The sequence below is a fragment of the Amaranthus tricolor genome, chromosome 1, assembly GCF_026212465.1.
Source record: "Amaranthus tricolor cultivar Red isolate AtriRed21 chromosome 1, ASM2621246v1, whole genome shotgun sequence".
NCBI classification, from domain to species: Eukaryota; Viridiplantae; Streptophyta; class Magnoliopsida; order Caryophyllales; family Amaranthaceae; genus Amaranthus; species Amaranthus tricolor.
In genome coordinates this window covers 8,782,395-8,854,483 of record NC_080047.1, presented here as the reverse complement: position 1 = coordinate 8,854,483, position 72,089 = coordinate 8,782,395, and the positions used below count along the sequence as shown (strand labels likewise).

The following is a 72,089-nucleotide window of genomic DNA, read 5'->3' as shown; positions in this document are numbered from 1 at the left end:
CTACTTTTTACCAACTTATGGTGTATACTTTTAGTTAGATTCCTAGTGTAAAGGAACTTCTTTTGTTTGAATTGTCTAGTGGGTTGTTAGGGTGATCAATTTCTTATGAGCATTTGAGTAGGAAGCAATACATTTGAATGGTTTTTGTGGTAATGAGGACAGTTTGAACTTTGAAGTGAATATGACATGTCATTGCACATGTTTGGATTCTGAGTCAGCTTGGAGTTGGATGGCTGGAAAATCTTGAATGTTTGTAACTAGTTGTAAATTGTGGAGAATAACACTTTGCTGTCTCTTTTATGGTATAAGACTAAAGATGTGGGGTGGATAGTGGAGGCAGGATGTTTGTTGTGGGCCGTTGTGGTAGAAGTGTTTTCCTTGGTTTGTTAGTTCTATTAATTTCTTGTTGAGGAGTGGTGCTTGGGATCTAGTGTCTCCTATCAACTTTGCTTGACGCCCCTAACAAAAGCTACGACTCACACAAAACTGGATCGTTTGTAAACGTCATTGCTAGCGTGCATACTTTAGGTGCTTAAAGCAGCCTAAGCTACATATTGTTTCTTGTGATTGCTATTTTAGCTTTATTTGTTTGTATTACCATTCTACTAGGTGGAGCCATGCTACTCAAATGGTCTGTTTGGTTAATGACTTTTAGTCGAAGTTGTTTCATGGTTTGCCCAACTGAATGTATTTATTGATTTGCTAGCTAATAAGCAATTTTTTCTATTGTGGAGGTGTTTGGTGGGTATTGTCTATGTTCTCAGAGAAAAAGCGAGTAAAAAGCCAAAAGCTAATGAAAAAAAGTTACTTCTAGTAGTTTTTGGTTTTGACTTATTAGCTATTCCCAATTGACTTGGGGTTCCTATGTTTTTGTCCGACACTTGGCTTTAGGATGTGTTTTCTAGGTGACTGCTTTGGGTATACATTTTCAGATGTAAAGCCAATTAGAATCTTTAATGTTGTATCCCTTTTTACATCTTATTAATCAGTCTTATGTTGCTTTTCGTTCCACTAGATAAATTTTTATGGAAGGAAGTAGTAATGTAGAGGAACTAAGAAGGCAAAGTCTACTAGTAGAATTTATCACATGAACATTTTTCATGATTTCTCTCCAAAAGATACGCTTTAAAGAAATTAAGTGGGGGTGTTTCAAGAACAAACCCTTTGATGCCTTAATAAAGCATGTGTAAGAGGAGGTAGACTGTAATTTTTGATAAAAGACGAGTATAACTTATTGAGAAAAAAATGTTACATCAATAAACGATGATGGGGTAGGTACACACCTGGTGTTCATCAAGGTGTAGGTAAACAACTGGCACATTCCTAGTGGCCCTGATGAAGGCTACTTGTGCAGTTTGCTGGGTGATTGTGATCAGGATGAACTGCTGAAGCTATAAATTGCCTTACCTTATATGACCTAAGCCGGTTCTGGAGAGCTCTGTCGTCAATTGTGAGACTGATTGGTGAGCAGATCGGTCCCATACCCTGTCCCTTAAGATAGCCAAATTAAAGTCATTGTTAAGAACGGAAGACTCAGCATTATAGGAGACAAAGTTACAAAATGACAGGGATGGTTAGATTCTTTGTCGTAAGTGAAAACGTATAGTTTTAAAAATATTGATGCTTGTTGCATTTACGGCTTTCTTGGCCTAGTTACCGCTGTCCTTCCAAGATGTCAGATTTGAACGTTCTTCCGCTATAAGTTTTGTTTTTATGATTGAGCTTTGGAAAGTAATTATGTGTCAATGCTTATTAATACTACAATATTCGATTGCCCGTCATTAATGCTAATGATAACAAAAAGATATCAGATGGCTGAAGAATCTTTCGAATAAAAAAGTTCAGAATTTCAGATGTCAATTATGGATCTTTTTTCTTATTGGACGAATACTTGCTACGTCTTTTCCTCTTCAGAATCTGTTTCAGTAACTTGTCCAGTTTTCGATGAATTGGAATGGCAGGTACACATGTGTAACAAGCTTGCTAGTCGACATATACGTGTTGGGCTTGCTGCTCCTACTGCTGTACCAAAGTGCGACATCTGTGAAAATGCTCCAGGTGGGTGGCTTTCTGCATCAAAATAAGGTTGATGTCTATTTGTTCCTTCTGTTCAGAATTGATTTATTAGACGTACATTTGCAGCCTTCTTTTATTGTGAGATTGACGGGAGTTCCCTTTGCCTGCAATGCGACATGGCTGTTCATGTTGGTGGTAAAAGAACTCACAGACGGTATCTTTTATTGAGGCAGAGAGCGGAGGTCTGTGACTTTATATGTATAGCGTGTGTTTGCTTGTTTCATACTACCTCCATCCCTATTAGGTCATATATCTACCCTAGTTTGTCCTTCAATAATTGACTACTTTTATATTTAGCAGATTTAAGTCATTTAACTTGATATTACCCTTATGTCCCGTTATAGTTCTTTGATTTCAGATTATAATGGACTATGCTATAATGGCTTGTTAAATCATGTGTACTTCTTATATATGTAAAGTTCCAGATGATATCACAAAATACAATGCAAGAACACAAAGATGTTAATGAGGTGTCTTAGATACCTCCCTTAAACTAAGTTGTATTTCATTAATGGATTCATGTAGTGATCTAAACCTCAAGATCCCATACTCCTTTGCACACCCAACTTATACGATGTGAATTGGGCTATGAGATGATCAAAATCATCTCCCAATTAGGAGGAGTTGGCACTTGCACCAAGAGAATTATTATGCCCCATTTGGTTATTGGTATTAAAGGATGGTAATGGAAATGAATTGTAGTGTTAGTTTGATGAATTTGCTTTGTCATTCCCATGGTAATGAAGAAACTCATCCGTAAATATGTTTTTTCTTCACATGTATCCATTACCACCTAATACCCCATTTGCGCCCATCTCAAATGGTATTAGTTGACTATGTAGATTGTATAGCAAAAAATTTGATTAGAGTAGGACAAGCATGGCAATAACTTTTGTCATGTAATTTTCCTAGCTAAATTATATCATATTTTTTATTATCATTCTACCATTTAGTACTCATAGCTTTAGGGAAAAAATGCAGTAACGGTCGCAATCGCGGTAACGGAACAATGATCGGTAACAAGAGTGATGCGATTATCATAACGCCTAAATATCGGTCAAAAGCGTTATATATCCCTTGATATGGTCCAAAACACAAATTTTTTACTCCTTTACTACGCGGTAAATATCAGTTCATTTTGCTGCCTTATTTTTGCACTATGCTAACAACCAAACCGATCGTTGATGAAACCCTTGACGATGAAATTCACTCAAGGGATATATTGGTATGACTATGGTAAAGAGGGAAAATTTTTAATCAGTGAAGGATTGTTGTGCTTTCCTTACTCTCTTTCTTGAAAATGACCAGAAAATCGCGATCCAGTGTTTGACCTATTAATTAGGGAGAGAATGTATTCTCTTTTCTGAATTTTGTCGATTCCCTGACTGATGGGTATCTTTGTGTAGTTTCCAGGGGATAAATATGGGAATGGTGAACACGTGGGCTTACAACAGGTTGATCGAATGGAAGTTAGGAGGGAACCAAATCAATCACCAAATGCAACCGTGATGGACAAAGAGCAAAATCATGTAGTATTTGTAGACGGGAATGTTGTCCCTGATGCTCAAATGGACAACAAAATGATTGATCTTAATGCCAGACCCCAAAGGAATGTCCTGCAGTCTTCCAACAATCAGGTGCACGTTTCTAGTATACTGATATCTCGCCTTTCGGAAAAATAGGCAAAACTATGGTGTCCTGTATGATGAAATATATGCTTGATAATTGGTATTGATCTGTCTGATAGTATTCACAGGGAATGGATGATGTTCCTGAAGCTAATGGTGATTCGGCCAGCTTTGTTCCCGTTAACTCTTTAAAAAGCGAGCCAGAGAAATGAGCCAGGTAATTTTGTTTAACTACAAATGTCATGGTGATGTCCCTTATTTCAACACGGTCAATGATTTTTACTTTGGTTTCAAATTATAATGTATTGTATTATGTGAAATTGCGGATCATATTTGTTATCTAGAGTTAGTCGGAAACAACTTCTTTGTTATCATTAACAAGGGTACGGTTGCATACATCTAGTCACCCAAACCCCGCGCCTAGATGCTAGCCAGTGAATGGCATTGGGGTAAATGCAATTTCGTTGTACAAATGTTTGAACATATTAGCCATGATAATCTTTTTTCTTTAAAAATATATATTAAGTTCCGAAAGGTTTTTTATAAACTTAAATTTTAATATATGTTCTAGAAAACTTGAGGTGCGTTAAATTTTTTCTTTAACAATTCACATTACGATGTCCGCCAAACGAGTTGTAACACCGTGAGGTGCGCGTTAACGCAATTGCGACAACATCCGCGATTTTCCGCTACGCTTTCATTGATGTGAATCAAATTAAATGGCTCATCACCCGTATAGCTCTTTCAAAACCTTTGGCTTCTTGTCAAAGTATGCTTTATTTAGCGGATTCGCAGTTTCTATAGGCAAATTCTTATGGAGTATCTTATTTTCTGCAGAATGCTTGGACACTGGAGGTCCCATAAACCCGGCGGGCTGTTTTCAGGTGAAATGTCCATACCCTTGGGACTTCAAAGTTGAAGCTTATTCTTGCATGTAAAAAACACCAAAATCATAGGCTTTAAAAAACAATCATTTGAAGTCTCTTAGATGCCAAGGCCATGCTCCTTGTGGACAAAGTCCAATTATTTAGCCTTTAAACTAGGGCGTTCTGTAAAAAGCCATCTTATTTCGGCCTGCCAACCATTTTTACCACCATTGAAGTAACTACGGAACTAGTTATGGAAACTGATGGTGTTATGGTGTTTCGAGTACATTATCACACAGGTTGAGACTCCACGTATGTGAATATATGCAAGTTATCGTAAATTAGCGTGGAAGAGATAAAATAACCACCTCACGGGTATACAAGGAACTACTGGCTTCGCCCCTACACGGGAAAAGTGGTTTTGGGATGAAACATTGTTTGAAATTGTAAGTAGTATACTCTTTATTCTCTTCATGGATGTAGCTTTTAATTCATTTCGTAACTTGCTATCGGATGCATAACCTAGTAGGCTTTTACGAGTAATGCTAACATCGAAATGAAAAATTTATATGCCGAGGTGAGCTACTTGTTTCAGACCCTTCGTTTTTAAGAGTTTTCATCGTACGCTTAAAAACTGTACATACATATTTGGGCGTACAGGAGAACTCTTGAGAACATAGTAGTTAGTAGTCCCCTTAGTAAACAAGTTTGCAACGTATAAGCACGAATTTGTCGTGTATCTTGGCTGCAAGTGAAAATTGTAGAATAAGATGTATTTTTCGAAAAAATAACGTATATGTGATCCAACATCAAAATATTAGAGAGAAGTTGACTAATATATAAGATTGATGGTTTATTTCTTTTATTAGGAATTGGTTTTAGAAAAGAACTGTGTGCAACCAGTTCTCCTATTATGTGGGTCATGTAAAATTTGACTAACATATAAGCTTGATGAACTTTTCTTATCACCAATTAATTTTAAGATGAAATTTCATTAGATGTGACCATTTTTTTTGTTTGCTAGTAATAATAACGAACATACTTAATCTCAGTTTTGACATGAAGACAGCTTATTTTGGAAATTAATCAAAATGTTAGGTTTCTTTTCTTTGGATGAGTCATAGGTAGAATATTGATCTCAGTTATGATCATTCTTGCAACTTTAACTTGACTTTTAAAGAATCTCTTACAACAATATATTAGAAGTAGAATACTAAAATATTTACCAAATGATAAATGATTAAACATCAAAATTATATATAATTGTGAATTACAAATTCATTTTTAATTCTAAAATAATCATGCTTTGCTAACAAGCACTATTCGAATTTTCATTTATTTTTATAAATTTGCTATTAATACTGATATTTTCTCTCATAATATATCATTATTAATAGCAAATTCACACGGAGAATAGTCTTGGACCTCGATAAGGTAGGTCACTTTTTCTTTTGACATTTTCCATACAAACGTCCACTACATTTCAAATCCTCACAACAAGGCCCAATAAGAAATGCACAATTCACCCCTTCTTTTATACATATGCTCCTATATTTGCTGAATCTAGCTTCCACGGGTTGGACTGCAAAAGATTTCACACACAAATATTATTACCAGTTCATCTTGTATAAATTTAGCGCACCCTTAATTTTTTAATATTCTTTTTATTAAATAAATTATTCTCTTTAAGAATTGAAAAATTCAAAGGAATTTTGTGAGATATATATAATTGATGATATATATCTATGCGAAATCTTATTAGATTCTTGTTGATATATACTTTTTTATTTTATAAGTTTTATAATGCATATTTATTTTGAAAACTATGAAAAATAAATAGGAGGAAAAAAAAATGTAGGGAATATTAGCCAAGTACTATTACTCTCATCATTTATCTATGAATAAAAAACATTATACTTGCTTGAAAATTTTGCTTCAAAGGAATATTTTTTTTATAGAATTAATCATAATTGAAATCTTATAATAACGAATGATTAAAGATAAAAATGGATCGAATTAAAAGAAGATAAAAGTGGGTAAAATATAATATTAAAGTAAAAATAAAGTGAAAATAATTAAAAGAAAAAAAGCAAATATTATTAACCTGCAAAATTGGTGAAGGCAAGTTGCACAATTAAAAGAACAATCAACATGTTCTTGATCTTGTTGGAACTAATTTTTCCCTCCATTTTAGATATTTTTTTGTTTTTATTTAATTATTGAGCAATACAAGAAAAACTTGAAAGTATTTATTTGTCACAATGGAAATAGCTTATATAAAGGGATGGTAATATTTATAATAAGTAAATGTCCATATTTTGAGGAGATAATATAGTATATTATTCACCTAATCACCTATAAAATAAAAATTAATCTAAATTAAGCATTACTTTTCTAAAATATTGCAACTATTTTCTAAGCATTTCATCGTTTTAGCAAAAGAAATTATATGCCTTTGAAATATTAGCTTTTAATTACTGAAATATTCTTAGTCTTTTTATCTTGTGATCTTGTCGATGATTAAATTTAATTTTTTAGTGAAGTCTATAATTAGTGAGTTTGTAGAGTTTATTGGTAAACTTTTTATTAATGATAGTTTGATCTCGTTCAATAAACAACAAATAATGTGTAGGCCAGTTGTAGAGTTGACATGGGTTCTTAGGCTTATACAACAACTACGGGTCTCAAATTTAGAGCTTATCACGTTACAGTGTTATAATCCATCAACAATTTAATTATATTGCTAAGAATATGTTCTTTATGTTATATTTTAGTTTGCTAAGACATATTAGTTTCTTAACCATTAGTTTGGCTTTATATATATTGATCACGTTTGTACTTTGTAATGTATATTGTATTCCTCAATATATATTGACCACCTTTGTACTTTGTAATGTGTATTGTATTCCTCAAGCAACCATCTCAATTCTCAACTAAAAGCTAAATTGATGGTTGAGGTTTCAGGGTATGTTATATACTCTAATACGCCCCTCACACGAGAGCCCTTTGGGCTAGAAGTGTGAATGCAACAAGGCCCTCCTCATAACTAGTACTGAATATTCCACTTTAAATGAGGAATGGTTGGGTTTCATACCTGTAAACTCTTGTCACACTGACTTTCGATACCATATCAAGAAACTATCTCAACCAAAAGCTTAAGCTGATATTGAAGTCTCAGGATATGTTATATACTCTAATAGTATCATTAAAATTAATAATTTTTTTGCTTCATTTCTTACTCTCTCAAACACCTCTGGAGTTTCTAACAAGGTAAGGCTATAAAATCTCCCACATACAAAAGAAGGGGAAATTAATTTTTTTTTAGGTAGTGAAAATTAATTCTTTATGTATGAAAAATTTAATCACTATGCCAACTTGTAATTTTTATGTATGAAAAATTTAATAAACCACAACTTGTGATTGGGTTTGGTTTAAGTACCGAACCACAACAAACCTCATCATGCTCACTCCTACATTTTCAGCTACTCTTGTGAGATAATGTTTTTCCAGTGAGATGACCTTATAAGAACTAAGGCACTCATATTCTCGCAATTTGTATCAGTTAAGTTATTTAACTCATTATAAGGCGTGTCTTACATTGAGACCTCTTCACACAAAAGAATTTACTAACTTTTGGACTAATCCGTTGCCCATTGCACTAATTAAGCCAATATGGCATATTAAGCCCTATTATATATTAGTGAATAGCACACAAAAAACTGTCTACTATGCTTTTAGCTGCATATAATAATGGAGTTGTATGAGTAAGCAAAGACGACTATTGACTACAATTATCAAAGACATACACTAATAAAAATTACAATAATCTTCAATCATAATTCATCCTTAATTGAGAGAATATACAAAATATTCCCGAATATATTAATCATGAGTAATCACAATTAGTATTACGTGACACAATGAAAGTTGCTTAAGTAGTATAACAACTAGTCCAAATCCGTTACATGAGCTAAAAAATACATAGACTTCACGACTTATTCAATCAGATTCAATTTTATAAGCTAAAATTAAGTGCCACCAATATTGCCTAGGTGGTTAATATTACCACTTTTTTGTTGTCCATTTATATTTCCATGATTTCCACCAATTTTGTCAATATTAACACCACCGGATTTCTCCTCTTGATTCCCAACAATGACGTCCCCATTCTCTTGTACACCGGAAACATTCACGTTGTTACCGGAATTAAAAACGCTGCCTGGAAAGGCGTTGTACGGTGTGGGATATCCCCAAGAATAGAAAGGAGGATAAGCACAATTAGAAGGAGCATAATGAGGATTAGGAGGGTAACATGGTGTTGGTGATGGTGTTGATGCATAGCCATAAGGAGGATATCCTTGAGTAGGATTAGAAGAATATTCCATGGACATGGTTAACAAATTTGTGAAGGGCTTTTGTTTCTTTTTCTTAGTTGACGATTGAATTGATTGTGTAGTAATAGTATGTATGAAATTATTATTGGTGTACTAATTTTAGTAGAACACTTCTCCTTTTATAGAGAAGTAGGGAAATAGAATAGGGCTCTTGATTTAAACAAATAATTCCTTTGCAACTTGCTTGTGAAGATAGGGATCCACTTGATTTATTCCTAAATTTTTTTATGGTTAGTATATATGTTCCAAACTTGTGATAAGATAGAATAGAATTTTATGCATGTATGATTCTAACTCATGATATAGCTAGTGATCGACTTTTTAAATTGTTCTTTGAATTATGGAATACGTGGATTCGATGCTATCTAATTAAATATTGGTTTTAAAAATTTGTAATACTTGATTAACTTATGTAAAAAATTTATTTGTCGAATGCTCTTAGTTTTCAGAATTGAATTAAGGCGAACATCTCAAAAAATATACATTGCCCTTTATTTTAAATGGTATGAGTAATTGTTGTATGGTGACTTGTATCAACACAAATATTTTTTTTAGACTTTAGTTCAAACAATTGATTTTGGTCATGAGAAGTTCCCATGCTTTGATGATGGAGAAGAACGTAGTAGATCTTCCTTAACACAACTTTTAAAGAGGAACAAAGATGTTTGACTTTATCTTAGAGCAATTGCAATCATACTCCCCTATACTTTACCAATATATCTATTGGCATTTGTATTAGTTGTAATTTTTCAAAGCAAGTATTAGTCTTGTGCTTCATGTATAACTCGTATTTTCCTATGCTCATATTTGAAAATCTCTCTCTATTTATGTCCTTGACAGCACATAATAGCTAACTCATCCTTTGCTGTATTTGCTTGAGCTTTTTGCTCACCTATCCTTCAAAATCAGCAATACAATACACTAGCCTATAAAAGAGGATGTCGTTATTTGGTGAACCTCATTACATCATGATGTCATTAGTAGTTACCTACTTGTGTTTTTTCATCTCACTCATTTCTTTCGTGGGTTTATTTTTGTCTTTATCTTGTGATTATTCGCAATCATACTCAATAAAGTACCATCTAAAATGTACTCCTTCCGTTGCTGTCATTTAGCATCGTTTTTCATTTTGCATTGATCATTTTTAATGACTCACCACTTTCTTATAATGTCATCCATACATTTTAACCATATTGTAATTTCATCTACACAATTCATTCTCGCTCTTAATTTATTACTAATTATCGACCTTTTCCTTATAAACATCAATTTTCTCTTTGTTAGTATCCTAAAATACAAAAAAGTATACTTTTAAACATGATCATATCCACCACAGAATGATTGATGTTTATGCTTAACTTTTGAATCATGATAACTTATATTTTACGCGGTTGACCTTGAATAGGTAATAGGTATATATGCTCTTCAAACACACTTGGTACCAAAATGTATAGGTATAGCCACCGTCCATGTTTCCTTCAATATGCATCTAATATGAAACAACAAACTTAAATTCTTTCTTGCCTTCAATATTGATGCCTCATTTACCAATGCAACGATACATTCAAAGATTAAAGTTGATAGTGACTCTTTCTTGAGGTGTCAACTTATCATTTGTTACCAATAATGAAAGAATATATTTTTTTACATCATTTTATTAACATTCACCACTACCCAAGTCAAATTTAAAATGACAATGGGTCAAAATATCTGATTATAGTTGTTCTTAAGACTAAAATTATTAAAACATTCTTTATAGCTATTATTATCATAGAGAAAAAATTCAAAAATTTAGGAAGGCCCATTCAACACCCTTTTAGCTTCGCCTATCCTATGTTCATTATTGCTCATTCCTCAATCTTTACTTCGTTTTAAATGTCGTATAAGGATATAATATAATATATATAAAATATTAACGTTTAAGTTTCTAGAGAAATTTACAAAGAGTAAAATAATTGTTAGTATAAAATATCGATTCATGAAACTCAAACTTTGTAATATAAATTTTATTTGATTGATTATGAAGTAATAATTAACTTTTAAAAGCAATAATAACAACTTGAGATTCTCTGAAACTTATTATAACTTGCTACGGGCTGATAACTACTTCTTTGTCCCTTTGTTTCGGAAAAGAGTTTGTACACAAACCAAGTTAGTGGAGGTACATGAAAGGAGTCACGTTTACGGAGAAATTAAAGTTTTAATTTAAGGAGAGCATAAGTTTTATAACAGTATTATACTCCATCCTATTCAGCTTATGTGTCTCATTTTCTTTCATGATCAAGTCATTTTAATTGTCCCATTTCTATTTTTGATATGGGTTTTTGACTTTTATGCCCTTAGTAACTTTATCCTATTTTCAATTATACCCTCCATTACCCATACTAATTTTCCTCCCTTATATTAAAAACCCATAATAACATTCTCTTTCCTGCCCTTAGGGTCCCACTTTTGACTCTCTTTAAAATCCGTAAAAAGTCAAATGGAACTCTTAAGGTGAATATGAGGGAGTAGTTTTTATTGGAGTATTGTTGGTGTAGTCATCTCCAAATGACAAAATATAGCAAATCATATGTGATGGAATAAAATAAATATTTATTCCCTTTCTATTATATATTTCGACAAAGAATTTAACTTATAATGATATTTTATGAATATTTACATGTTAAAATCCATTCATGCAAAATCTTATTAGATTCAATATGAGATAAATATATATATTTTTATAATTTTTAATAAAATATATTTGTAAATATTAAACCTCAAAGGCAAGATTTAGACCTAAAAAAAAGGAGCATACTATGGAGCAAAACCAAGAGTGCATGAAAAATATGTGAAGTATACTAAATTACAATTTCCTTTGCTCAAACGCTTGCCGTTGATAAACATCAAGAGGTCAGTGGGCGCTAAGAATCAAAATATTCTCTTTATATTACTTTTCCACAAAACGAAAGAATGAGTTTTGTCATTTAAATGAAATTACTTTTCATATTGAAGGTGGGAGTCATTTTACTATATTTCTAAATTTGTCATTTTACTAACGATTAATGAAGATCGAGAAAATATTTATTAAAAGAAGTCACTCTTTCACATGCTATGAATATATACATAGTTGAATTATTGATATGGAGAAGAACCAAATTATATTATGTACCTTTACACTACGTAATTTTGCACGTTGTCATGTATGTTCTTTAAGTGATAAAAAATAATTTAAAGTTCTTAAAACTCCCAAAAACTTCCGGTCTACTAAAGAGTATTAATTAAACCATATCTAAATAAATAATTTTTTTCACACTTTACATAGGTTTTTTTAAAAATTTATTGCTAATAACTTTTTATTAGGGCTCGTTTGAATTGAGTGTAAATATTTAAAGGGTAAATAAAAGTCAAAGTAGCAAAACAAAGTTAATTAGATAGAAAATTAAAGGAATTTGATTGTTAGAGAGATGAAAGAATTAGTTAGAAGGTAAAGAAAATGGATAAAACCACAATACTTTTCCTCATATTGGGGTATAAATTTACCATAGGGGAGGGTGGGGGAATACTTTCCTCCAAATGAGGAAAATTATCATCCTTTTATATTCATTTTTTAGTTTATTCTCATTCTACATCTTTTACAAGATTTCAATTACTTCATTTGCACCACAACGTGCTTTTATTTCACTAGTTTGACCTTTTTATCCCTTAAATATTTATACTCAATTCAGGCTACCTCTTAGTATAATAAATTATAATGAAGAACAATTGATAGTTCAAACATATAATAATTCTAGTTTTTTTTATGTAGGAGCGAAGTCAGAAAATAAAAGTTAAAGATCCAGTAAAATATGAAACACTTAGCAATATATAAGCTATTGTGCCAAGAATCAAATCACTTGGTGATGTAGGTGAGTTTGATCACCTTATTCCTCACACTATGGCATATGCACTATGGAGCATGATAAGAGTTGTGTAATGGGGCATGGTTATTTGATGTTTGGAAAATTTGTTGAAACAAGAAGAGAGGGAGTACCTTGGACAAGGTAAAGAGGTGCACAAGGTATTCCTTATACAAGGCAAGGAGTTGAACAAGGGGTGCCTTGAACGAGGCAAGACAACAACTGATCACAAAAGGCCAGTGAAGTGAGTGCTTGTTCGAGCACATGGAATGCTGGTTCGAGCACTTAAGTGCATGCTCAACTTCAAGTTTCAATCTTGGCTGCAAGCATTTGGCATATGTTTCATATTTGTCCTAGGGTCATTTCATTGATTTAGGGGCCTATATATGAACTTAAATCAACATTAGAATGAGAGTGAAGGCTAATACAAAGAAAGGTTATAGAGTTAGGGTAACCTATATAGCTCTTCTAATATTAGATATATGACTTCCATTACATCTAAGGAAGAAGCTTTAGGCTAGAGAGTGTGTTTTCTAGCACTAGTGTAGTTTATTGTTGAATCATATTGTGTGTTTTGCAGGAAATTTTCCGACAATATTTTGGTGCTACTTATATCTTTCTTTTGCAGAAATCTCATTTACTTGGGGATTTTTTCTATTGCGGGCATTTCTTCTGTCCTCTCTTTCAAGGGCAGTGACGGATCCAGGGTTTGGAGTCCCATGGGGCACCAACTAATGGATGAAATTTCGACAGCGTTTTGTTTGTAAAATTAACGACTAGTTTTTTTTTATTTCTGCAAAATGACAAGTAGAAGCAAGATAAATTTAACAAAATTATGATCTTATTCTTGAAAAAGTTTCTCGTAATTAAGTAGTGTTTTCGAATAAAAGAATGCTAGTAGTTAAGATCTATCTTAATCATATGCATTACCTGAATTAATAACAATTTGAACTTATTTATTAAATTCATTTCTCTTTATTCAAAAATAATGTAACCAGAGAAAAAATTTGAATATACTCTAAAAATAATGGGTATGTTGTAAATAAATAGTGGATTGATCTATTATTGTGCACATTCTTTATTGAGGTCGTCTCACCGTGAGACGGCCTCAATTGGGTCAGTCTAAACTATTTAAAAAAAACATCTTATTGTATAAGTGTGAATTTAGTTTTTATTATTTTTTTTATGTTTTTTATTAATGGGCTGCTTGTATGGGCCCGTTTCAATGTGAGACAATCTTATACAAACTTGCTAAATTTTAGATACGATATACCATAAAAGGAAATAGAACAAAATAAAATCAACTGACCTAATAAAAAAGTAGGACAAAATAAATAAATAAGACAAATTACTAAAATGAAGGAGTATTTATTATTAAAAGACTTCAACATTAATTTTACAGTTTTGCTCTGACCAATAGAAAAGTCTACTTTGAAACTTTTTATTAAAAACTGCCTTGGGACACGTGTCCCTGTAGGCCTCAACCTACGTCCGCCACTGTTCGAAATGATGCGTGTATGATCTATCCGCTACCTTTCTGTTTAGAGCCTAATTTTTTACATGACATTGGGCTGAGCCATGGACAGTGGTCCCTTTGATCTGCATAAGTTGAAGCAAATATGAGCAGAGAAAGAGACAAACTGTATCAAATTTATGAGGGATTTAAAAAGTGGGCATTGTTATATATCGCCACCCTTATCATTTTATCGTCACTCCTAATGAAATTACGAATTTACCCCTGGACTTAAAACTTGTTTAACAAATGTAAATCGCACTTAATAACACTATTATCACTTTAAAAATATTAAATTTAAAGTTTAAACGTAATCTCGAACATTTTTATCGCGACCCTATATATATTGAATTTTCAGACGCGCCCTTGTATGATATATGAATTCAAACACGGTACTATCTCTCTAAAAACTCTCTAAAAACGTTCTTCGATTTTAAACAAGCTGTTAGTTGGAATCGATTAACTATGGCTAATGAAAGCGACTATGAATCGGATTCGGTACGTACTTTAATCGATTTGAATCGGTGTATTTTTTTTTTAAAAAAAAAAGTTGTAAAAACTGGGCGAGTGAACCATTGTTGAGTCGCGCAAATCATAGGCTTTAAAAAACAATCATTTGAAGTCTCTTAGATGCCAAGGCCATGCTCCTTGTGGACAAAGTCCAATTATTTAGCCTTTAAAGTAGGGCGTTCTGTAAAAAGCCATCTTATTTCGGCCTGTCAGCCATTTTTACCACCATTGAAGTAACTACGGAACTAGTTATGGAAACTGATAGTGTTATGGTGTTTCGAGTACATTATCACGCAGGTTGAGACTCCACGTATGTGAATATATGCAAGTTATCGTAAATTAGCATGGAAGAGATATAATAGCCACCTCACGGGTATACAAGGAACTACTGGCTTCGCCCCTACACGGGAAAAGTGGTTTTGGGATGAAACATTGTTTGAAATTGTAAGTAGTATACTCTTTATTCTCTTCATGGATGTAGCTTTTTAATTCATTTCGTAACTTGCTATCGGATGCATAACCTAGTAGGCTTTTACGAGTAATGCTAACATCAAAATGAAAAATTTATATGCCGAGGTGAGCTACTTGTTTCAGACCCTTCGTTTTTAAAAGTTTTCCTCGTACGCTTACAAAACGGTACATGCATATTTGGGCGTACAGGAGAACTCTTGAGAACATAGTAGTTAGTAGTCCCCTTAGTAAACAAGTTTGCAACGTATAAGCATGAATTTGTCGTGTATCTTGGCTGCAAGTGAAAACTGTAGAATAAGATGTATTTTTCAGAATAATAACGTATATGTAATCCCACATTAAAAAATTAGAGAGAAGTTGACTAACATATAAGATTGATGGTTTACTTCTCTTATTAGTAAATGGTTTTAGAAAAGAACTGTGTGCAACCAATTCTCCTATTATGTGGGTTATGTAAAGTTTGACTAACATATAAGCTTGATAGACTTTTCTTATCACCAATTAATTTTGGGATGAAATTTCATTAGACGTGGGAAGGAATAAATAATTAAAATATATTCGTTCGCTGTTATTAACAGGGAACAAAGAATTTTGATTTTCTTTGATCATTTTTTTTGTTTGCTAGTAATAACAACGAACTTATTTAACTTCAGTTTTGACATGAAGACGCTTATTTTGAGAATTAATCAAAATGTTAGGTTTCTTTTCTTTGGGTGAGTCATTGGTAGAATATTGATCTCAGTTATGATCATTCTTGCAACTTTAACTTGACTTTAAAAGAATCTCTTTCAACAATATATTAGAAGTACAATACTAAAATATTTACCAAATGATAAATGATTAAACATCAAAATTATATATAATTGTGAATTACAAATTCATTTTTAATTCTAAAATAATCATGCTTTGCTAACAAGCACTATTCGAATTTTCATTTATTTTTATAAATTTGCTATTAATACTGATATTTTCTCTCATAATATATCATTATTAATAGCAAATTCACACGGAGAATAGTCTTGGACCTCGATAAGGTAGGTCAATTTTTCTTTTGACATTTTCCATACAAACGTCCACTACATTTCAAACCCTCACAACAACGCCCAACAAGAAATGTACAATTCACCCCTTCTTCCTTACATATTCTCCTATACCCTCTGAATCTAGCTTCCACGGGTTGGACTGCAAAAGATGTCACACACAAATATTATTACGAGTTCATCATGTATAAATTTAGCGCACCCTAAATTAGTATATACCACCCTTAAATTTAAAGTGTATGAGTTAAAAAGTATAATTAAATGAAGTATATAAATGAAAGATTAAAGAAGAGACACACTAAAATATTGTAGTCTAAATCTATTTTAGACTTCGATACATGAAATGTACTTCCTAAAGAATAAAAGATAAATAGGTAAAATGATTTTTTTATAAATTTTTATGAATTATGTTTTTTTTTATTTTCTTTATTTGGAAGTATGCTAGAAAATCTTAATAGGCTAAGGGCAAAAGAAATTTGTCATTCACTACAAGGATAATAGAAAAAGTCCTCAAATTAAAATGGATATGCAATAAAATAAATATAAACAATTGCCTTTGAATTCTAAGGGTACCACCATAATTACACAAAAAATTATGTAGCTTTCTAAGACTTCAACTATCATTTCAAAAATTTGGTTATAATTAGATTTTTGATATGATATTAGAAGTCAACATTAAAAAAATTACAAATTTTCACCATTTATTTGACATTTTAAATGAAATAATTAGCGTTATATAATCCCCACTTTTAGTTTTTTATTAACAACCAATATACATAGTGCTAAAAATATCATTAAATTCGCCTCAAAATCAAAGAGATGATAAATTAAAATATTCAAATTGAAATATTGTGTCCAGTTGAAGTAAAACTATAAATAGTTGCCTACCATGTAGATTTTATAAACTTTTGGCCTACCATGCATGTAGAATTTATGCTTTGTGTATACTCCCTTAATTCTTTAATATTTATTTTATTAAATAAATTATTCTCTTTAAGAATTGAAAAATTCAAAGGAATTTTTTGAGATATTGTTAAGGAAACTAAGAGTCTTTCACTAAGAGTCTTTCCATATACTTAGGTGTTGATTGATATTCTCATTGTGATCTAGAATCTTCTTTTATAACCTATATTTATCAATCAATGAATTAATGAGAAGGCAATACAATTGAACCAAAATCAATTCTATCATGGTATCAGTTGCTCAGGAAATTCATTTCTAAAAAAAAAAGAAGAAAGAAAGAAACAGAAAAGGGAAAACAGCCTACAATGGCTGCTGACCAGTCACCACCATCGTTTTCCTCACCAAAAATTGAGCCTTTTTCTCCGTATTATCTTCGTCCTCATGATCGACCCGGAGATTTCATAACTCCAACTCGACTTTGTGGAGATAATTATGATGAATGGGCTAATGATGTTCAAATGGCCTTACAAGCAAGACGAAAATTCGTTTTTTTGAATGGAACAATTACTGCTCCCCAATCTCCTTGTACACAGGACGATTGGGATACTCTTCAAGCAATGCTTATTTCGTGGCTCATGAATACTATTGATCCCGAAATCAAAGAAACACTTTCTAGATACAAAGATGCCAAAAGACTCTGGGATACTCTTAAATCCCGGTTTTCCATTGTTAATGGACCCCGAATTCAGCAACTTAAATCGTCTATTGCTCGTTGTGAACAAACGAAAACAATGTCAATTGCTACATACTTTGGGAAATTAACAGCTTTGTGGGAAGAATTAAATAATTATGAACCCTTAATTACATGCTCTTGTTGCAGTTCTTGTACGGCGGGAGAAGAGCACGTGAAGAGGCGAGACAATACGAGACTCCATCAATTCTTAATGGGATTGTATTATAACAATTATTCTCAGACTCGTGCTAACATTCTATCTCAAGATCCCTTCCCTTCTCTTGATCGTGTTTATCAATTACTTGTGCAAGACGAACGGGTTCGATTGACGAAGTCTATTCCGGATGATAAACCACCTGAGGCCGTTGGGTTTGCTGTCCGTGCGCCACCAGGACGAAGCAAGCCTGATCAGCGAACCTTCCCCGCAGGTTCCTCTTCTGATCAGCGAGATAAACAAGACAGATCGACCTTGTATTGCTCCCACTGCAAGAAGTCAGGCCACATTATTTCAGGCTGCTTTGAATTGATCGGTTACCCCGATTGGTGGCCGCCCACCTCTTCGAAACTGCAGTCCAGTCAGTCACATAGTGTCAGCCGTGGTAAATCGACTCAGACCACTGGCAAAGGTCGCGGTGGTCTGGCCAAAGCTCACGCAGTCAGTAGCATCAACGCGGCAGTACCCTGTACACCGACTGTTGGGCTGGGTTCTTCGCAGGTGTTCACTCCAGATCAATGGAAAATTCTTGCCCCGTTTATTGGTAATAATAAAGTTTCTGATGATCGATTAACTGGTGAGTTTGATTGCAATTCGTGGATAATTGATACGGGGGCTTCCCGACATGTCACTTGTAACGATTCATGGTTATTTGATGTTCATAACGTCTCTTGTTCGGTGGGTCTTCCTAATGGAAAATTTGTCATTGCAATAAAGGAGGGATCCACTTGTTTATCTGAAAATTTAATTCTTAAACGCGTGCTTTTTGTTTCGGAATTATGTTGCAATTTAATTTCGGTCTCGCAAATTCTTGATGATTTAAAATGTACTGTACAATTTACTCCTACTACTTGTGTTATACAGGACCAATTGAGGGGGCTGATTGGAACGAGCATTAGGAGGGATGGACTTTTCTACTTTGAGGGAGTCAATTATGCGCAATAAATCTCGGTGAATGCGGTTTCCTCTACTTTGGATTTATGGCACAAAAGGATGGGTCATCCCTTTGAAAAAGTAGTGAAGCTTCTTCCCCCTGTCTCTAGCTGTAGGGGTAGTTTGAATAAAGTTTGTGATGTTTGTTTCCGCGCAAAACATTCTAGAAATACATTTACTTTAAGTGACAATAAAGCTTCTAGAATATTCGAAAAAGTTCATTGTGATTTATGGGGTCCATATAGACATCCATCTTCATGTGATGCAAGATATTTTTTGACCATTGTTGATGACTTCTCGAGAGCTGTTTGGCTTTATTTGTTAATTGATAAAACGTAAGTGTTTAGTATGTTCATGTCTTTTGTGGCTATGATTGATAGACAATTTTCTCAGATGATTAAAGTGGTTCAAAGTGATAATGGAACGGAATTTAATTGTTTACTGGATTACTTTAATGATAATGGGATTTTGTTTCAAACTTCTTGTGTTGGGACACCACAACAAAATGGCCGGGTTGAACGAAAGCATAAACATATCTTAAATGTAGCACGAGCTCTTCGGTTTCAAGCAAACTTACCAATTTATTTTTGGGGGGAGAGTGTTTTAACTGCTGCTCATTTAATTAATCGAACCCCTACACCTCTACTCCAAAATAAATCAGCCTTTGAAATTCTTTTTAACACATCACCCTCATATGACACAATCCGTACCTTTGGGTGTCTTTGCTTTGCTCAAAACCACAAAGCGAAGGGGGATAAGTTTGCTAGTCGAAGCCGAAAGTGCATTTTTATGGGATATCCTTTTGGTCAAAAAGGGTGGAAACAATTTGATTTGGATTCTAAGCGATTTTTTGTCTCTCGGGATGTGAAATTCTTTGAGGATGTTTTTCCCTTTCTTGATCCGAACACTACAAATATTACTCCCGAAAACATTGTCCCACTCCATACTCATGTAGATTTTGACTTTGCTGATTGTTCTACTGATTGTGTGCCTAATTCTAGCCCATCTACCTCTCAGCCCAATTCTACAAATGAAACCCCACACATTCTACCTAATGCGTCTACCTTGACCAACCCACAAATCATACCTCAGCAACAAATAATCCCCCCATCAGATTCTATTCGCAGCCCATCTTACCAACAGCCTATTCACTCCAACTCTTCAACGCAGCCCATTCCCGACACTCACTCTTCTATGCCAGATCAGCCCACTGCTTCTGTAACAGATCACGAGGAAACGCTTTTGGGTCGTGGTTTAAGATCCAAGTTTCCTAATGTTCGACATAAGGATTACGTTACTCATACTATTTTACAGAAAAGTCCCTCTTCTTCAACTGACTCGTCTAATGGGCATCCCTCAGGTACTCCTTATCCTATAGCACATTATGTAAATTGTAACAGTTATTCTTTGCGTTATCGGAATTTTCTTGCAGCTATAATTTCAGGCAAAGAACCACGATCGTTTAAGGAGGCCATGCAAGATGCAGGATGGAGACGCTCAATGCAGGATGAAATACAGGCTTTGGAGAAGAATGACACGTGGACTATGGAGGCTCTTCCTCCGGGTAAGACAGCTCTTGGTAGTCAATGGGTGTATCGAATCAAATATAAATCCGATGGAAGTATTGAACGTCTTAAATCTCGACTTGTTATTTTCGGCAATCATCAAACCAAAGGGATTGACTACAATGAAACTTTTGCTCCAGTTGCTAAAATGGTAACAGTTCGAGTTTTTCTTGCTAAAAACTGGGAGTTGCATCAGATGGATGTTCATAATGCCTTCCTTCATGGTGATCTTGATGAGGAAGTATACATGAAGCTTCCACCCGGTTTTACATCATCATCTCCTAACAAGGTATGTCGTCTACGAAAGTCTTTATATGGTTTAAAGCAGGCTCCTCGGTGTTGGTTTGCAAAGTTGATATCTGCATTGAAAGACTACGGGTTTCTTCAGTCTTACTCAGATTATTCCCTATTTACTTACTCCCGTGGTTCCATTCAAATAAATGTTCTGGTTTATGTTGATGATCTGATTTTATCTGGGAATGGTTCCGTAGCCTTGCAAACTTTTAAAGCTTATTTGTCTGACTGTTTTCATATGAAGGATCTTGGTAGTCTGAAATATTTTTTGGGCATTGAAGTCGCTCGTAGTGCTTCGGGTATTTTTCTTTGTCAAAGAAAGTATACTCTTGATATTTTGTCCGAAACTGGTTTATTAGGCTCCAAGCCTATAGGGACTCTAATTGAACAAAACCATACACTTGGTTTAGCTACAGGTGATTTCCTGTCTGATCCTGAATCTTATAGAAGACTTGTTGGCAGATTGATCTATTTGGCAGTTACTAGACCAGATTTAGCTTATTCCGTACATATTTTATCTCAATTTTTACATCAACCTCGAGCTGAACATTGGGACGCGGCTTTACGAGTGGTCCGCTATTTAAAAGGCACTCCCGGCAAGGCATTTTATTACGATCGGCTAGTGATCTTACTTTGCAAGGATGGTGTGACTCTGATTGGGCAGCCTGTCCTCTTACACGACGCTCTTTAACAGGTTGGTTAGTTTTTCTTGGTCACTCACCTATTTCATGGAAGACTAAGAAGCAAAATACTGTCTCCCGTAGTTCTGCGGAAGCTGAATATCGATCCATGGCTGCTATAACTTGTGAATTGAAATGGTTGAAAGGTCGTCTTCACAAAGGCTCTTGGAAAGTCACAGTTTGACGATTTATTATCCAAGTTGGGCATCTTTTCTCCGGATGCTACAACTTGAGGGGGGTGTTAAGGAAACTAAGAGTCTTTCACTAAGAGTCTTTCCATATACTTACGTGTTGATTGATATTCTCATTGTGATCTAGAATCTTCTTTTGTAACCTATATTTATCAATCAATGAATCAATGAGAAGGCAATACAATTGAACCAAAATCAATTCTATCAGATATATATAATTGATGACATATATCTATGTGAAATCTTATTAGATTCTTGTTGATATATACTTTTTTATTTTATTAGTTTTATGATGCATATTTATTTTGAAAACTATGAAAAATAAATATGAGGAAAAAAAGAATGTAGGGAATATTAGCCAAGTACTATTACTCTCATCATTTATCTATGAATAAAAAACATTATACTTGCTTGAAAATTTTGCTTCAAAAGAATATTTTTTTATAGAATTAATCATAATTGAAATCTTATAATAACGTATGATTAAAGATAAAAATGAGTCGAATTAAAAGGAAGAAGATAAAAGTGGGTAAAATATAATATTAAAGTAAAAATAAAGTGAAAATAATTAAAAGAAATAAAGCAAATATTATTAACCTGCAAAATTGGTGAAGGCAAGTTGTACAATTAAAAAAACAATCAACATGTTCTTGATCTTGTTGGAACTAATTTTTCCCTCTATTTTAGATATTTTTTTGTTTTTATTTAATTATTGAGCAATACAAGTTGAAAGTATTTATTTGTCACAATGGAAATAGTTTATATAAAGGGATGGTAATATTTATAATAAGTAAATGTCCATATTTTGAGGAGATAATATAGTATATTATTCACCTAGTCACCTATAAAATAAAAATTAATCTAAATTGAGCATTACTTTTCTAAAATATTGCACCTATTTTCTAAGCATTTCATCGTTTTACCAAAAGAAATTATGCCTTTGAAATATTAGCTTTTAATTACTGAAATATTCTTAGTCTTTTTATCTTGTGATCTTGTCCATGATTAAATTTAATTTTTTAGTTAAGTCTATAATTAGTGAGTTTGTAGAGTTTATTGGTAAACTTTTTATTAATGGTAGTTTGATCTCGTTCAATAAACACCAAATAATGTCTTAGGCTTATATAACAACTACGAGTCTCAAATTTAGAGCTTGTCACGTTACAGTGTTATAATCCATCAACAATTTATTTATATTGCTAAGAATCTGCTCTTTATGTTGTATTTTAGTTTGTTAGGACATATTCTCTCCGAACTAATTTAGATGTTCCATTTGCTTGGGCACGGTTATTAAGAATGGTGTTGGGTCCATTAAAAAGAGTAAGTAGTGAAGGGTAAGTAGTGAAGGGTAGTTGGGTAAGTAAGGTATATGGGGGTATATTCGTAATTACTTGTGTGAACTAAGGATATTTAGGTAAAAAAGATTGACAAAAATAAAAATGGGACAATTAAAAAGACTTTGCCAAATAAGAAAATGGGACAATTAAACTGGTTCGGAGGGAGTATTAGTTTCTTAACGATTGGTTTGGCTTTATATATATTGACCACCTTTGTACTTTGTAATGTATATTGTATTCGTCAAGCAAGTATCTCAATTAAAATCTAAATTGATAGTTGAAGTCCCAGAATAAGTTATATACTCTAATACGCCCTCTCATACAAGAACCATGGACAGTGGTACCTTTGATCTGCATAAGTTGAAGCAAATATGAGCAGAGAAAGAGACAAAACTGTATCAAATTTATGAGGGATTAAAAATCTTTTATTACGAAATACCATCATTTGATTTATCAAGTACAACTATTCACCTTCATTAAAAAAACGCAGAAATTTTTTTATTCCCACGCCACTATCCTTACTAACCAATTAAAGAGGAGTAGAAATAATCACTGTCTTATCTCAATTTGAGTGAATATTACTTTATCAATTAAGATTTTATAATAATGAACTAATAATAATACTCCCTTGTGTCCCTCTTAAATTCATCTTTTTCATTAATTATTTTGCATTTTTTTACCAATAGTTTCACTCTTATTTTTTAATCTTATTCATAATTTTATTCTCTTTCTCTATTTTAAATAATTATTTTTTCCATGTGTTTTTTTCTCCATTTCAATCAATCGAAGCAAGGATTTTAGAGTTTCTATTTATTTTTGTGATGTCTTTTAAAATAGGGCCTTCATTATATTAAAAGATAAAAAAATTTCCACTTTAAGAAAAATAATTCAAAACAAAATATATTGTAAAATTATATTACTTCAAATATAAAAATAGTTCACAAACAAATCACTTAAAAAGTGTTGCTTGAAATCGGGCTTGAATAGTACCATTAATTATTTGAAACCCTTTATTTCGGGGCCCTAGGCCCCTAAGTGGTCTGCCACCTGGAATACCCCTAAAATCGGCCATGATTTCAATTTTTTTCACTAAACTCACCCAAAATGCAATTGAACCATTTAGAAAGTTTCTTCGTTTTTTGTTTGTCCAATTTAAAATTTTTTATTTTAAACAAGAGAAATTAAAATTAGGTTTTTGTAGTATATATCGAAAATAAAATATATTAATGTAAAATATCGTTAAATTTGTACTAATATATAGGTTTTTAACATATTTTTTTATAATTTTTAATGTTTAGTTATAGTATTAGAGATATTAATAAGGGAGGGAACACTAAAAAAAAAGGGAGTTACTAAATATCGCTACTCTTTTCATGTTATCGCCACCCCTCCAAATGAAATTACGAATTTGCGCCTAATTTTTAAAAAATTATAAAATTGCCACTCCCTACAAATTTCTTATTTATAATAATAATAATAATAATAATAGTAATAATAATTACAACAATAATAATAATAATTAACTTTTTTATATTCTTCAAAAAGAATATGAATAAAATTAATAATAATAACAGTAATAATAATAATAATAATAATAATAATAATAATAATAATAATAATAATAATAATAACAATAATAAAATTAAAATTAATAATTATTATTCAAAAAGAAAAAAAATATTGAAAAAAAAAATGAATCGCCCAAAATTAGGCGATTGGACCCCGGTTCAATCGCCACTTTTTTGGCGATTGAACTGGGGTCCAATCGCCCGGTTCTGGGCGATTCAATTTTTTTTTCTTTTTGAATAATAATTATTAATTTTAATTTTATTATTATTATTATTATTATTATTATTATTATTTATATTCTTTTTGAAGAATATAAAAAAGTTAAATTATTATTATTATTGTTATTGATATTATTATTATTATCATTATTATTATTATTATTATTATTATTATTATTATTATTATTATTATAAATAAGAAATTTGTAGAGAGTGGCAAAATTGTAATTTAAAAATTAGGGGCAAATTTATAATTTCATTTGAAAGGGGGGACGATAAAATGAAAAGGGTGGCGATATTTAAAAATTGGGAAAAAAAAAGTAGTAGAAAATAGAGATGCTCCAGCTTTTGAAAAGTAACTTTAAATCTCTAATTCTAAATTCTAATTTAAATAAGAGGGTATAATATGTAGAACAAATGAGCATCGATCTAACTAAACAAAGAAATCTAGAATTAAAGCATGAAAAATCTGTTCAAAAAGTTGACTAACAAAAGCAATCGAGGACTTGATGATAATAATCATCTTCACCAACACCAAACACCACCACCACAACCACCACCACAACCAAGCTTCATTCCGTCAGCATGTGCTCAGCACTCGCCGGCTTACTCCAGCACCGAGCCGCCCCTGGCCTACCCCTACCACCAACCTCTACAACAAGGTGATTTTTTTTCTCTTTCTACATACTCTAATTTTTAGTAATCTCATTTGAAACTGAGCGAATGAAGTTGCTAATGCACTAATTATTCAATTAAAAATTATATAAAATTGATATTATTAAAATTTATAGATATATATATATATATATTCAATAAGATTTCATTAATTTAATTAAATTTAAAATCTATAAATTAAATATAAAATAAAAACTAAGGATAATATTGTAATTTTCTATCTATTATAATAAGAGTTTGTAAGTATTATATATATATATATATATATATATATATATATATATATATATATATATATAATGAAAAATTATCTAGAATAATTTAATTTTTTTATGATTTTTCTATAATAATCTCACTTGTTGATTAACCATAAATAATCCCGATTTTATGAGTATTTGTTTAGAGTAACCTCAGGTAATTAAATAACTTGTTATAAAAGATAATATACTAAAAACATTAAATTGAAAATTAATGTAAAATTAATGAAAATTTTGACAATTTATATAAAAAAATTCTGAATAATAAAAATCATAAAAAGATTTACATTTTAAATATTTTTTCGATATTTTATTTTATTTATCTTTTCTTTTTAAAAAAACTAAGCTTGCTATAATAAGTCATTCAATTACTGAGTTTACTCTAAGCAAATACATACTTAAGTTTATATTATTTAAGATTAATCAATACGTGAGATTATAATAAATAAATAATTAAAAAAATTAAATTATTATATATATATATATATATATATATATATATATATATATATATATATATATATATATATTGATTAAAGAAGAACAATTTGTAACCTTTTCTAATCTTCTCATTGTTGGTCCGACATTGATATTCATGTCATTAGCAAATTCCAATACCTTCAATCTTGTGATCATGGATGATCCTCGGTTTCCAGCAAAAGATAAAATATCAAAATTCGCAGCAAGAACGTCTAATTGGAGTCGGTGTTTGCAAAATGTTCGATGAATCGTCTAATAGACCTTTTTATTACATGATAATCATCTCTCTTTTGGTAAAACTTCGGTAAAATTAATATAGAAATGATTTCATTACTACTTTGAAACCAAACAAATGATAAAATTAACTTTTATTAATATTTTTACCCTTTCTTAAATATTTTAATTACGGTTACATTTTAGACGATTCCAATATGCACGTATTATATTGCATTCCAATTGTAGAAAATCATAATGTGGAAATAAAGATTGATTTGAGTTTTGAATACTTGATTTGTATTGATTTATTAATGAGAAGAACACCTCTATTTATACATGAGATTATAACTAAAAATAAGGAAACAAAATAACCTTAATATTCTAATATTAAAAAAGATATTCTAAAATATTTTATTTTCCTACAAGATATTTTAGTACTATTTTTATTTTCCTATACTTCCCCTCAAGTTAAATCTCGGATCACCGAAACCGAACTTGCACAATAATTTTTTATTCTTCGAATCCAATCGCCTTTAACAGAAAGTCCGCTAGTTGATCTTTTGATTTTACAAAGGAAATTTTGATAATCTCTTTTGCAAATTTTTCATAATTATTTTTCAATTAGTTTTAGATAAAAAATCAAGAAATAAATTGAATTGATTTATTTTTATTATTACAGTCAAAGATTTGGATTTTGGGTTGTGAGCTTAATTGAGTTTGTGGGATTGATAGGGTCATCTCACGGGTTAAAGGTTTATCCAGTAAAATGGATGCGCGTATTAGCATTTTTAGGGTTGTACTTTTAGAATCTTCAAAAACCTTAACCCCTTTTTAGATCAAAACATCAGAAATCCTAACCCTTCCCTTCTCTTTCGGATTTTCTCTCTCCTCTAACTTTCTTCCTGTTGATTAGATTCCGATAATGACTCTTCTCCCTTGTCTCCTATATTTCTCCCCCTCGCGACCTCACGGAAGATGGGGTCATTCACGGGAGCTAACGAAATTGGCGCGAGATGGATGTGAATCCAAGTCCACAATTCATGGGCAGTAATAGTATAGTCCAGAACACAATCAATAATGATGGGTTCAAGACTTGTAAGGATCCAAGAGATCACCAATTTATCACTTTGGATCCAGTGTTGATCTCTGATGGTAGGAGAGGCGACAATGATATGATTGAGTCACCCCTGATCATCAATTTCAGTTTGAATTTCTTTACACCACTTGGTGTAATTTTTGAAATTTAATTTTTCAGAAATTTTTGGCGAAGTATGAATTTTTTTGTTGTATTTTTGGATAATTTGGAACAAACGTTGTTTCATTTGAGCCATAGAAATCATAGTTTTGGTTTTGGTTTTATTTTTAATTTGGTTTGGTTTGATTGGTTTTGTTTTTGATTTGGTATTTTTTTTGGATCGATTTTGGTTGATTATGATCGATGATAAAGTACCAATATTATTTTTTCATTCGAAAAATCTTACGACTCTAATAACATGTAGAGAGTTTATGAGAGTTTAGAGAAGTGTTTAATGTATATTATATTGCATCACAATACATCGTATAGTAAGATGATTTCAACAAGTACAATCCGTTTGTTTCAGGGTGCGTTATGAACTCCGGTAGTAACACAAATGGATCCGGTGCACAGAAACAAGAAGATGGCAAGGAGGATAATGAAAAGAAGAAATCAGGAGGTGTAAATATAGGCAAAATTGGTGGAAATCATGGCAATGCAAATGGAACTAATGTAACCGGTCACATTACCCTTGGCAACATTGGTTGAACTTAAAACTTTAGTCTATCATGCATGTTTTAATAATAAAAATACCTATCTATGTTTTTTTTTATCTTGTTAAGCATTTTGTGGATGATTGATCACTCATATCATAACTTATATTAATTAATGAGATGGTCATTTGTGTGTGTCAATGATCTTGAGTTCTTGACCATATTGTAGTCTATAGTTTTTTGGAAAATTTATGTGTCATTAATGATGTTAGTCCGCTTAAAATTAGATGCGCGTTAAGCTGATTCGAGCTAGATTGGGCTGGGTTGGGTTGGATCTTTATGAAGTAAACATTAGAGTTTACACTGCTATTTTTTTTACATACAATTTTAAAAAATAAAAACCTACTGCTCAAAGTAATGGTCTCTGGGGCAAATCACTATTTAGAGTAGGATTTTATTTTTACCCTAGGTGTAAAAAGCTACTTTAAGTAGCAATTTGCCCCAAAGATTGCTATTTTGAGTAGTGGTTTGCCTTAGAAATTGCTACTTTAAATAGCGGTTTGTCCTAAAGGCTAAAAATCGCTACTTTAAATTACGTTTCTTAAATGGCCGATATTTAGTAATTTATTTTGTCCATTGATGTAAGAAGATTGAAATTATTTTTATTTGTGGGCAATTATATTGGTTCATGTTTGCCTTTTTGTTGCAGTGAACCATGAAGCCTAAGATTTTGTCTTCTACTACTAGTCCTATGTACCATAACTTTTTCTATTAATTTAAGCAAAAGGAGTAAATGGGGTTAAATGGTGGGATTTATGGGGAAGTGTATGAATGAAATAATATCATAAGTTAAATGCATGGACGAGAACTAAATAAAGAGTGCTAGTCAAAGCCAAAAATAAAAATATAGAACTATTAAGATAGACTAAAAGGGAAAATATAGCAAAACTTGTGAGATGGACGGAATAGGCATGTCAAATGGGTCATGGCACAACATGAGAGTGGTAATGAAAATATAGTACAATTTAGCAAGAAAGTTCACTTAACAAGGTTTACGGTTATGCTTGTTATACACTAATTTGCTTTTATCTTTACAAAATTTTATTCTCATCCATTACCATTTGAAAATGTGTTTATATTAGGTGTTAATGATAAGTTACAACGAAGAAAAAAAATGTTTTACCATTGGCACATATTATAGCAACACAGTAACACTATAATTTATTCCTATTAGCACCATTTCTTACACTAATTAAACACTATTTAATCAAATTCATCATGGTTTCTTTGTAATCTTGAAATATTATTACTGAAAATTAAGTGAAATGTAATGGAGAATCGTCATTCATCTTGTTCAAAATTTTGTGTGAAAACAACTGAAATACATGTAAAGTTCTTATGCTTTCACGAAAAAGATTAATTAAATAGTAATTTCAAGACATTAAATATAATAATAATAATTTTAAAAAGACATTGCGTTTGCCGGGAGTCGAACCCGGGTCTATTGCTTGGAAGGCAATTATCCTAACCGTTGGACTACAAACGCGGATATGTTATTTTATAAATCTTTATATCTTAGTTAATAAATGGCAATCAAGTGTGGGAAAGGAACCAAGATATTTGACCATTGACGAACCACTAACAAGCTTTTGATATCAAGTTTCCTTCTCTTCTACCAAGGAATGTTTGGTATGTGGAATTATGGGATGAAAATGAAAATTTAATTCCTTAATTTCATAAAATCTCATGTTTGATAAGTGGGTTTTGAATTAGAGATGAAAATTTCGAATTGAATTATTTGCCATGAATTATTGAATTCCAAGTATTCAATATAAGGATAGGAATTGAGTTATTGATGGAAAAAACTTATATACAATTCTTAATAAAAATTCCACAATTTTTATTTTCATTTTTAATGGGGTAAAATTGTAAATTTATATTTTATTTTCAATATATATCCACAATTCTCAATTTACTTCTATTAACATACCAAACACGAAAATGAAAACATATTACTAATTCTTGTCCAATGAATTAATTGAGTTGGACTAATTAAACGAAAATAAAGTGAAAATAATAAGATCAATTATAAATTTGAAACTGGATGATAAATATATAACATGCAAAACAATAATTATTAATTTGTTACCTAAATTCAATAATTATTGTTGAAAAAAAATACAAAGCAATACCACTAACTGGTAATCCAAAATCCATAATTAAAAGAGTAGTCATTAAACAAGGTAATTGACGGTCATTAATTATAGAAAAGTACTTTATTTTCATGGTTTACACGATGATTTGAGCGTGTTGTCATTTTAGATAAAATTATTATAATTTTTTAATTTATAAAAAACTTAAACCCTCAAAATAGCAGGGTTCTAAGCTGTCACTCACAGCTCACATATAAAAGAGACTGCCCTTAATTTATGTTTCATACAAGTGAAATTTGCTATTGTTGTGTTTAATTTTATATACTGGAAGTATTTCTTTTGCCCTCCTTGTTGCAATATTTTTCTATTGAATGTTAGAGCACAAACTTTTAAGAATGTTTTTCTACTGGTTAGATTCTAACTTTTCTTTCGAAACCATTTAGATTTGGACTCGACATTTGTTGACTAAGTAAAGTTTAACTTTACATAACTAAAAGACCGGACTTAGAAAGAGTCAAAACCTCCATTATTATCCGTCGAACACGATAGATATTGAGCTTAACCTGTTAAATTGTTTTTCAATTCCTATAAAATTATTAAAAATACTTTCCTAAGACCACATGAAAAAAAGGAAACAACTTAATTCCTCATGGATTCATAGCATATGATTGAGAAATCTCACTCAAAAGCCACCATTAAGATAATAATCAAGTCATTTAATTCATAGAGGTTTAGGACACCATCATTGTTATTATTTACTTCTTGTTGGAAGTTCCTTAAACTAAGAGTAACCATTGTTGTCTTGCAGTAATTTTCCAGACACTCCAGACTAGATTTGTTACTTGTATAGATTCACCATCATCATCACAAAGAAAAGTCAACTACTTTAAAGCTAGAGGTCTTTTGGATGGACCCAAATCCACATATCTAGCAAAATAATCTTTGGCATGGACTCAAAGATTAATGATTCTAATCATCTACACCTAGCCGATAACACTTTCGAAAAATGTTTTGAAAAATGCCTTGTAGTTGGACTATCTATTAGAATCATGGACACTCTTAATTCGCCGTCATCATCATACCTAGTGTATCCCACTCATAAGAAACTATGATCAGGGTCCGAGGAGGGAAGGAAGGTGGATACTCTTTTAAGTGTAGTTATAATTTCCAATTCTTGAAAACCCGTTTAGATACTGATGATTCGGTCCACATGGGTTCATTTCCAGAAACTACAACAAATTTCATCAGTAGATAAATAATCTTATTAAAACTGAGTATAAAATACATTCCTTTCAAATAATTACCAAAAAAGTCTGTTTCATGGCCATTAATCATATCATTAGGGCTTTAGATCAACCACCATATAATCAACAAACTTAATCTACTTGGATCTCTCACTTGATAACAGAAGATCTTAGTATGAGTAGTTCTTGACGTATGTGCTCTCGCTGGCCTCTGCAGACTCGCCCTCGCCAGTGTACTTACCGAGCTGTGCCAAAGAGTTGGCCTTGGCCCTGGTCAACAGAGCATCTTGAGCAGCCTTTACATTCTCGGGCCTTCCTCCCCATGTCTTCAAACAGGTGTTCTGGAGGGCTCTGGCGTAAGAGAAAGATACATGCCATGGGTTTGCGCTTTGGTTCATGGCATTCAAGTTCAAGGTTGCCTCCACTTCAGATTGCCCACCAGATAAGAACTGTACGAGAAACGTAAATCCACAATCAAAACATTGTTCTTGGGATATAATCAAGGGACAAACAATAAGCACAACGATTCTACACTTATGGGCATTCACAATCCGAAAGATTTGGTCTGCTAAATGAAAAAATATATTAGTTCCAATAGTGATCTACAAAATCGATATAAAAAAGATGTAGAAACTTGCCATGATTCCAGGGACAGCAGGGGGGATTCTCCTACGGAGGAGGTCAAGAGTGTAGCTAGCAACTTGTTCAGGAGTAGCCCTTTCCTTGCACTCGGCACCAGGGGTAACCATGCTAGGCTTAAGAAGGATACCCTCAAACAGCACATTGTTCTCAGCCAAGTAGAAGAACACCTCGGCCCAAACCTTCTGAGCAACCTCGAATGTCCTGTCGATACCATGCTCACCATCGAGAAGGATCTCTGGCTCCACAATTGGGACCAACCCATTGTCCTGAATATGCGAAAAATGATTAAAAACCAACAATTTCTCGATAAGTTTGAAATAGAACATAAAGGACATGAGTTCAATCAAATGTTTGTTTGTTTATTTACTTGGGTGATAGCAGCATAGCGGGCAAGACCCCATGCTGCTTCCTTAACTGCCAAGGCAGATGGCCCATTGGGAATGCTCACAACAGTACGCCTACAAACAATCAAACAAATAATTTTCATTGTCAGCATTAAATTTTATGCAAAGTATGAAACTTTTTATTATTTGATGTTGTAGATGGTGTTTTCTATTTAGAGTCTAGAGTAATCTGAACCCAAAACCCGCATAGAAGGGAGCTTAGGCGGGACAATGGAATGTTGTATGCAAATATCTATCTACACATATATTTCAAATTACATCTTGTATGTACCATTTGGCAAAACGGGCACCCTGTTGGTAGTAAGCAGCAGAGCGGGAAGCAAGACCATCAAGACCTTGGCACCATGACTCTTCGTTTGAACCAGAGAGTGGTACCAAACCCTGTAAATTAGTACATTTTTCAAGCTCACATGTCAATATGACAAAACTCTACTTTCTTATGATCTGACTAGAAATGAAAAATTGTTGCAAGAAATCAGACCTTGTCGACTTTGATACCAGGAACAATGCCCTGCTCGACAAGAACATCAACCATTTTCTTCCCATCGGTGGTGGATTGGTAGAGGGTCTCCTCGAAGAGGATAGCACCAGAGATGTACTGACCAAGACCAGGGGGAGTGATCAAAAGAGTACGGTAAGCTTGGCGGTTAGCTTCAGTGTTCTCTAGCCCGATTGAGGCAAGACGTTTCCCACAGGTAGCGTTCGACTCATCCATGGCCAAGATACCGCGTCCTGGTGATGCCACGGTTTTCTACATTTACACCCGCACAGAGAAACAACTTAATGAAAAGTTTTTATTCATCTTTTGCAGAGATTAATACTAGGTTTGTACAAATCTTCCCTAGGATTCTCCAAAAGGATAGGAGTATAACTTATAAAAGATTCAAAACCATAGACATAACTTCACCAATGGATAGAAATTAGAATACACCAATATATTATCCGATATCACCGTATGATAAGGGCTTAGGGGATCGGGATATATGGAACCTTACCCGTGTAAAAGCACGGAAGTTCGTTTTCTGATTGACCCTTAATGAAAATATCGTCTACAATTTAACAAATACTTTCTCTGGTTATTAATAGTTGCTGCACTTCTATTATTCAAGCTATCCAATGCACGATTTTAATTATTAATATCTTTTAATTTCATATGATAAAAAATTCTAAAAATTAATATTATGAAAATATACATTAAGACGAATCAAACAAGATCGCACTTGACTATGTTTTATACTCCCTCCATACCAATATAATTGTCACATTTCCTTATTTGGCAAAACCATATTAATTGTCACATTTTTATTTTTGTCAATTTTTTTTACCTATATATCCTTAGTTTATACAAGTAATTACGAATATGCCCTCATATACCTTACTTATCCAACTACCCTTCACTACTTACCCTTCACTATTTACCCAACTACCACCTTTTTAATGGACCCCACACCACTCTTAATATCCGTGCCCAAGCAAATGGGACATTTATATTGGTGTTGAGAGAGTATTATACATGGAGAAATATATACCAATTAAAATCAATTGATGAAGAATAGTTGCTATAGGAACTGTAGCAACCTATGTTACTTGGACTTGGGTATGGGTGTGGATCTTAGTGTCCGGTACGTCTATTTTAAAATTCTAGGATACGCGAACACCATCCTATTATTGAGTATGGGTACGAGGATACGGCAAAATAAATTAAAAGTACCCAACATTCTTACTCTAAAGCATAGAAAAAGTAGCCAGAAGAAAAAAAAATATTTAAAAAAGTAAAAAAAAATGTAGGAGAAAATGATAGGAAGAGAAAAACAAAAGACAAAAGAAAACAAAAAAAATAAGGAAAGTAAACATGCCACGTGATTTTATGCAAATTGAGTTAAGTGCAACCTAACCTGGCTACTGTACTCGGAAACATATAAGAGCATCCTTACTCATGAGCAAAAAAAAGGCCATCTTATTATTTTACAATTTTTCTCTCTCCTAAAATTTCATCTTTCAACCTAATTTTATTAACAATAACCTCTTTTAAAAGGTCATCATCATCTCTTTCTTATATTTTTTCTACCCCACCATAATTTCTCTCCCTTAATTTATCTAATATTTATCTTTATTTTTTTATAATAATATTTTCATGTACAAAGTTAATATAATTTTTTATTTGATTAAAATAGATCTACTATTTTATAATTAAAAAAAATATTCTTTTAATAAAAATAATATTTTTTAATAAATATAAATATAAATATAAATATAATTTTTAATAATATTTTTTAATATTTAAGAAAAATTCGTTAACTTCAAATAAATATTACAATGCACATACATAAAATAAATACACAAATTAAAAAACTAAAATTTTAAATGATACATTAATTGCGGCTCTCTCCAAACTTTTGCCAGATATTTTGAACCAAGTCATCTTTTAAGGATAAATGTGTTTGTCGATCTTCAACATCATCCTTATTTGCCAAGTATCGATTGATATCAACAATTTAATCTGTGTAATACTAAAACTCATCATTTAATCCACTTGTACCTTCTGATTGACCTTTTGGGCGATCTCCCATGAACTCTCTACCATCAGCATAGTGTGTATATGTATCTCTTTCATCTTCCACTATAATATTATGCATAATTATACAAGAAGTAATTATATCAGAGAGTCATTCTTCATCCCAAGCAAGTGAGGGCTTTCTAATTATTGCAAATCGAGCTTGCAACACCCCAAATGCTCGCTCCACATCCTTTCTTGCTGCTTCTTGATGTTGGGAAAATAACCTTGCTTTTGCTGTTTGCGGTTCAGTAATAGATTGAATAAAAGTAGCCCATTTAGGATAAATGCCATCAGTGAGATAGTAACCCATGCCGTATTGATTTCCATTCACCGTGAAATTGACAGGTGGTGCCCTTCCTTCAAACAAATCAACTAAAAGAGGTGATCGATATAGCACGTTGAGATCATTATATGAACCTGGCATCCCAAAAAAGGCATGCCATATCCATAGGTCATGATCGGCGACAGGTTCAAGAATTAATGTTGCAACACCAGCTCGGCCTTGATATTGTCCTTTCCATGCTGCTGGGCAATTCTTCCACTCCCAATGCATGCAATCAACACTACCAATGGAATCCTCGTTCTTCACTAAAGGCTAATAATCTCGTCAAATCTTATGGTGTTGGTTTTCTCAAATAATGTTGCCCAAATTGGTTGATTATTCCCTTTGTGAAATGAGTGAGTGCTTTTCGTGCTGTGCTTTCGCTAATTCGGAGATACTCATCAACTTGATTAGCAGCCACCCCGTATGCTAGCATACGAAGGGCTGCAGTACACTTTTGTAAAGCACTTAGACCGTTTCTACCAGTTGCATCAATGTTGGTAGTGAACCATGGATCGTTGTTGGAGACAACTTCCATTATCCGTAAAAATACATGTTTCCTCATCCTAAACCTACGTCGAAACAATCGAGAAGAATATGTAGGATTTTCAGCAAAATAATCATTAAATAGTTGGGAATGACCTTTTGAATGGTCTCTTTGAGTTCGACATTTTTTTTGTTCTCACCCTTGGTTGTAGTGTTGAATCAATGGGAGGAATTGCGTATCGAAAGGCATAATCAACCATATTATGTATTAGTTCATTCTCTTCGTCAGAAGATGAAGAACTTGAAGTGGATAAGGCAAAATTGAACTTAGAAAAGCTCATTTTGAAGTTATACATCCAATTGAATTTGGATGTGCATATATATAATATTATGCATGCCAAAAGATGATGGAAAGGAAAAGACTAATGCATGCCAGAAAGGTGATGGAAATGAGAAGACTAATGCATGCCAAAAGGTGATGGAAAGGAAAAGACTAATGCATGCTAAAAGGTGATAGAAATGAGAAGACTAATGCATGAAAACCTTACATAATTAAAACATCTTTTTAAGACATTACATAATTAAAACATCATTTTAAAACATTACATAATTAAACAATCATTAAAAACAATACATAATTAAAACATAATTAAGACATTACATGATTAAAATATCTACTGATGATTGTAATTCTGAAGATATTGTCCAAGTTGAACCATCATATCAGCTTCCCATGGCTGAAGAGTTTCCTTTTTGCTTAATGATTCATAAATCTCCCAATTCATTTGATATTCTTCCAGTTGAAGTTGTTTTTGTTTTCGGGCTTCTTTTTGTTGAAGTTCTGTCTTCTCTTTCATTATTTCTGAATTAAGTCGAAGACTCTCTCCAAATGCACTCAAAGCTTGAATTGATTGATCTGCAACCATCTTCCCAGTCATGCGAGCCTTAGCCTTCTTCACACCCTCGGGGCGAGTGGATGATCCTCCTTGAGGTTCACTTGTTGGAGTTTCAGAATCTTCTTCCGTCCTTGATCTTTTCCCACTACTTTTACTACTAACATCACCAGTTGGTTGTTGATCCAATTGTTTTTTTTGATTAGTTTTTACCACGTGCTTCCACTTGTTATACTTTCTAAAAATTTTCCATTGCTCAATCAAGTTAAAGTTACCGTGTTTTCTTGAATGAATTAAATGCGCTTCTTTAAGCACATATTCGTCTGTCGTGCCACTCTTTTTCCTCCTAAGAGCCTCATCATAACTTCCAGACCACTTCAAACATGCTGGAGCAACTCTACCGCAACGACATTTAAGAATGTCGGCGGTTCTTCGTGGGATCAGATGGGGTCGTTCCATCCTTGCTGCTTCATAAGCTTCCTTAACTTTCTGCCACCTCACTCTTATCTTTTGGTTGGTGCTCACAATTGGATCTGTACTTGTGTTCATGACTGAACATATGAGAGCAATATCTTCAATCAAATCCCAACTTTTCTTTGAAGGTATAGGTGCTTCATCATTATTATTAGGTAGCTGTTGAGATGGTTGAACCAATTGAGTGAAGCTCGGTGGTGAACCAAATTGTGAAACTAGATCTTGAAATGATGGTTGGGTGTAAAGACTAGCATCAACATGATGAACAAAATTTCCTCCATCTTCACCATATTGATCATCTTGATCATTTCCTTCATTTTCATCATCATCATCATCATCATATTCCATCTCATTTCATCTAAACTTTCACCCCTTATTGGAGTTGAATAAATATCAATATTAGAGTTGACATTGTGAGATTGATGATGGTGGTGAAACATAGTTTGAGAATTTTGGGTATTTTGAGGAACATAATAAGATTAATTTGGGATATTTCCAGGAATATAGTAAGAAAATTTGGAGTATTTTGAGAAAATGGAGGATTGAACGAAGGATTTTGATACTGAATTTGAGCAATTTGATTGTAAGAAGATTTTTTCCTTGATTTTTTTTTTACATGAATTTCTTCCATAATTTGGGTTATTTGAATCCATATTTTTTTTTGGGATTTTTGAAATGATTACTTCGGTATTTTTTTTAACCAAAAAAGTAGGAAAATATGAACAAAATATGTAAAAATAAAATTATGTCAAAAAATATCAATATGCGTCTCATTTTATATATCTCGAAAAAATATGACCACTGGTATAATTTTTTTTTTTAATTATTTTAATACGAAAATAGCCGTTAAAGGCAAAAAAAACGGGTATTTTTTCTCACCCAATCAGAAGCCGCCAAGTGGCCTGCAGCTGCACGCGTGTCAGAGGGAATAGGCTGTTAATTTTCAACACCCAATCAGAACGCAACACGTGGCGAAAGTTTTTGAAAAAAAATGAGGTGACCGTTCACCAGAACGGGTCACTTCAAGACCATTTTACCCAATCTTTTCCCTAACCAACCTAATATTAGATCACCATTATTATTATTTTCCTTATAGTTTGCTCATGTGACCTTGAATTAGATCACTAGTAATAATGCTCTAAGAGCACCATTATTCATGACCTTTGTAGAGGTCACATGACCAAACTATAAAGAAAACCCTAATAATGGTGATCTAATATTAGGTTGGTTAGGGAAAAGATTAGGTAAATAGGTCTTGGGTTGACCCGTTCCGGTGAACGGTCATCCCATTTTTTTTAAAATTTTTTTTGCCACGTGTCGGCTCCTGATTGGTCGTTGCAAATCTGACCCTTGCATGCCTCTGAAGCGCGTCAATCAGCAAGCCAGGTGGCTGCATGTGATTGGGTGCAAAAATATACCCGTTTTTTGCCTTTAACGACTATTTTCGTATTTAAATAATTTTTAAAAAAAAATTATACCAACGGTCATATTTTTTCGAGATCTATAAAATGAGACCCATATTGATATTTTTTGACATAATTTATTTTTACATATTTTGTTATTAAATATTAAAAAATATTTATTAAAAATTATATTTATATTTATATTTATTAAAAAATATTATTTTTATTAAAAGAATAATTTTTTTTAATTATAAAATAGTAGATGTATTTTAATCAAATAAAAAATTATATTATCTTTGTACATGAAAATATTATTATAAAAAAATAAAGATAAATGTTAGATAAATTAAGAGAGAGAAATTATGGTGGTGTAGAAAAAAATTAAGAAAGAGAGGATGATGACCTTTTAAAAGAGATCATTGTTAATAAAATTAAGTTGAAAGATGAAATTTTAGGAGAGAGAAAAATTGTGAAATAGTTTGATGACTTTTTTTTAGGTCATGAGTAAGGATGGCCTAAGAGCATCCATATTGATGACCTTTTTGGATGTCATATGACTAAATTATGACAAAACTCTTATTAATAATGACCAAAAATTAGGCGAGTCAAGGAAAATATTGGGCAATTGGATCAAAATATGACCTCTTCAAGCAACCGGTCATCTCTTCTTTTTCCAAACCATGTGCCATCTGTCGCCATATAATTGGGTGGTGTAGAAAAATAAATTTTTCTTAATAACTATTTTCTGATCAAAAATAAATTTAAAAAATTAAAAAATATATCAATGGTTTTATTTTTTCGATATCTATAAAATGAGATCAATTTTGATATTTTTTGAAATATTTTCAAAAATCATATTTTTTTTGCTAATTTCCTACCTCTTTCTTTTGATATAAAATCTCACAAAAATCCTTCAAATATTAAAAAAAGGAATTCAAATAATATAATTTTTTTTAAACAGATGAATTTAAATTTTTTAAAAATAAATTTATCTTGTTCATGAAGATATAGTTATTAAGAAAATAAATAAAAGAGGTAGATAAAATAAGGGAGAGAAAGTACGGTGAGGTAGATAAAATTAAAAAGCAAGAGAGATAACATGATGACCTTTTAAAAGAGGTTATTGTTAATAAGATTATGTTGAAAGATGAATTTTTTGGAGAAAATTATGAAATAGTAAAATGACCTTTTTTTAGGTTATGAATAATGATGCTCGTATCAATAATGATCATCTAATTGTGGGTCATTTGACCAAACTAGAGGAAAAATAATATTAATGGTGATCTAATATTCGGTGGGTTGGAAAAAAGGTGGGCAAAATTGGTCATCATGTGACCCGTTCAGGTGAACGGTCACCCAATTTTTTTAAAAAAAATTTCACCACGTGTCGCGTTTTCATTGGGCGATGAAATGTGGCTGCTTGGCTCCCTGACACGCGCTCTGCCCCCCCCCCCCCCCCCCCCCTTCCTGCTATCGCCTTGTGATTGGCAGCCAAAAAATAGCCGTTTATTGTATTTAACGACTATTTTCATATTTAATTAATTTTTTTTTAAAAAAATATACCAACGGTCATATTTTTTCGAGATCTATAAAATGAGACCCTTATTGATATTTTTTGACGTAATATTATATTTACATATTTTCTTCTTATTTTAATACTTTTTTTTGTTAAAAAATACCAAAATAATCATTTCAAAAATCCCAAAAAAAATATGAATTCAAATAACCCAAATTATGTAAGAAATCCAAGTAAAAAAAAACAAGAAAAAAATCTTCTAACAATCAAAGTGCTCAAATTCAGTATCAAAATCCTCCTTTCAATCCTCTATTTTCTCAAAATCCTCCAAATTCTTCTTATTATTCCTCAAAATATCCCAAATTCATCTCAAAATACCCAAAATTCTCAAACTATGTTTCACCACCATCATCAATCTCACAATGTCAACTCTAATATTGATAACTATTCAACTCCGATAAGAGGTGAAAGTTTAGACGAAAATGAGATGGAGTATGATGATGATGATGATGAAAATGAAGGAAATGATCAAGATGATCAATATGGTGAAAATGGAGAAAAATTATGTTCATCATGTTGATGCTAGTCTCTACAACCAACCATCATTTCAAGATCTACTTTCACAATTTGGTTCACCATCGAGCTTCACTCAATTGGTCAACCATCTCAACAGCATCCTAATGATAAAGCCCTTATATCTTCAAACAAAAGTTGGGATTTGATTGAAGATATTGCTCTCATATGTTCAGTCATAAACACAAGTACAGATCCAATTGTGAGGTGGCAAAAAGTTAAGGAAGCTTATAAAGCAGCGAGGATGGAACAACCCCATCTAATCCCACAAAGAACCTCCGACATGCTTAAATGTCGTTCGGGTAGAGTTGTTCCAGCATGTTTGAAGTGTCTAGAAGTTATGACGAGGCTCTTAGGAGGAAGAAGAGTGGCACGAGAGACAAAGATGTTCTTAAAGAAGCGCATTTAATCCATCAAAGAAAACACGGTAACTTTAACTTGATTGAGCAATAGAAAATTTTGGAAAAGTATAACAAGTGGAAGCAAGTGGTAAAAAGTAATAAAAAACGATTGGATCAACAACCAACTGGTGGTGTTAGTAGTGAAAGTAGTGGGAAAAGATCAAGGACGGAAGAAGATTCTGAAACACCAACAAGTGAACCTCAAGGAGGATCATCTACTCGCCCTGAGAGTGTGAAGAAGGCTACGGCTCGCATGATGGGAAAAATGGTTGCAGATCAATCAATTCAAGCTTTAAGTGCATTTGGAGAGAGTCTTCGACTTAATTTTGAAATAATGAAGGAAAAGACAGAACTTCAAAAACAAAAAAAGCCCGAAAACAACAACAACTTCAAATTGAAGAATATCGAATGAATTGGGAAATCTATCAAACATTAAGCAAACAGAAAACTCTTCAGCCATGGGAAGCTGATATGATGGTTCAACTTGGACAATACTTTCAGAATTACAATCGTCAGTAGATGATTTAATTATGTAATGTCTTAATTATGTTTTAATTATGTATTGTTTTTAATGATAATTTAATTATGTAATGTTTTAAAATGATTTTTTAATTATGTAATGTTTTCAAAGGATGTTTTCATTATGTAAAGTTTTAAAAGGATGTTTTAATTATGTAAGGTTTTCATGCATTAGTTCTTTTCTTTTCATCACCTTTTGGCATGCATTAGTCTTCTCATTTCCATCACCTTTTGGCATGCATTAGTTTTTTTCTTTTCATCACCTTTTGGCATGCATTAGTCTTCTCATTTTCATCACCTTTTGGCATGCATTAGTTTTTTCCTTTCCATCACCTTTTGGCATGCATTAATCTTCTCATTTTCATCACCTTTTGGCATGCATAATATTATATATATGCACATCCACATTCAATTAGATGTATAACTTCAAAATGAGTTTTTATAGTTCAATTTTTCCTCATCCACTTCAAGTTCTTCATCTTCTGATGAAGAGAATGAACTAATAGATAATTTGGTTGATTATGCCTTTCAATATGTTATTCCTCCTATTGTTTCAACACTACAACCAAGGGTGAGAACAAAAAAAAATGTCGAATTCAAAGAGACCATTCAATAGGTCATTCCCAACTATTTAATGACTATTTTGCTGAAAATCCTACATATTCTTCTCGATTGTTTCGACGTAGGTTTAGTATGTGGAAACATGTATTTTTACGGATAATGGAAGCTGTCTCCAACAACGATCCATGGTTCACTACCAACATTGATGCAACTGGTAAAAAAGGTCTAAGTGCTTTACAAAAGTGCACTGTAGCTTTTCGTATGCTAGCATATGGGGTGGCTGCTGGTCAAGTTGATGAGTACCTCCGAATTAGCGAAAGCACGGCACGAAAAGCACTCACTCATTTCGCAAAGGGAATAATCAACCAATTTGGGCAACATTATTTGAGAAAACCAACACCACAAGATTTGACGAGATTATTGGTCTTTAGTGAAGAACGAGGATTCTCTGGCATGATTGGTAGTGTTGATTGCATGCATTGGGAGTGGAAGAATCGCCCAGCAGCATGGAAAGGGCAATATCAAGGCTGAGCTGGTGTTGCAACATTAATTCTTGAAGCAGTCGCTGATCATGACTTATGGATATGGCATGCCTTTTTGGGATGTCAGGTTCATATAATGATCTCAATGTGCTATATCGATCACCTCTTTTAGTTGATTTGTTTGAAGGAAGGGCACCATCTGTCAATTTCACTGTGAATGGAAATCAATACGGTATGACTTACTATGTCACTGATGGCATTTATCCTAAATGGGCTACTTTTATTCAGTCTATTACTGAACCACAAACACCAAAAGCAAGATTATTTGCCCAACATCAAGAAGTAGCAAGAAAGGATGTGGAGCGAGCATTTGGGGTGTTGCAAGCTCAATTTAATTAGAAAGCCCTCATTTGCTTGGGATGAAGAACGACTCTCTGATATAATTACTTCTTGTATAATTATGCATAATATGATACATATACACACTATGCTGATGGTAGAGAGTTCATGGGAGATTGCCCACAAGGTTAATCGGAAGGTACAAGTGGATTAAATGATGAGTTTGAGTATTACACAGATAGAATTGTTGATATCAACCGATACTTTGCAAATAAGGATGATGTTGAAGATCGACAAACACATTTATCCTTAAAAGATGACTTGGTTGAAAATATCTGGCAAAAGTTTGGAAGGAACTGCAATTAATGTATCATTTAAAATTTTAGTTTTTTAATTTGTATATTTATTGATGTATGCACATTGTAATCTTTATTTGAAGTTAACGAATTTTCCTTAATTATTATTAATGTCTACATTTATATTTATTAAAAAATATTAGTTTTATTAAAAGAATAATTTTTTAATTAATAAAATAGTAGATCTATTTTAATCAAATAAAAAATTATATTAACTTTGTACATGAAAATATTATTATAAAAAAATAAAGATAAATGTTAGATAAATTAAGGGAGATAAATTATGGTGGGGTAGAATAAAAGTAAGAAAGAGAGGATAATGACCTTTTAAAAGAGGTCATTGTTAATAAAATTTAATTGAAAGATGAACTTTTAGAAAAGAGAAAAGTTGTAAAATAGTAAAATGATATTTTTTTGAGTCATGAGTAAGGATGCTCAAGAGATTTTCTTCTCTATTTTTCTTCTCTCTCTCCTACCATGAAAGCAAAGGTAAACTTTTTATTTTCTTTATTTTTCTTCTTCTTCTCCTCTTTATATTGATTTTTTTCCTTTATCTGTTTTTTTTACTTCATCTTCATAACAAGTACTCCCCCCTTTCATTTTCTTCACAAGCTTTAATGGTGAGAGTAAGAATAACAACTGAGTTTATGAACTTTCGTATCCTTGTACAATCTACCGTACCGAGTATGTATCCGACACCGGTATCCGTACTGGCAGTATCGGACACTGGTGAGCTGGCGAAAACGGAGAGTCTGAGTAAGTAGCAACTATTAAAATTCCAACGAAGTATAAAAAGTATAAATGATTTAGCCGGGCTTTTTCACCATAGGTCATGAAAAACCGAAACCTAACAACTAAAATTTTTTGGCTCATAAAGAATGAACACGTCCTTATAACAGTTATGATCTGCCTAATTCACCAAAGTTTAGCAAAAGTGTGCAGCATGACTAATTGTTGCCATAAACTTTTACCACTATACTTCATCGCAAACACCAAATACAACTTCACATAAAAATAAGTGTACATAATTTAAACACCCATTTTTAGCAAGAGAATGCAAAGAGTTCATAGCATGAATAAATAACATACCGCGGTCTTAACAAGCTCATCAGCGTAGGAGCTGGCAGCGCGGACAGTAAGGGAGGAGGAAGCCGAGGAGGAGAACCTTACGCCAGCAACGGAAGGAAGGCGGAGTGTCTGACCCTTGACAAACTCAGACTTGTCAAGGACTTGAGAGGTCTTCAAAAGAGAGGCTGAGGCCATGTTTCTTTACAAAGAAGAAGATAAAGACTTAGCCAAACGTTATGCAAGAAGCTTACAAGTTCAAGTAAGTCTTATTCTTCCTCTTAGCAAGCTAATGCTTCTGTACACCTAATTTATAACTCATGTTTTATGCATGTTATCACAAGATGTCTCACTTGAGGCTCTCATGCTTTCACCAATCAGATTCTCCATGTGGATTAGATAACTTGCTTACTTGGCAAATCCTAGAGCTCAGTTTTCAGAGGTTTGATGAATTCAATCACCTTTGGTATCATTTGGTGGCTCCCACGTAAGCAGAGTTTTAAGGTAGTTTTGAGGTGCAACTGTTTAGTGCCCAACTTATAAAAGGGTCAAATTAAGTTATACAAATTGTTGTGAGAGACGGTCTCTCTGAGAGGCGGATTATATATATGGGCTATTTATAGCCCTTTAGTACAAATTAAAGAGAAAATAAAAAGATAGGTTTCTTGTTTTGAAGTCGTCTCTTTGAGAGACCGTCTCTCACAAGAGTACTTTAATTGCGTTAATTCTATTTATTAATAATTAGTTTATGCATAAATATCTTATCTTATATAATTTTAAATGTGTACATTTATTTGATATTGATGTGATGGAAAAAAAAGAAATTATATGTTGCATAGTTGGAGTTGGAGAAAAAAAACGAAACTTTATTTATTTAATGGCCTTTTTATGTTTCGCTTAGAGTTCAAAATTATCAGGAACGAAACTGAGAGTTTCGAGGGTCGTCTGATGTATACAATTTGATCCTCGTAAAAAAAAATTGTTTCCGATTCTATCTTTAACCAGTCATTTTGTTTATAAATCTTTGATTCCATCGAAAATAAATATAACTAGAGAAAAAACATAAATTTTTGAAAAAATAAATAAATTCAAAGTTTTATTATGCTTATCATTATCAGATGTCTCCGAAGAGACGTTATGCTTATCATTATGTGAAAGGTGAATATGAGGTTGTTATCTTGTTTGGGTTGTCTTTTAGTATCTTTAAGACTAATGGTTATGATTAATGACTGGATTTTGGGGGTATGGTGTGATATGCTCAATTTTGACGGTCAATATGGAGCCATATCAAACCAAAGATTATGTTTTCAATCATGTAGTTTCATCAAGATTGTGGGCCCAAATAAATAAGCCCCATCATCCTCGTCTTTTTCTTTTTAATTTCAAGAACAGAATCTCACTATTTGACGATATCAGAAGACTACATTTCTAAGATTTTACATCAACGCCACGTCTGATTGGTAGTGCCACGGGTAAAAAATATTAGAGAAAATTTTATTGGTATATTATATTGTTTGGAATGGGTACAAATTTCTCTCGAGGTAATATAGTCTCTCAAGAAAGAGCAGATATTTAGCGGATTTTAAATCAGATTGTCTTATCATGAGATGGGTTTATACAAGTAAGTTTATTTTTTTAGTTGATTACTTTAAATTTGTAAGTGATTATTTTAAGATTATAAGTGATTATAACTTTAAGACTATTAAAGATCATCACTTTAAAAATAAATGTAAACTGGGCCTATCTAATTAAAATGGTTTTACCGTGAGACCGTCTGATATTTCCTCCGTTCCAAAATACTTAGAACATTTAATTTTTCACGCAGTCTAATACACTAATTCAATTTTTAATATATCTAATTATGTATATTAAAAAAATTAAAAAATTTGATATTAATAATCTTTATATTGAGACGAATCAAACAAGATCTCACATGACTATGCTTTAACTTATATATTATAAATTAATCACAAATTAACGATAATGAATAAATAGTGTATTTTTCTAACCCAATCCTTAAATATTGCCACCCTTTTCATTTTATCGCCACCCCAAATAAAATTATAAATTTGCCCTTAAACTTTAAAAAATTACAACTTTACCACCCCTTAAAATTTCTTATTTCTTATTTATACTATTACTACTACTACTACTACTACTAATACTAATAATAATAATAATAATAATAATAATAATAATAATAATATTTAAAAAAATATAAAAATTTAAACAAAAATAAAAATTTATTAATAATAATAATAATAATAACAATCACAATAATAATAATAATAATAATAATGATAATAATAATAATAATAATAATAATAATAATAATAATAATAATAATAATATAAATGAAATTAATAGTAATTTTTAAAAAAATGAAAAAAAAAAATCTAGTCGCAGAAAAAGCGCGGCTGGACCGCAGTTCAGTCACACAAAATTATGCGATTGAACCGCGGTCCAACCGCGATTTTCTTGCGACTGGGTTTTTTTTTCATTTTCTTAAAAATTATTATTAATTTCATTTATATTATTATTATTATTATTGTTGTTGTTGTTGTTGTTGTTATTATTATTATTATTATTGTTAGTATAAATTAAGAAATTTTAAGGGGTGGCAAAGTTCTAATTTTTTAAAATTTAGGGGCAAATTCGTAATTTCATTGGAAAGAGGGTGGCGATAAAATGAAGGGATGACAATGTTTAATAACACCTTTTTTAATGTTACGGCTAATATGGAACAGAGGAAGGAACAGAGGAAGTATGAGAATTTATGTTACCCTTATGAGACCCTGAGTAATATTTCTCCTGTAAATATGTTCTCTAATTTTGATTCTTCTTCAGTGAACTATAATGTAGAGTTTTAATGGAAACTTCACATGGCCAAAAATTTGAAGAACAATTCTATTTTATTTTTGGAGTTTTTGAAGTTCCTTGAGATTTCTCTCTCCACTTCTATTTTATTTTTTCTCTCTCCTCCATTATTATGTAAATTGAGTTTTCTCTCTCCTCTCAAATTTTTCTTTCCGTAAAACTACTTCATATCTAGAAGATGTGTAAGATGATGAAAGGAGAGGGAAAGTTTTAGTCCATTAAAAATGTCAAACATAGAAAAAAATTTGTTCTAGTATAATTTTCTTCTTGAATTTGTTTGCCAAAAATATTTAAGCTGAATTAATTTCTCTTTAACTTTTAGCTTCAATCAAGGCCAAGGCCTTAGAAGTACTAATATAAATTTAAAAAATCAAAAATTTCTGATAACTAGAACATTCGGAAAATTTGTAACACAAGTATTTTTAACAAAGGCAATAAAATAATGAGCTTCGGGTAAACTTAAATTCAAAAATAAGAGTTTTTAAGTTCGAGTCTAAGATTAGTATGTTCACAGTTACTGACAGCAAACTAAAAGATTGGTCAAAAAATAGAGACAATGTCATAATGTTAGATAAGATAAAAAAAATGGAAATCAACTAACTGCAAACAAAAATGATTTCCATTTTTTTTCCATCTAACTTTATGACATTGTCTCCTTTTTGTTCGCAAGTAATAACTACGAACAAACAATTTTGACTTTTTTTGACCAATTTTTTGTTCGTTGTTAGTAACTACGAACATACCTGGCCTTAGACTTGGATATGAAGACGCGTATTTCCGAAATTAAGTTTACCCGATGCATTTTTTTATTTTTTTTTTTTGTTACAATTACTTATTTGTTTTAAATTTTCGAACATTGTTCAATGAAATTGAAATGAAAGGCTAAAGGACTATACTTAGTGAAGAACAAGATGAAAAAAAACTCTAATGGCATTCAACCCTAGTTGTTTTCTATGTATTAGCCTCCCACACATATTCTCAATGATGATTCATGCCCTTTATGTGGGGTCCTAAATCAGAAAAATGACCCTAGAACAAAGTATTAAACTTGTCCCCCAAGAACCGACTACATCAGAAAACCCGAAGCTGCCCCTGCACCAAGCCGCTCAAACAAGCGCTTGGTCAGTAACATTCTCTGATTTCTTCGTGTGTTGTGCTTCATTCAAGGCAGCTTCCTTCCTTCTCCTTGTCTCATTCAAGGTATAAACCAAGGCCTCCTTGTGCGCCTTTTAGCCTTGTTCAAGGCACTTCATTTGCACATCTTTGATCACCTCGTAGAGTGATCTAAACCTCAACCCTCATACTTTCTTGCATACTCAACTTCATCTTTTAATGTGCAAGCCATAAAATGAGATATGAGATTATCAAAACCACCTGCCAATCTAGGATAATTAACCCTTGCACTAACAAAAATCATTCAAATTCCTCGACTAGTTTCGACATTGAATCAAGCATGTAGAGATCATGTTCGTCTAGAACTGAATTTGGACCTGTATACTTTATATCATACTTTTGTTTCTAATTACTTGCATCAATACTCCAAAAACATGCGAGTATAAATAGACAGCAGAAACATCGCAATGAATTTAATAGCTACTAACGGACTGCAACAGTTATGGGTACGGATTTTCAGAGGAATTGTATAATAACAGTGAAGAAAGTCAATACCTTTTTAACTTCTAATAGACTAGGAAGACTTCTAAAGATGCTAATTCACCAGAAAAGCAGAATTTTTATTACAATTTCCTAAATCTAGAAAAATCAAGCCAAGGACAGAAAATCGCCTAAATACAAATTTAAATGTATAAACGACTAAAATAAGAGAAAAGTTTTTAAAAGAAAACATTATTTTGTATCTTGATTCAGAGAAAGATCACCAATGCCAGAAACGATGTCATCTATAGATGCATGCATTATATCCTTCAATGCAGTTACGTCAGTATTTGGTTGAATATGTGAAGGAGCATACCCAGCAAGGGCCTTGTTCAATTGTAGTGTAAAATCATCTTGCTCGATCGTAATCTCAAGATCCCAAATCTTGAAAATCTCATCTGATAAAGAGAACTTGTCATTTGTTGTTAAACTCGAGTTCAAATCAGAATCAACATCCTCTACCTTTATGTCTTCGGAATAATTTGGGCGAAAAACACTGTTTCCAAGGATTTTTCTCCCGACTCGACCCCTATTATTTCCAAATATAAGATTATCGTTATCGTCATCATCTTCAGAAATATCAATGCCTTCCAATGCTCTAAAGATCTCATCTTTAACAGATGCTTCACCAACTTCCATACTTGTCGTGTTCTCTCCAGAACGAAGAATTTCATCAGCAGTCTGCGTACTAATCTCAGCTTCAGATCGTTTCACAGGAAATTCAACTTCAGAACTGATGATTTCCATTAAGGCATCTTTAATAGAAGCCCAATTGGTATCAGAGGTATCCACATCTTGGTTCAGGCAAGAATCTACCCAAATTATATCTTCAGGGGAGATCCAAGTCTCATCACTCAAGTTAGATTTAAGAGGATTCAAAATATAATCCATGGAGTCTTTCATTTCATCCTTTTCTATCACCATTTCACTGCAAACTAGACCCAAAGACTAATTATAATGGCAGAAAATATTAAGACAATAAAAAGGGAAACTTAAAACTTGCAACTTGCAACCAAACACCTGAAAAGAAAAATGAGAACGGCAATCCTATATTGCTGAGCGATAACTTAACAAGTTCGACATTTTAAACAATTCAAGTAAATCGAAATTGAGTCGGTAAGCATGTAGTCCCATTGTACATTTGAGATTGCTCAGTTGAGAGCAAAAAACTCTACCTTCCATAAAATGGAGGATCAAACACAAATGGTAGATGAAAATACAACTCTAGGTATAAAACAGAGCATAAAACTAAACATTCAACAACGTGACCTTTAAAGTAGATAAAACATAACAATCAAAAACATAACTATCACAACCACAGCGTTAAAACCTTCTTCTTGGGAAATTAATACTACAACATGTAATCATCCCAAAACCATGTGGATCCCGTCTAAGCAGAGTTTGAAGGGAATGGATGTAGACAACCTTACTCCAGTAATAACAAAGAAGTTGTTAATGAATGAGCTTTCTTCGCAAACAAGGTAAACAAACTCACTCCTTAACAAGAAAATGATATAAATTGATGTATCAATTCAAACCATCATGACTTAAAGGCTAAAGCTGAAACATCCAAGCCTTTTTCCTTCACGATGCTTCTGGAAACCGCCCTTTTAACCAATAACCAGAAGTAGAACAACTCAAATTTAACACAATAACAACGATAAAAAAGATCCACTCATCATTCAAAATATACTCCTAAATTTATCAAATGCTTGATTAATTCCACATCAAAAACAACCGGATAAACTCATTCCGTAACAATACCAGTACTGCTCAAACCTCATTCAGGCATCATAGACACAAGCAAACCATTGCAGCGTGAATCCAAGAAACAATAATTCGTGCAAAAATATGTGATAAACCTCAAAATCTCCATATAGACAAAGTAAATACCAATCTACTTCATTCAATTATAATCCCAATAGCAACATAGAATTAATCCATACTCCGATTTCCGATTAAACAATGAAACAGTAACAAACTATTAATAATCACACAAACATGAAATCAATTTAATGAACCTAATTTCATGCCTACAATAAGGGAACATAATCAATTAATCAAACTGTGATTAAAAATTTAGTTAACGATAGTAATTTCTGCACGCGTAAAACCCTAAGTATAGTCACATCCCAAATCGATTACAGAATAAAACAATAAGCATATAAATCATGGCAATCAACAAATAACGTCAATTCTACATAAATCAAAAGTAAGAAAAGGCTGAGTTTTTTTTACCTTGTGATCTCTAGGGAGGAAAGAAATGGAAACTGAAAATTTGAGAAATTCACAAAAGAAGAAAAGTTAACAAGAATGGAAATTTTTGAAAAGTAAATTAGCGGAATTAGAAAGGATTCAAAAAAAATTTTATCTAGAATTTTATACAACCGCTTGGGATTTTGTAGAGGGGTTTATTTGATGTTATTACTCCTTAAAAAATATAGGGTTTGGAGAAGGTTGATGATTCAAAAATAGATTCCGTTGCCGGGACTTGAACCCGGGTCTCTCGGGTGAGAGCCGAGTATCCTAACCAACTAGACTACAACGGATTTGTTGACTACAATTGGCTTTCTAATTTATATATATATATATACATATTAGCGGTTTTTTTGTAGAGACCAATGAAGTAGCTATCCCCGATAATTTTTTGTCATTTAACATGATTGTAATATTGTCTTATTTGTATTATAACATTATGTGGTTTAGTTGTCAAGTGTTGAAGTGCATAATTTTTAATTAAGAGGTTAAAAGTTAAATTTTAACCCCTTATTCATTAGTTTGGATAATAAGGTTGAAATTTTAGAAAAGGTTACGGAGAAATGGGAGTTCAAAGTTTTAAAAAAAAATTAAAAAAAGAAAAAGGTTTGTAAAAGAGTTTTAGCTTCAATTAATATAAATCGTCAATATTGTGAACTTTCTATTTTATAATATAGAACCGCTAATAATATCAATTGTTCTATGATTCTTTGAAACAAACGTCATCTCAGTTTCTATTTTTATATGAACTATTTGAGAAATAAAATTGAAGTGTTAATAGTTGGGGATACAATTGCTCCAAAAATGATTATGCAGATCCCATTTTTACGATTGCAAGGATGATAAAACCTTAATCTTATCAACATATATAGTATAAAGTAGTACATGAATACTGTGATATGTACATGTACTACGTCAGAAATAGTGATACCATCTTCCTCCATTCACTCATATGTTCTGTCTAGTTGCTTTCTTTAGGGAAGGAAAAATATTAATGATAGAGTATATAATATAGTTTATAATTTATCAATCTTAAAATTTTAATTAAAGTGATTATTTGATATGGAATTAAAAATCAAGATTATAAAAGCTTACGTTGTTTATTCTCATTCACTATTTATTTTAAAAAGATTATAATATTTAGTGAAGTGTTATATAAAATAAAACGACATAAAGGTCTCTTATGTAAATAAGACAACAAAATAATATGATTCTAATTTAATTTTATTTCAGAATATTATTTTTTTAGTTTTAGATAGTTAAGATATTAAGTTATTTAGTTTTCATATTATAATAAGCTGCTACTTTTTGTATTAATAGGGATGATAGCCTCTACATTAAGAATAAGAGAGAAAAACCAATGATTTAAGCATTAACCCTAAACCTAAACTCGGTTAAACCTAAACTCTTATTAATTTCTTCATCTCATATGAATAATTAGATGGACTATAATATATAACATACTTTCAACTAGTGGTGGACATCCATCCAAAATTATAATTTATACAAAATTTCTTATATAAAAAAGGTAATAGGATTTTGATTGTTCATTTTTTTTTTCTATTATTAAGATTTATTTGAATAATAAACCTCATAATTTGAATCTTAAAGTTTGTGTCACTACTTTTATTTAACTTCAACTATCAGTTTTAGGTTTGAATTACTATATATGGTCAACTATCAATTTAAATTATATTGTGAAATTTATTCATGCAATAAATCACTACTTAAAAGAGAAAAAAAAATGTATAATATTCATATAATCATCATATATATCTAAATACACTTGCTTGTATAGTAAAAGTATAAGAACCAATAATATATAAACAACATTTCCTTTTGATCTATATTGGCTATTTCATATTATGTCGTCGTATACTTCGTAGCTACCAAGCAATCTTCTATAGCATCATGGTGTAGAAATTGGTAGTTTCTTTTTATCATTAGAACACAATGTTTGGTCCAATGTATGGTAGTTCACGTACCGGCTAGGAGCCGAATTGCGTCGTCGAAAGTGCTTCGGTAGACAAGCATCCAACTCCTTACTCGTAAACCCATAAGGTGTAGTGGCCGGCGCTCCAATGGGCCGTTCCACATATAACGTCACATACTCGTTCTTCAAATCGAGCAGCCTCGAAGCCTTAACAAGTTTTGAGGACGACATAAAAGATGAAGATAACAAGAGTAATAAGATGAAGAATGTAATTAGTGGCATTGTTGTGAGAAGTTTTTTATTAGCTACAAGTAATTTTTTCAATTAAAGGAAATATTTTAAAATTTGTGTATTGTATTGAAAGGTTTATAAAAGGGATGGGAAAGAGAAGGGAAATTGGCTTTAAATTGACTTGTGAATTACAACAAAATACCAGCTCATTGCTTGAGTGACATAGCATGCATACTTGTACGTAGTATTAGTGGGGAACACCTCCTTTTTTCAAGCTTTTTGACAACGTAGACAAGATCTTACCCGTGTGTACCATTACTGAGTCGGTAATAATACTGTACTATACTACAATTTTCCCACCCCTAAGTTTTTAATAAATTGTTTGGTCAACGTTTTGGATATTGCAGTTTTGAATAACGTTCTCATGCTATTCTTCTATTAATAATTCATATTATAATATGCATGTGATCTTAAAATCCGTTTTCGAATAAAGGATAGAAGTAACAAAAATACGTATTTTGAGGCGGATGTATAATATTATGATGGATAGGATAAGAAATCAGGAGTCCAAGGAGAAGTTAGGGGTAGCACCTCTCTACGCAAAGAGGCTGGAGAACAGGTTGAGATGGTTTGGACATGTGCAGAAAAAGACACATAACGCCCCATTAAGAAGAATCGATTGCATCATAGTGGAGGGTAAGACAAGTTGAGGAAGACCTAGGAGAACGTGGGAGGAACCGATTAAAAGTGACATGCATGAACTTTACCTCTCCGAGGACCCGACCAGGAATAGGGGCAGTTGGCGGCGCCTTATCCATGTCTTAGAATACTAAACCCATCCCTTTTACCCATCGTTTGTTATTGTTCATTGTATTTATTATCGCTCTTTACCTCCTTCTTTACTTTTATCTTTATTTTTAGTTAATTGTACGTATTCTATTTATTCTTTTTGTAAGTTGCATGTTTCTCTCTCTTTGAAGATCTTTCTCAAGCCGAGGGACTTTTTGACCACACTCTTCTCTATGGGTATGAGCTGCCGTCGTTATTCCCTCCCCAAACCCTGACCATAGTTTTCTATGAGCGGAATACACTGAATACGATGATGATGGTGCGTGTGATCTTAAATTAGATGTTAAGGAAAAAAATATTAAATTTTGCTAATCACATCTATCTTACTTTTTACATATGAAAGCAAGTCATGCTATGACGTCACCTAGGGCGTGCGACTTGCTTGAGATAGGCGCGATTTGGCATAGTACGATCAGGCACAAGAGACAATATACATGACAAACTAAATGGGTGGCCCAAGACTATACAATTTCCATACTTATGCATCATTTTTAGGGGGTTCAAGCACGATACGACATAATATTGTTTATGACATGACTTGGCGCAATATGATTTGGAGTGAGGCATGTTTGGCATTGCATGTGAGTAGCTTAGAATGACATAGACTCCATGGTTATAGACCTAGATTTGTTGAACATTTAGAGTCTATAGACCTAGATTTGTATATACTACATACTTAGTATAGTAGTGGGACTAAATAAATATATTATAAGTTCAATTAAGTGCTTCAAAGAATTTGATGAATCATTACTTTGATTCATTAAGTTTTGTTTGATGAATCATTACTTTGATTCATAAGCTTTGCTTGGTGAAACATTACTTTGGATCGTAAACTTTGCTTGGTGAAACATTACTTTAATTCATAAGCTTTGCTTGGTGAAACACTTTTGTTTCAAAAGGATGTATTGTTTGATGCATAGCTCTATAAATAGAGGTTGCATGCCATAAGACATTCCATCCCAATTTCATATCATTTATGATTTTTCTCTTAAGAATACTCTAATTCTTGTTCTTCCTTTCATGAGATAATATTGAGAGAGTAATTAACTCTTAATATCATCAAAATTCATAATTCACTACAACACTTGTATTTGTTATTGCAATTTCCTTGTGCTAGGATTTTATTGTGTAGATTGTATCTCATTTTGAATTTCATTTTATTATCCCAAGCACCTTTGTAGAAGAAATATCACAATAGGAAAATGCATAAACGCCTTCTACTCATATTAAGTTTCCAAGCGACTTCTCTGATTGTCGCAACCTTATCTTCATGGTGTCCATTTGATAATTTACAAAGCAAGAAGTTTCATTGTCATCCACAAAAGGGAAGTACAAATCGGTTTGTTTATTTGTATTTGCATTATGTTTTCAATAGATACGACATAATATTATTCATGACATGACTTGACGCAATATGATTTGGCATGAGGCATGTTTGGCACCGCATGTGAGCAGCTTAGAATGACACAGACTCCATGGTTATATGTTTATATGTGCATATTTAGTAAAAAATTAATATTTTTATCCCAATAAATTAGCTACTGTAATAGAAGTTTGCATAATTGATTTGGAATAGAACCAAGACAATGACAAACAAATTGTGTGTAATATTTGGATGAGATGAAAAACGAAAAATAATTTGGGGATGATTAGGATAGATTGAATGTGAGATCACAACTAAAACATAAATATATAGCAAAATAAAAAAAATTCAAAACATAATTTCTATTGAATGAAAAGAAAAAGAGAAATCAATTTTAATTGAGTGAGACAATGCAAACATATGATATTTGAGGGGTGAGATAGATAGAAAAATAATTTTCAGAGTGAGTAGCCCTAAAGATTATTGTAAATCAGAATCAGAATTATTTTAGTTAGAGTACGTATTATACTTTTTTCAAATAAGATCTTTAATTTTATTTAAACATTTTTTAAGTATGATTTTGAATTTTATTTTCACCTAATTTTTTCCTTTAATTTTCTTGGCTACTATGATTTTATAGGTATAGATTTGTAAACTCATGTATAATCTAAAAATAATAATAAAAAATAAAAAATAAACTCATGAATAAGTGTAGATATTATTGACAATTGAGGTAGTGATTTAAATACAAAAAGGTTGGTGCAAATCCATCTACTCCTTTGACCCTTTCTTATCCCGGTTTAAATTCTTTGGTGGGGCACTAGGCAACTAGCCATAATTTTCCACTTCGATTTTTTTTTTCTTGTAGAAAATAAATTAATGTAATAAGTAGGACTATATTTGTTTGTAAAAATTAATAATTTAAATTTATATGTTTTATTTGTCTTCTAAATCTTTATTTTACATATTAAAGTAAAAAACACAAATAAATTATTAATTAAGTTCTAACAATACTTACAATTAGAAAGTTACAATCTTAATTGAAGAATTAGTACTTTTATCCTTTAACCTTAGCTATTTTTAAAGTATTGTAACGTAAGTTTTCTTACATGATATAAAAGCATATAAGAAATAAAAAAATTAACTACTAACACATGCATTTATTAGCTAATATGTATTTAAAGTTTATATGTATAAATTATATTATTATATTATTGTAATTTACATTAACTATTAGCTAAACTAAAAGTATAAATAAAACAAAATTTTATCACCAGAATATCTTAATGAAAAAAACGGATAAAAATATAGATAAAATTTTTAGAGTTTAAAAATAAACATTAAATGGAACTTAAATTTATTATCGTTTTTAGTTATGTTGTCATGTCTATTTCAATATTAATTAGTTTTGATTAAATATTAATATTAGTATGTTTATACTAGTTGAATATAAATTTTTATTAAATTTAATTTATTTTACAAGAGTAAATTATATATGAAATCATAATATAGAAGATCAACCTATTAATGTGTTCTTCTCTCGACTTAATCTGAAGTTAAAGAAAGAATTAACAAACCTAACATATCTCAATGCCTGATAGACGATATGATCAATCTAGTAAAGAGATGATATGTATATTATGATATATTTAGAGGTGACATTTAACAAGAAGAAAATTCATTTCTTCATTCACGTTTTCAGCCTTTTAGAAAATAGAAAATCCCCCAAATAATACAAGATTTTCCGGTAAAATGAAGCTTTCGATATGAAAATTGGCAATATTCTATTGGACCACGTAGGATAATCGGTAGTTTACCTGTTACACGTGTATCCCACATATAAGTCAAAGGATCTTTGAAGAGATTTATGTCACATGCAACATCTTTGGGCTGGCTGATTTCTGTGTTTTGGGCTGGCTAATTTTGCATTATCATGTGACCTTTTTTAGTGCATAGAAGGTCAAGGAAGGAGGCTAATTGGGCATTTACTAATTCTTAAATGAGACGGTTTCAAGGTGAGATCATTTTTATTGGGCTAGTCCAATGTATATTTCTGTCTTAAAGTGATCACTTATAATGTTGAAATGATAATTTTTTATGGTCCTAGAATGATTACTTATAACCTCAAAACGATCACTTATGATCTTAAAATAATCAATTAAATAAATGGGCTAATTATATAGGTCCGTCTCATGATGAGAAGGTCTCATACAAGATGATCTGCTTTGCATTTGCACAGATTTTTAAATGAGACGGTTTCATGGTGAGACTATTTTTATTGGGTTGACTCATATACATTTAATGTGTTAACGTGTTCACTTACAATTATAAAATGATCAATTAGAGAAATATGATGATTGCATGGACCCGTCTCATGGTGAGACGAGTTCATACAAGACGAGCTGTAAAAATAGCGTGTGCATTTTTTAAGTCCTTAGAGCTCTTCCTCCTTGTCATGATTTTAAAATGATATCTCGTTGACTTATGAAGTGTGTGCACATGTATTTTCCGATTATATGTTAGACATTGATAAAAGTCTAATCCAATTTAACAAAAAATTTAAATGATAATAATAATATTAGGTTGATAATAGTGTTTTGTTTCAACCTATGTTCCTATACTATACAAAAGGTGTCTTATTTTTTTTAGATAAATAGTATATTTTATTATTGATAAAAAAAACATATAAAACAAGACCCAAACGCCAACATAAAAAAAATTCCGTACAATAATTTTATTCATCAAAATTTTAATATCTACCGCCTCATTTTATTGAGATGTATGTGGACAAATTGTTTGACGGGGAACCTATTCTTTGAAAGAATATTTCTACATATATCTAGATTAATATACTCCTTACCATTATTTATTAAAACTTTAAATTTAAAACTGTGTTCTAATCAGTGTTACATTTTTTTTCTAGAAGATGATTCCATGAAACTCACATTGATGCAATTATCAATGAAAGTAGCATAACATAAAAACCATACATATGAAACTTAAAATCATCATGTATGCATCAAATAAGAGAACTTGTATTGTGCAATTCTTAACACTATTATTGAAATTTATTTGTTATTTGAAATTCATTCGTAGAATAATAGAATAAACTTCGTTCTAAAATTGTAAAAACAAAACCATATTTTGGTAGAAAAATTAAAGTTAAACGTCAAAATTGATCACTTATAGGTTCAAATTGAAACTTTTTATTTTAATTGATCTGTTTAGGTATTTCTTTACGTTAAAATTGATACATTTAAGGTCATAATTGATATATTTAAGGTCAAAATTGATAAATGCCCAGAAAATAAAAAATTAAGGGAAAACTTGTAATGCAGTTACACGTGCGTATTGGGCTAGCCAAAATTAACGATCTCATAATGAGACCGTTTTGTCCAAGTTTTTGTGAAAATCTAATTAGGGTTATGATGGTTTTGCTCCTCTTCTTCTCCCCTTAAATAGCCTTCACCCTTTCGAAGTTGATAAATGGAATAAAAATAAACTTGTTTTTTAAAAATTTTCAAAATAATCTTTTGAGAATTTTAATTTTCAAAATAAGCATTATTGTGTCCGAGTTTAAGGTTTAAAATTTGTTCGTTGTTACTAATAGTGAACAAAAAGAAGACAATGCGAATAAGCATTGGTTGTGTTTTTTTTTTGTCCTTTTGAACTTTATAACAATATCTTCCTTTTCTTTGCTATTAATAACAACGAATAAAGTCGTGGCAAATTTTTCACATAAAAGTGAAATTCAAATAGCTCCAAAAGTAAGCGTGGAGTTTGCACAATCATGAAACTACACACTTGTTGATCTAATTCAAATTGCTTACTTTCTGGTGATACCAATTTCCAAGTTATGTAGATGTATTTCTAATGAAAGTTTTGTTCTTGAGTGATCTTTGATTGGTTAAGTATTACTAATTGCGTAAAATATTTTGATGGCTTCGTTATTAATTGGCTCCATCAAGCCTCAATTAGCATTCATTACAGGAGTTTCAAATACTAATCCTTTTTTTTTTTATTATTATATATGGGTCAATTGAGGAAAAGAAAAAATTATATGTGCATCGAACTCAAAAATTAGTATATTATATGATGAAAGTGAAACTTTTTTAAAAAATATTTTGGACATAGCGAGATTGGATAGAATTGTTATACAAGTATGTGTTGATAGGAAGTAATAACCATGCCTAAAGAAATATAAACTTAGTCTATACGTATTGTTATATTTGTTTTATTTTTATTTTGGATATACTTACAATTTTTCTTTAATTTTCACTTATATGTTTATATTTTATTATTAGGTTGCGTAGGTAACTATATACACACATACATATATATATATATATATATATATATATATATATATATATATATATATATATGTGCGATGAGGTTTAGTATTTTTTAAAACCATATGATATTAGAAGAATTACGTACCAAATATTATATGAAAGTTTATAATCTACTAAAGTTTTCCTCATGTGTAAAATATTTCAAATACGTATTTTATCTTTTTATTTCATCTTTAAATTTTATTTTTACTTATAAATTTAATTATTTATCCATTTCCGCCGTTTTCTAATTATAATGAGTATCGTGAACTGAGTTCAACAACAAATCTAATTCCAACCTTAACAAAAAGAAAAAAAAAACAGCAACATGACATGTGAACAGCCAGAACATGTTATACATTATCATCATTCATCATTATCATATAGAAATTAAATCCCAATTCACATTTATATATATTAACGCCGTCCAAGGACGTAAAAGTAAATCAAAACTAGAAAAATTCCAATACATTATTCACTGTCACTCATATTCTTTTATTAAAAATTCCTAACCATAAAATAATTATAATAAAATAAATAAAATAAAAAGGATAAACTAAAACAACAAAAAGTATCATCCTATCAAATGCAACCACGTAAGTGTAATTTGTTACTCCATCTGTCACATTGAATTTGCAGCATTTGTCACTTTGGTCCATCCTATTTAATTTGCATCATTTTTATTTTTGGACAATGATCCACCATTTTCTTTTAATCTCATCCACATATTTTAGCTCTATTTCAATTTCATCTAAACAATTCATTCTATTTCTTCATTTACTATCATTATCCACCTTTTTTTCTTAAAAAGTAATAATATATTAGTATTTACTAATCTCGATCCTTAAACATCGCCACCTTTTTTATTTTATCGCCACCCCTCTATTGAAATTACGAATTTGCCCCTAAATTTTAAAAAATTACGAATTTGCCACTGGACGTAAAATTTCTTATTTATACTCTAACATCACTAAATAACTCCTTTACCACACTTAAAAAACAAAATTACAACATAAAATTTTTGGAGCAAAAGCTAAGAAATTCAATCCCCAAACAAATAATCGAGGTAATTTTTATTTGAATCGTATTATTTTAATTAAAAAAAAGAAAAAATTGGGTGAGTCGCACGAAATCCGCGACACGACCGCGGATCAGTCACACGAAACCCGCGACTCGACCGCGGGTCAGTCGCTTTTTGTGCGACTGAGCTGCGACCGAGTCACCGATTTCGTGCGACTGACCCGCGGTCGTGTCGCGAATTTCGTGCGACTCACCCAATTTTTCTTTCCTTTTTAATTAAAATTAATTATTATTAAATTAAATTATTATTATTATTATTATTATTATTATTACTACGTTTTTATTATTATTATTATTATTATTATTATTATTATTATTATTATTATTATTATTATTATTATTATCATCATCATCATCGTTATTATTATTATTGTGATTGTTATTGTTATTATTATTAAATTTTTAGTTTTGTTTTAATTATTATATTTAATTTATTTTTTAAATATTATAATAATAATAATAATAATAATAATAATAATAATAATAATAATTATTATTATTATTATTATTATTATTATTATTATTATTATTATTATTATTAAATTTTGTATTCTTTTAAATATTATTTTTATTATTTTTGTTGGTGATGTTGTTATTGTTATTGTTAGTAAATTTTTCTTTAATTTTATATTTAAATATTGCTTTTGTTATTAGTGTTATGATTATCATTATTGTTTTTGTTATTATTGTTATGATTATTATTTTTGTTAATATTATTATTATTATTGTTGTTGTTGTTAATTTAGAGATTAATTACAATAATATTAATAATAAATATTTTGTTAAATTGTCTATGTTGATAATGATTAGTTAAATATTGTTGTTGCTAATTTATATATGTTGATAATGAGTAATTTAATATGTTAATTAATTATTGTCTTTTGTTCATGTGGTTAATTTAACGTAATGTTTGATGATTTTTATTTATTAATAATAGTTAATTAAATTATCAAAAATTGTAGTAAATGGCTGGTACTCACGGGAAAGGAAAGGGATTTTTTAGAAACTTGTTGAGCGGGAATAGTTCTAGGCCTACCCTGCTCAAAGGGGACCCTCATGAGAGGGGGATAACGGGTTCTGCTAGGAGGGTTACGTAGGAAGAGGCTAGCAGACACAGTGAGGCCCAACGGTCGAGTACGCTGCAGCAAGTGCGTACTCGTTTTCATGATCAGGCTAGCAGCCTCCAGAGTAGTTGGGGGTTTATAGTGATGATGATGATGATGCTGATGATGTTGAGTACCAAGGTGTTGTTCTTCGTCCAGTGGACGGGACTGTTGTCCGGGGGCCCGACGGAAAATTCGCATGTGCCCGCCCTAATTCTTAGGCGCATCTGAGCGTGCCGGATATGGTCATGTTGATAATGACCCGAAACGTGGGAGCAGGTGCTCACAGTCCGCTACAATGGACTGGTTGGTCACATCGCCCCAGCCTGAGGGCCCACAGATACGCGCCTGATACCCAGCCTTGGCGGGCACATAGCTAAAGTTATTTTGACAGCTCTGAGCGTACGCCTCAGGTTCTGGAGTGCCGTAGTAGAAAGAAGCCGTTGGAGGCGATCATCGGACTGCGGGATATGATTGATGCGCGTTTTGATGTTCTACCTGCCACTCCCCTCGGCCGGCTAACGTACATTATGCACCAACACATTGAATATGGTTTGATATCGGCCTTTGTGGAGAGGTGGCAGCCGGATACGAACACCTTCTACATGCCATGGGGGGAGATGACGATTATGTTGCACGATGTGCAACGCATATTGGGCATAGGTATTGAAGGTTCACTACTGGGTGAACCTTCTGAGGGGGAGTGGCAGGTCGGTATTGTCGGTATTGAAGGTTCACTACTGGGTGAACCATGGCCAAGCTACAACGAAAAGGGACATTCAAGGCAGGCTGCATCAACATTGCTGAAGTTATGCAGTTGTGCCATCGGTCCCAGGCTATGGAGAGCCAGTCGACAGCCTACTACATGGCTATTGTCAGCTCTGCCCTGCTGGCGGATAAGACCAGAACCGGCATGCGACCTCACCTTATACTTACCGTCAACGTCGATCAGGATGAGATCACCTGTTGGTGCAGTGACGCTTGCTTACATGTATCGCCAACTAGGAATGGCATCTAGGGCTGGTCGCAAGACCATTGCTGGTTGCTTCACATTGCTTTAGACATGGATTTACGAGTACTTTCCCGCCTTCCGCCCTCATCCTCGCCAAGCAGATGTGCCTAATAAGACTAGGGCGGAGATGTGGTCTACGTCCAAGCCAGGTCGTAAGATCAACAGGCTGAGGGACTGCAGGAGTATACTGGACTGCATGACGGAGACTCAAGTACTGTACATCACATCACACTTTGTTATTCATATTATTTTAATTTCAGATTTTTTTTATATGTTAACTTGGCTTGTATGCAGGTGGAATGGACTTCGTACATGAATTCTCAAAGGGCATTGCTAAATCAGCACCCACGCACCACCTACATCGGGGGTATCACTTGCTTTGATATCGTTGAGGTGTATTTGCCGGAGAGGACAGTGCGACAGCTCGGCTTTGTGCAGGCTATTCCCCCCTCCCTCCTATGAGGCTAGGCCAGGCTGTACGACCGGCACACAATACCTATTCCGTCACCTTTGCTTCTCCGCCTATGTACACGGAGGCATGAAGTAGGTTCCCCCATAGTGCCCGCCTTGGTGATTAGGCACTTCGTCAGGCATCTGTTCCCTCAGAGGTTGATCCTAGTTACGTTGACTAGTTCAGAGTGTGCTCCCACCCATACATCCTTCCCGGCGAAGGATCGAGTGCGGGTTTTGGTTCAGCTGAAAGTAGATCGGAATATGTAAGTTTTTTGAATTAATTTGTTTTCTATTATGTCTTTGTGTTATTTAGATGCTCCATTGGTGAGATTGCCTCCTGTTGGGGAAATGACCCCCCGGGAAAGACATGCTTTAGATGTATACCTGGATGATGTAAAAGATTTATTTGCCAAATGGCAAGCTTTTAAGGGGCATGGCCCTTCATAGACTGTAGTTAAACTAATTTACATTAATGCTTTTATTTATTTACGTCAAGGCCTTTTACATTATATTTAATTTATGTTTACATCAATGCTTTTATTAATTTACATCATTACTATACATATTGAATTCCATCTACAAACTGAATCACATTTACATGTATAGTTAAACTAAATAATGATGCACACAATAGTATAACTATGGACTATCTATAAATTGAATTTCATCTACATTTTTACAGTTAAAATAAATAATGATTTACACATTGTGTTACACTATGGACTATCTAAATTTATAGCATCTCCAAGGGAAGAATAGATACATGGCAATATAAAGGTCTAAAGAAATGATGTCGCAACGACCTTAAAACAGAATTCATGGATTTCTGTAGCGCATGTCGGATCCTGGCTTGCTGGTTTGTTATCTGTGCGTGTGCCCTTTTAAAGAGGGTGTCAAATGATCTATTATCGCTACCAAGATAATACTTGAAAGACAAGCGTTGTCTTTCAACTCTGCTGGTAGTCTGGTTACCCATGTGTAAACAGTCATTCGTCCATGCACGCACAAATTTCTCTTTCAGTGGAATCCATGTTCTAACCAAATATCGAACGACCTTTCTGTTTCTAACCGACCAAGTAGTCACAATCGATTGCCATCTTTGTTCAAATTCGTCGAGTGTAGAACTTTCAACCAAGGGGTTCCATCTACTTTTCCTGAATACTTGCCCTTGTTGATTTCTTTTCCCGCCACACAACTTGTCCACCATATTCTCAACGTCCTTGGCAATATGCCAAATGCATAACAAATGTCACACATCTACATTAAACACAACATTGAACGTAATTAAGACATATTCAATAAAGAGAACGACAATAATTAATCAACAAAACTTTTTTACCAGGGAAGACATCACGAATGGCTCCAGATAAACCCTCATCTCGATCAGTGACGATGATGCTAAGAATTTGAGTTGTGCCTAAAATATCTCTGAATCCTTGTAACACTCACGAATATGACACAGCCGCCTCATCTCGCATCAAACAGAACGCAATCAAGAAGTTGTGATTAGTTGGCGTCATTCCTATCTATCAACACAACATACGGCCACGTACGTATCATTTGGATAGAGGTAGGATTTACAACTAATAATCTACTCTATCCCCCTTCACTATCCAAGTCTGTCCAGACCACGTAATTAAGCTCTGTGGCTATATAAAGACAGTGTTGAAGGGGAGTCCTACCCTCCATCTCTTGTCTCCTTATTGATTGCCTAGCATTGTATATCTGATTCATACTATTAAAAAAAAACAAGAAAAATTTTTCCTAATTGAAGTCATGATAAAGGCAGGTTGCACGGTTGCACTGAGCTGTCGTATGTGCTCCCGAATATCTACATTCATCCTATTTGCCCTTACATAACCATCTCTATACACTAAAAACGAGCGATTATGTCTACCTTTTTCCCCAGGACGAACCCTCACCGTCCAAGGTCTTTCTTCTGGTTTAAGACTACTTGCTACAATCATAAATTTACACCGACATGTTCTACTTTTAGAACCAGGTCGACAACATTATCTAGGTTATGCAAATCACCCCTAATATTACCATAGCAGTGACATTTTAAATACAAACTAATTCTAGAACGTCCTTCATTTTGTTTATAAGAAGCACGTGTAAATTGAAAACCAATTGTTATTGCTATCTCATCGGCCCAACAATGTAATTTATCTATAGAATCAAATTCCCTATTCGTAACAAATCTACCAGAGTAATCTACATTGTCTCCTAAGTTTTCAAAGTCCTGCAAATTTGAAATATGAAATAAACCATACATTGGGTTATTAAAAAATTATACATACAAACATTAATAATAAAAATATTCAATAATAAATAAAAATTATAATTTACTTTAATAATTAATATTAATATAATAGTAATACAAATTACCATTAATTAAAAATTATAATATACTTCAATAATTAATATTAAAATAAGAACAATACAAAAAATAAATTTAAATAATTATAATAATAATAAAACATATCAATATTAAATAATAAGAAAATAATAATAAGAATATAATTATAAATTATTTAAGTTAATAATAACAAAATAATAATAATGTTAATAATATAAATTACTTACATTAATAATAATAATAATAATAATAATAATAATAATAATAATAATAATAATAATAACAATATTATTATTATTATTATTATTATTATTATTATTATTATTATTATTATTATTATTATTATTATTAATATAAATAATAATAATTTACTACAACATATATTAAAACATAACAAGAATATAAACTACTAAATAAATAAAAAATTATTTATATAATTTTCATAATAATAATGTAAATAATAAAAAAAAATTATAAAAAAAGGAGTCGCAAAAACTGGGCAAGTGGACCATGGAGGAGTCGCACAAAATGTGCGACGGCACCATGGAGGACTCGCACAAAATATTTGTGCGACTGAACTGCGGTCCAGTCTCACGTTTTGTGCAACTCCTCCGTGGTCCAGTCACCTAATTTTTGCGACTGCAATTTTTTTATATAAAAATTACACCTATTCAAATCGATCAAAGTACGTACCGGATCCGATTCATAGTCGCTTTTGTTAGCCATAGTTAATCGATTTCAACTAATAGCTTGTTTAAAATCGAAGAACGTTTTTAGAGAGATAGTACCGTGCTTGAATTCGTATGTTATACAAGGGCGCTACTGTAAATTCAATATATATAAGTTCACGATAAAAATATTCGGAATTACGTTTAAACTTTAAGTTAAATGTTTTTTAAGTGATAACAGTGTTATTAAATGTGATTTACATTTGTTAAATAAGTCTTAAATTTAAGGACAAATTCGTAATTCTACTAAAAAGATGACGATAAAATAAAAAGAATCGCGATATATGAAAATGCCGATCTATTAATACCTTCTGTCCTTCTCTTCTTTAATAGTACCAAATCATAATCCAACCAATCTCTCTGACATCTTCATTGTTCATTCTTACTGCAACGTGTCAGATTCTTATTGGTCCAGTAAGTCATCTGTCCGTTTCAAAGGAATTCAGAATGTTACTCCTCTAATATCTAATAAATTAATTTTTTACGCGGTATTCATTCTTTAAGTTCATTTTATATTTTATGACTAATATATAATCCCTCCACCCTAATATATTTGTCATATTTTTTTATTTGGCAAAATTATATTATTTTGTCTCATTTTTATTTTTATCAATCTTTTTTTACCTAAATATCTTTAGTTCATACAAGTAATTACGAATAACCCCATATACTTTAGTTACCCAACTACCCTTCACTACTTACCCTTCACTAATTACCTTTCACTACTTACCCAACTACCACCTTTTTAATGGAGCCCACACCACTCTTAATATCCGTGCCCAAGCAAATGGGACATTTATATTCGTGTGGAGGGAGTATTTTTTCCGTTCTATTATACTTACTATATTCGACTTTTTACGCTATCGAAAGTCTTATTTTGATCACTTATATATTAAACCATACACATCTAAAAATTATAAAAACTTAATATTATGAAAGTATGCGATTAGATGATTGAAACAAAATCTCACTTGACTGTATTTTGTCTCAAACATTAGCCGCAATATATAAAATAAGCCTGAACGAAGAATAGTGTCAAAAATCGTTTATGTAGCGAGTATTTCAGAGTGGAGGAAGTAAGAAAAAGTATATTCAAGTGAGATCTTATTTTAATTATCTAATCGTATATTTTTTAACGTGTATGTATTAAGATTTTATTATTTATGAACGTGTATGTCAAATATAATAAGAATACTGTGCTGAACAGGTTTTAAATAATTTTTTAACGAAATGACTTGACTTGAGGATAGACCCATATGTAACTCCCCTAGTTTTCTGGTGGGTCCTACATACTCTTCCTCCAATTGATGCTATAAAAACCCACTTTCACATTCTCATAATTCACATCATCTCAATTCCAAGCAATTTTTCTCTTCTTTAGTTATTCTTCCTTAATGTGATTCAAGTTGAGCAAATTTAAAAAGATCAAGAATGGCAATGAACATGAATGGATTGAACTTGTTGATTGCAACCATTCTAGCAATTGTTGCGGCGGTTAATGGTGAGGATTTGTCGCCATCACCGGCACCAGCTGCCGGAACTGGATTTTCCCTTTTAATTTCTACTGCTGTTGTTGCTTTTTCTCTTCTATTCTCTGTCTTTTCTATCATCTTTAAACACTAGACTAACTTACATTCTTTTTTTTTGATAAATTTTATTATGTTAATTATGTATGTAACACATTTGTTATTCGTTTATATGAATTATTAATAAAAATCACTTTTTCATTATTTAATAAGTGTTTTCTTAGATTTGATATTATAGCTTTTAACGTATGATCTCTATTCAAGCATTTCCATAAAAATATTAGCCTTACTCTTGTATTTAGACTTTATGGTTAAGTCTTGTACTCACGTATAGACAAATGGGTATTGGGTGTGATCAGCACCAAAAGCCGAGTCGGCTTCTTACTTATTAATAAGAAAATTGACTCGGCTTTACCTCTTTGGCACGAAAATTGAATTTTGTTGTGGAATGACAAATAAGACTTTTTAAGAAGCTCTAGTAATGACCTACTTTAATCAGCTATAATTCATTTCATAATTTATCACAAATTATATTTTTATTTAAAATGGTATTATAAAACAATTTCAAATTGATCTAAATAATCCAATTTTATTAATCAAAACATTCACTTTAAATATTAAAATACTCATTAATATTTTAAATTTGAATTTCTTGTAAGTATTTGTCTAAATGGTCTCGCTCAAGATTTATTACATGTGGGTTTCTTGAAGAATCGAACATATTGGCCCAGCCCTACTGGTACGCAATTGGCAGTTCATTGAATCACAAATTCTTGTATGAGTTGTAATAGACGGTCTCTTTGAGAGACTAAATTTAATTGAAAATGCCCATAGAAAAATAAAATAAGAATAGACATTAAACTTTAATAGAATGATTTTATAAAACCTCTCTTAAGAGTCCTGAAAACTAGTTGTATTACAATTTGGTGAGTTAGTCAAAAAGACGATGTCGACAAATGGAAAGCGACTAACCACTACAAGTTGGGAGTTCCAGCTTTCCACAAGTCATGTATTGATTTTCATTCGTCAAACATGCCATGATGTTTCCCGTTTGTCGTCGCCCTAAACTCGCCCCAAGTTTGGCGCTTACCCATGTGCCTTTCACCAACCTCATATAATTCCTCTATTTTAAAATACTCGTTGTGTAATCGTTTTTAATATATATTGTTCAAGCTTATTTTATATAAGCGGCTAACATGTAAAAAAATATAGTTAAGTGAGATTTTATTTAAATCGTCTAATCACATACTTTTATGATATTAACTTTTTATAATGTTTAATGTGTATAGTTCAATATATTATGTTTGTGACTCATAATCTATTTGCTTAGTTGATGTTGTGGAGTATGAAATGATTGAGATAAGTATGAAGGTTGTTCAAAGTATCAAAACAGAAGAGATCAGAAGGTTCTGCTCTTACGATCAACCCACTCGAGAATCATTGCTCGACCTGCTGCAGTTAGCTCAACCCAGTCGAGCAAGAGTCGGTCATTTGGTTCGCATGTTTCTGTTTTGGGACTTTTTGTTTTAGCACGTGAGTTCTTGTTGTCTATTGTAGTTCTCAAGCCTTATAAATACTCCTTTGTTCATTATTTGTGGCAATGTGTATTACATTGTAATCAAGAGAGAGAAACACAAGTGAGATTGATTTAAATGGAGAGAGAGCGCCAAAAATTTGAGTTTTTGAGTAATTAGTGATTTTCAATTACTCTTGTAATTTCTATAATTTTTCAACTCCATTGTTAGATTGATTAGTGTGTAATCAATAACTAATCAATACAATTGTCTTCATTCATTGGGTAGGTTTTATAGTCTAATATCAATTTGATATTAGGATTTTTCCGCCTTTCAATTCTTAGTGTGTTTGTTTATTTTTTTACATTTTTCCAATCTTTATCATTCTTTGTATATTAGAATCTCCATTGGAAGAGCATTTGCTCTAACATAATATATAAATGATCAAAATAACATGTTAAATAATTAATTATATAAAAAATCAAATATAATAAATATAATAAACTACACCATAATTTATGAAAAAATACTCATAACAGGCAACAGCAGTGTTCTGTTTATAATTTACATTTGGTTATTTGAAATATATTCAAATCATAGGTCTCTCTAATTAATTCTAGTTAGTGAGATTTTTATCCCAACTTGATCCATGTGTGTCGTTTCTCATAAGCAATAATCAAAATTATCAACCCCATGTGTTTTTAATATTTTTGTTTTATTTTTAGTTTAATTTTTCTTTAAAAAAATATTTAATTATTTTAGAATAACACATTATTTACAGAATTACAATTTTATGTTTTTAAAGATCCAAGATCCTAACTTTCAACATTCTGGCACCAAAATAGTCATACAAATGTTTTGGACCATAACGCAATTGTCAAAAATATTTAACAATAATGGTTTATCCAAAACAAAAGAATCTAAAACTTTATTCCACTCCAATCACATTACAACAATCTTTCCCTTGAATTGAGTTTAAGTTTATGAAAGTGAAATCAAAACTAACACCTTCAATCAACAATATTAACCACCAAAAGAATTTTGGTTTGAGGCTAAAATGTAGAGGTGTTCATGGGCGGGTTTGGGTGGGTAGTGGATTAGATAGTACCTAAAAATTTAGAAAATTTGAAATTTTTAAGCAAAAAAAAAATAATTAAATAAACTAAGTTTTAAACTTATTCCAAAAGTAAGCGTGAAATTCTCAAACCTGAAGTTGTTCGCACTTACTAACTGCGAACAGCTATTTGTCTTGTTTTGACCTGTTTGCAGTTAGTAACTGCGAACAGCAACAGGACAAAACAATTGTTCCCCCAGTTACTAAGTGGGAACAGCTATTTTTGTCTTTTTTGACCTGTTTGAAGTAAGTAACTGCGAACAGACCCAAACCTCAGGTTTGAGATTTTCACGCTTACTTTTGGAATAAGTTTAGAATTTAGTTTATTTAATTAATTTTTTTTGCTTAAGTATTTCAAAAATTTACCCGCGGGTTCAAATATTCAAAAGTTCGCTCGCAATTGCAGGCATATTTTTTGTCGCTAGCCGCCCATTATTAAAGTGGGTGGGACCCGAGGGTAGGCTGATATTTATTATATAAAAATTAAAATATAATACAAATTATAAAGTTAAGTTTTAATAACAATTAAAATACATCCAAAATACTCCAAATACATAAAAAGTCTCAAAATACTCAAATTACATAAATATAAACATTATGTTGGATAATCCAACAAAAGTATTGCATTATCGATTTATCTGACTACGGAGTAAGAAGTCCAGACATATATTTCTCCAATCATAATAAATTAAAAAAATTATCATAATGGGTATGAACTCTAATTACATAAGTTGGGTATGTAGTAGACTAGTAGTACAAGACAGTAGACTACTAGTTTCAAATCAATAGAATTAATTATTTAATAAATAATATATTAAACTTTGCGGGCAGGCGGGTATACCCGCGCATATATTTTTGGCATCGCTACCCGCCCGTTTAACTTAGCAGGCGGGTATTATCCCTTCAAATTTAAGTTTTTTTAAAAAAATTTATTTAAATCTG

General features: G+C 31.8%; 4 protein-coding genes and 2 non-coding genes across 7 annotated transcripts in view; 2 read left to right on the top strand and 4 right to left on the bottom strand.

Annotated features, from left to right (window-relative positions):
• The window catches only part of LOC130824295 (B-box zinc finger protein 19-like), a 7,854-nt gene extending 1,229 nt beyond the window's left edge, over positions 1-6,625 (top strand). Inside the window, exons 2-6 of the mRNA XM_057689232.1 lie at positions 1,962-2,058; positions 2,143-2,258; positions 3,483-3,713; positions 3,833-3,921; positions 4,542-6,625. Of these exons, the coding sequence (XP_057545215.1) occupies positions 1,962-2,058; positions 2,143-2,258; positions 3,483-3,713; positions 3,833-3,916 (528 nt within the window). The 3' untranslated portion in view covers positions 3,917-3,921; positions 4,542-6,625. The remainder of the gene's footprint in view (positions 1-1,961; positions 2,059-2,142; positions 2,259-3,482; positions 3,714-3,832; positions 3,922-4,541) is intronic.
• Positions 6,626-25,391: 18,766 nt separating this feature from the next.
• On the top strand, positions 25,392-28,573 carry LOC130824285 (uncharacterized). The gene is made up of 2 exons (XM_057689225.1): positions 25,392-25,678; positions 28,246-28,573. Exons 1-2 carry the CDS (start codon positions 25,477-25,479, stop codon positions 28,425-28,427), a joined length of 384 nt encoding a protein of 127 aa, XP_057545208.1. The 5' UTR covers positions 25,392-25,476; the 3' UTR covers positions 28,428-28,573.
• Positions 28,574-29,846: 1,273 nt separating this feature from the next.
• Positions 29,847-29,918, bottom strand: TRNAG-UCC (transfer RNA glycine (anticodon UCC)). Its single transcript has one exon. It is a non-coding gene; the product is annotated as a tRNA-Gly (tRNA).
• Positions 29,919-31,764: 1,846 nt separating this feature from the next.
• LOC130824276 (fructose-bisphosphate aldolase 1, chloroplastic-like) lies at positions 31,765-45,057 on the bottom strand. The gene is made up of 6 exons (XM_057689217.1): positions 44,787-45,057; positions 33,297-33,566; positions 33,087-33,196; positions 32,779-32,869; positions 32,408-32,677; positions 31,765-32,218 (listed from the first exon to the last, which is right to left on the bottom strand). The coding sequence occupies exons 1-6, from the start codon at positions 44,958-44,960 to the stop codon at positions 31,940-31,942; spliced, it is 1,194 nt and encodes a 397-aa protein (XP_057545200.1). The 5' UTR covers positions 44,961-45,057; the 3' UTR covers positions 31,765-31,939.
• Positions 45,058-49,255: 4,198 nt separating this feature from the next.
• On the bottom strand, positions 49,256-51,713 carry LOC130824262 (uncharacterized). 2 transcript variants are annotated; one of them, XM_057689197.1, is made up of 2 exons: positions 51,531-51,713; positions 49,256-50,227 (listed from the first exon to the last, which is right to left on the bottom strand). In XM_057689197.1, exon 2 carries the CDS (start codon positions 50,214-50,216, stop codon positions 49,485-49,487), a length of 732 nt encoding a protein of 243 aa, XP_057545180.1. In that variant the 5' UTR covers positions 50,217-50,227; positions 51,531-51,713; the 3' UTR covers positions 49,256-49,484. The 2 variants fall into 2 exon arrangements, with proteins under 2 accessions (XP_057545180.1, XP_057545188.1); XM_057689205.1 differs by having other exon boundaries at positions 49,256-50,220.
• A 55-nt stretch (positions 51,714-51,768) lies between these two features.
• Positions 51,769-51,841, bottom strand: TRNAE-CUC (transfer RNA glutamic acid (anticodon CUC)). The gene has a single exon. It is a non-coding gene; the product is annotated as a tRNA-Glu (tRNA).
• Between the last annotated feature and the right edge of the window lie 20,248 nt (positions 51,842-72,089).

Bases quoted from the DNA above. Each gene is read 5' to 3' on its own strand.
- LOC130824285 (XM_057689225.1), top strand. From the start codon at position 25,477: ATGAAAAATCTGTTCAAAAAGTTGACTAACAAAAGCAATCGAGGACTT. The intron at 25,679-28,245 runs GTGATTTTTTTT...CGTTTGTTTCAG, and splicing joins CCACCAACCTCTACAACAAG to GGTGCGTTATGAACTCCGGT.
- LOC130824262 (XM_057689197.1), bottom strand. From the start codon at position 50,216: ATGGTGATAGAAAAGGATGAAATGAAAGACTCCATGGATTATATTTTG.
- LOC130824276 (XM_057689217.1), bottom strand. From the start codon at position 44,960: ATGGCCTCAGCCTCTCTTTTGAAGACCTCTCAAGTCCTTGACAAGTCT. The intron at 33,197-33,296 runs GTCTGATTTCTT...ACTAATTTACAG, and splicing joins CTGGTATCAAAGTCGACAAG to GGTTTGGTACCACTCTCTGG. The intron at 32,678-32,778 runs GTAAATAAACAA...TCGCATATTCAG, and splicing joins GCTATGCTGCTATCACCCAA to GACAATGGGTTGGTCCCAAT.